General features: G+C 40.5%; 2 protein-coding genes across 9 annotated transcripts in view; both read right to left on the bottom strand.

Annotated features, from left to right (window-relative positions):
- Window positions 1-4735: 4735 nt before the first annotated feature.
- Window positions 4736-27362, bottom strand: CAPSL (calcyphosine like). 4 transcript variants are annotated; one of them, XM_049648193.1, is made up of 5 exons: window positions 27140-27361; window positions 24127-24304; window positions 23626-23835; window positions 18741-18844; window positions 5235-5326 (listed from the first exon to the last, which is right to left on the bottom strand). In XM_049648193.1, the coding sequence occupies exons 1-4, from the start codon at window positions 27298-27300 to the stop codon at window positions 18743-18745; spliced, it is 651 nt and encodes a 216-aa protein (XP_049504150.1). In that variant the 5' UTR covers window positions 27301-27361; the 3' UTR covers window positions 5235-5326; window positions 18741-18742. The 4 variants fall into 4 exon arrangements, with proteins under 4 accessions (XP_049504149.1, XP_049504150.1, XP_049504148.1 ...); XM_049648191.1 differs by lacking the exon at window positions 5235-5326 and adding an exon at window positions 5333-11511 and having other exon boundaries at window positions 18809-18844; window positions 27140-27298; XM_049648194.1 differs by lacking the exon at window positions 5235-5326 and adding an exon at window positions 11417-11511 and having other exon boundaries at window positions 27140-27359.
- A 19923-nt stretch (window positions 27363-47285) lies between these two features.
- Window positions 47286-60895, bottom strand: part of LOC125934648 (UDP-glucuronosyltransferase 3A2-like) — a 184969-nt gene continuing 171359 nt past the window's right edge. For 4 of the 5 annotated variants that reach the window (XM_049648180.1, XM_049648181.1, XM_049648176.1 and 1 more), the window contains one exon: window positions 47286-47626. In XM_049648180.1, the coding sequence (XP_049504137.1) occupies window positions 47350-47626 (277 nt within the window). In that variant the 3' untranslated portion in view covers window positions 47286-47349. The remainder of the gene's footprint in view (window positions 47627-60895) is intronic. The other variant, XM_049648179.1, reaches the window with a different exon arrangement.

Here is a 60895-nt window from a genome sequence, read left to right as displayed (position 1 = left end):
TTTCAATCAGGGGTGTGGCATAATAAATTTCATGTGTGTATCAGGGTTTATGGAGAAATCCTAGAGTACTTTATGCTTACCCCTCCTGTCACCACATTGATCTGCAATTACCTCATCTGACTCCCCTCTGGTCTTCTAAGCACTCTATGACTTATTGGGGTTTATGTCTGTTGTTAAACACAGCACCTAAGGTCTAGAAGGCACTTAACCATAAACATGGAATGAATGAATCAGCATGTTAGTGAATGATGCTATATTAGTGTGCTTCCTCACCATCATTCAGGATAGAATGATGCCAGGCTGGGATGCTCAGAGGCAGACACTGCATCCCTGAGTGAGCAGCACATCTGGGCAGCCACGTGTAAGGAGTCAGTTGCCTTCCCCATCCACAGTTACCTCCCCAGCTGCACTATTAACCACTGTAACCACAGAAATGGGGAAACAATAGGGTGAAGGAATTTTCCAAAGCTTCATTTCTGTGATGAATATCTGCATTTAATCTTGTTTATTCATTTATTTAGTTTATTTTAGATGCACACTGAAGTCTAATCTAACTTCTACCTTTTATTTGCTTGTGGCATTCATGTGGGATTTGTGTATAGTTCACAAGGAGGCAGCTGTTCAGGCAAAGAAAGTATGATGAGTAAAACTTGGTGGGTGGGAGGAATACGTTAACACTCCAGAAGCTACTGGTGAAAACCAAATGTGAAGCAAATGACCCGGGAAGCCCCTGAGGTTTGAAAAATAAAATTTCAGTGCTGAATTCTGCAGAAACACTTGAGTTGATCTGGTGGGCTCCTCAACTGTAAATTATTAGGGTCACTCCCTTTCTACTCTGGGTAAAGGTTTCTCAACAAGGAGAAGAGAACTCGCAGAGGCTGAGGACTTTTTCTATGACAAATTAGTTGCTGCAAAGTATAAATTGGACTAGCTATTAAACAAAAAAGATAAATAATCAGAAAATGTTTTAATATTAAGTTAAAGACACTTTTATCCACTGAGAAGAGTGAAATATTGCTTTTATAGCCTAAGGAATAATTTAATTAGATAAAAATCCAATAAATGCCCTATCACAAGACTGATAAATATGCTGTGCAGTCCCTTTTTTTACATATTAATAAAATTTCATGAATTAAGATGTGACATTGGCAATGTAGATTTAAGTGATGCTTAGGATTTATTTTTTAATTAAAAAAACAACTTTAGTAAAATAAAATAGAATATAAGCCAGAGTCATGCTCAATGGTGAAATATTAAGTACTCCATTAAACTTAGAGATAAAACAGCAGAAATTCCACTGTCACCACATTTAACATTGTTCTAGAAATGCTATCAAATGCAATTAGACAAGGAGAAAAAGAAAGAAACATAAATATTAAACAGGATTTTAATGTTTTATGAAACTATTTATTATTGGCAGATGAAATCATTGCATATTGCAAAACCCAAAGAGACCAAGCACAAAAAAAAACAATAACAAAAACAAAACAAAACACTAAAAGACACAAACACTTCATTAAGGTCTTTGATTATAATATTTACATATGTTGATATGTTTCTTTAAATCTTCACTGAATATTTATTACTAAACTAATACTTGCTTGTTCCTCAAAATTCAAGAAACACAGACATCTATAATATAGCAAGTAAAAGACCTCATTCCTCAACCCCACTACTCGGAAATAGTCATATTTCATAAATGATGTGTAGTCTTCTACGTCATATATATATATATATATATATATATATGCTATTATTCTAAATATCATGTGAAAAAATATATGTTTAAGAAGAGCCTGCACAATTCTGGAGAAGAAAAGAATCGAGAAGAGCCTATATGGGTGGTTGTGACATTTTATTCATTTTTTAGAGGCAATATAAATTACTTTCGTTATACATTTACAAGCCACAAAATGATAATAATTATCAGCACAAAAATTTGCAAGGGTATTACTTGCCTAGAAACTGCAGATATCCCTGGTTAGATTTTCCTTTTTCCTTTTAATTTTCTTTTTTCTTTTTTGTTTTGTTTTGTTTTGTTTTTTGACAATCAATGGAATAGATAGAAAACCTATGTGTCCAGATCCGTGTACTTAAAAAATTTTCATTTGCTTTTAATTAGTAGAGAAAGGTGCATTATTTAATAGAGATTAGAACAATACACTAGCCAATTTTAGATAAAGAGGAAAGAACTAACTGACTTCTTCTAAAATAAATCCAACGTAGATCAAAGATATAAATAATTTTTAGAATGAAAAATATGCTAGAAGACATGGGCAAATAATTTTATATTCTTTGGATGTAAAAAGCATTTCTAAAAAAGACATAAAACCCAGAAACCATAAAAGAAAAGGAATGATATATTTGCATATGTAAAATATAGAATGTTGGTAATTTTTATATTGTATTAAAAAAATCCACAACAAAAAGAAAAGATAAAAATAAACTGGAAAAATATAGTAACAATGTGACAAACTGCTAATAGCCTTAATATCTAAAGAGTCTTACGAATCAATAAGCAAAAAACAATCTAAGAGGAACATGAACAAGCACATGAGCTGCAGGTTCAAAGAAGAAGTGAAATTTATTCTAAAAATATGAAAATATGCTGGATCTCCTTCAGAATAAAAAAATTCACATAACATAATGAGGTAAATTTTTTACCTAAGAAATTGTGAAAATTAAAAATATTGCCAAACTTCAATGCGGGGAAAGGCATTTTCATATACTTTTGGTGTGAGTATAAATTAGTGCAAACTTTTAAGAGGGTGATTTGGAAATACATAGAAAAATGTAAATGGGTATATTCCAAAATTCCACTTTTTAAATGTTTATTTATTTATTTTTGACACACACACAGAGAGAGAGAAAGAGAGAGAAAGACAGAGAGAGAGAGAAGAGAGAATCTCAAGCAGGCTCCACGCTGTCAGCACAGAGCCCAACATAGGGCTTGAACTCACAAACCATGAGATCATGATCTGAGCTGAAATCAAGAGTCGGATGCTTAACCGACTGAACCACTCAGGCACTCCTCAAAATTCCACTTTTAAGAATTTTCTAAAGAAATAATCACAGAAAGGGCTCAAAAATTATGCACGAAAAATATCTATGCAGTACTTCTTCTAATGGAGAAAAATTGTAAATATTCTAAATAAAATATGGTATATCTATATTATAGAATATTAACAAAATCACTAAAAGAAATATGGCACATTTTTAGATAACTGATAAAGAAAAACATCTATGCCATTTTGTCAATGTTTCTAGAAAGAGGAAATTCTGCAGAGGCTCCACCTCCCTCTTACTCCTTCCCCCTCTCATTCCCACAATGAGAAACTACCAGATTGATCTGTGTATCTGTTAGCTATTGCTATATGGGTGCTTAGTAACAATCCATGCCAAAACTGAGTGGCTTCAAACAACATCATGTATTGTCACAAATTTTCCATTATGTGGGAGTTGAATGACCTAGGTTGGATTCTGCTGGGTGGTTCTACTAGTATTAGCTGGGAAGAGTTCAACATCAGCAACAGAACAGAAGTCAGCTGATTTAGGCTGGGTTCAGCTGGGAATACCACTGATCCGTGACTTTCCTATCTTTTTCTTGAGACAGAAAGGGAACTCAGGTTTATTCTTTTCATAGTAGAGGCACAAGAGAGCAAACAGAAACACAAAAACCTTTTGAGGCTTAAGCTCAGAATCAGCACACCTGTCACTTGCACCTCATCTTATTGGTCAAACAGGCCAAATGACCAAACCCAAGCTCAAGGAGTGAAAGAATACTTTCTTTTGTGTGGGAACTCTGAAACATAAGGTAAAGCATGCAGATAGGAAAGGGATGAAGAGTTGAGTCACTAATGCACCTCCTTCAGTCAGATATGAAGACAGATATAAGGCCACATTTACAGGAGAACACAAATGGCATCCCTATCTGAAGAAGCTCCCCTGTCCCATCCATACAGCAGCAGACCCAAAGATACTTTCTCTCCAGTCCTTAATGAAATGGCTTTTGTCTATACGTGTACTGGGAATCTTTAGGGAAGGAAAAGTCGTTGGCCAATAAAAGGGTTTCAATATTTATAGATCCTTTAATCTAATAACAAAAAATATAGCCATTTCTCACATAAATTGTTAAGCAAGAGGAAAAAAACACACACTTCCCTCCTAAGCACAAATTGTAATTTCTTCCCTTCAGTATGACTGACCCAGCTAAAGTCATGTGCACATCCTTAGATCAGTGCCAGTCACTAATGAATGCCATGCACTGACTGGCTTGGAAATGGCTCACTCTCTGGACCTGGGGATGAGATGGGAACCTGGACAAAATAGGGGTGAGAGGAAGGAAATAAAGGATGTTAAAGAAGCAAACAAAAGTGTCTACTACAAAATATATTTTTTAAAAAGTATATATAGACAGAGAAAGAAAATTAGAGTTAGAATACGCTCAGAAAAACTCTGAGGCAAAACTTGAAGGCAAAGCTCCAAAATGTTTTCAGTGGTTATTAATAAGGAGAAGAATGGAATGATAAATTACTATATAAAAGTAAGGGATTTTCCAATTACTACATTTGTCTTCTTTACCTTTTGGAAGGGAGTATATATGTTTTATTATCATAATAAAAATAATTAAAAGAATAAAATGTTTCTTAATATAATTCTTACTTGGAATTAAAACTTCCATTTCTTTCTTTAATGTTTAATTTTCTAGAATAACATTGATACTGATTTATTCAAGAAAAAAAATGAGATTCTACTGTTCCAGAGTCATCATCTGATTTCTTCCTTGTGTTATGGGTGACACAACAGTGAACTTCAAGATTTCCCTATCCTCCTATCTTTTAAATAATTACTGAATTCCAGTACAGTTCATTGAGCACCTCTTGTGTGCAAATTGCAGAGATAGATACTATGGAACAAGATGAAATTGTAACCAGGGCCCAAGGGTGCAAAAGAGCACCTGGCTCCAGGAATCCCAAATAGACCAGGTTTGGCCACTCATCACTGACAAAATCCAAAGGCAGAGAGATGAACAGTGGTGAAACAAGAAAGGAATTTATTTCAGTGAGGCCAGGAAGACAGAGGTCTGATGTCCCCAAGGCTGTCTCCAAAGTAAAAAAAAATACTTCTAGGTTTATATAAGGAAAATATGGAACAAAAGTTGATGGGTACATGTAGGTGAGAAGTAAAGGTCAGGTCAATCACTGCTTTGGGGTCAGTGATGTGGGGTCTTGCTAGCATCAGGGCAGTTATTGCTTGAAGATGTGGTTTTGGTTCCCATTATGGGATGCTTTTCCTGGCAGGTCTTTTGCCCGAGTTCAGAGATAAGCTGGAAAAAAAGAACCTAATTAGGTAGAAAGTACACATTGAGGTCAAAATGGAGGTAGCTAAAGTCCTATTTCAATATGACACATCTCTACGATTCACATCTCTTTATCCTATCTGCTTTACTATCCTGGTTGAAAAATCTCATAATTCTGCCAAAATGGTGTCCACGTAAATTTGTGCTTTCCTTTATTTGTGCTTGGCAGCATCTTTTCCCTTCCAATGACCTCCATGACTACTGCCAAATCTCCACCTCCCCGAGTCCCCCATTGAATCTCAGTCCTCCTCATTCCCAGCAGATGTTTTTGCCTTTGCTTTGAGAAAACTGGGCCATGACTCTTTTTCTTCTCTTTCTATTTCTATCTACAAGTTCCCAAATTCCCATAAATCCTTAACAACTGTTCTCCCAGTCAAAGGAGAAGATGCCCCTCTGTCAGTAGAAGACCAAATCAACCATTAAGTCCTTTATTCCATCTTTCCCTCCTACTCCAGAACTTTGCCCCTTCAGTCATCTGATATCTCTTGTACCTTTGCTTTTTTCTTTTTTTTTTTAATTTTTTTAAATTTTTTTTTAACGTTTTTATTTATTTTTGAGACAGACAGAGCATGAACGGGGGAGGGTCAGAGAGAGAGGGAGACGCAGAATCTGAAACAGGCTCCAGGCTCTGAGCAGTCAGCACAGAGCCCGACGCGGGGCTCGAACTCACATACCGCGAGATCATGACCTGAGCCTAAGTCGGACGCTTAACCGACTGAGCCACCCAGGCGCCCCTACCTTTGCTTTTTTCATTACATTCACTGGCTCTTCACCTTCAAGATTTTCCTATCCATCCAGACCAACACCCTGAACTTTAGAATCATGTCTAATAATTTGAACTTCCACAAGTAAATATATCATATGTCTTTTGTTCAAGGTTAAATCCCCAGCACCTAAGATATTACTCACTGATAATACTGAATATTTTCTCAGTAAATACTTGTTGGTTTAATGGATGAATATCCAACTTCCTGTTGGATTCCTCACTTAGATATCCACAGATCTCTCGAAAGTGAGCTCTTCATCTACCCCATTAGTAGCTTCTCAAAGTTGTCATTTCCCAAGTATGGTAGAGAAGCTGCCATAATTCAATGGACTTAAGAGACCTTGAAAAACAGTAGATGTCTCAAGGATAGCCTGTATGAGCTGAGATTATATCCTGCCCCTCCCCTGCATGCCAGATCTAAGAACCATAGAAAAACCTTAAGTGGAAGTCCCAGGAAAGACTTAAGCTACATTTTCTGCCAGCCATCTTGAATGGAGGAATGCTCCAAGCCTGAAAGTCTATTAGAGAAAATAAAGTAAAATTTCTTATACATCTGACTGGAAGACTGTGATATAAAGACACATATATACTCAGTAAAAGAGGAATAGAATAATGAAAGAGGAAGTCAATCTTGTCGGAAGATTGTGGAAAGCTTTGTAAAGACTTTATCTTTTGAATTGGGCCTTGAGATTTGAGCCAGTTTAGCAAAGAATCACTCAGCTTGTTACGCTGCTTCAACCCCAACTGAGTGTACTGAAAATCAATTCTGGTACTAACCACTCAGAGTTAGGACAGGCCCCTCAAGTGATAGAGGACAGTCTCCAACAAGAATGCTCTTACTTCAGATGTTTACTTCTTACTTCAGGGCTGTTCGCACATCAGTATTAGTCAGAGTTCTCCAGAGAAACAGAACCAATAGTGTGTGTTAATGTAGGCTGGGGGAGGGGGGAGGGGGCGGTGGAGAGGAGACAAAGAGAGAGACAGAGAGGGAACTATATATAGATTTATTTTAAGAAAGTGGTTCACATGATTGTGAGGGCTGGAAAGTCCATAGAGCAAGCTGGCAAGCTGGCATCAGGTAAGAGTTGATGAAGTCTTAAGTCTGAATTCTGTGAGGCAGGCTACAAATTCAGGCAGGATTTTTATATTACAGCCTTGAGTTTATAGCCACTTGGTTCAAAATGCAGGTTCCTATGACACCCTCAGTTTCAGTAAGTCACTAGCATGACTCCAGAACTCAGAAAAGCATTATGCTTACTGACAATTACAGTTTCATTATAAAGAAAGCAAATCAGGAGGATAAAGAGACATGTAAGGCAAAGTCTGAGAGGAAATGCAGAGTGCTCTCTTCTCTTCTTCTGAAATCATGGGATGTCACACTCCCAGCAAATCAATATGTTCACCAACCAGCAAGTGCCACTGAGACTCAGTATTAAGAGTTTTTATTGGAGTTCCTTATGTGGGCATGCTTGATTAAATCATTGTCTGTGAAACTGAACTCAGTCTCCAGAACCCCTCCCCTTTTCAGAGGTGGGCTGGCCCAAAGTTCTAACTCTTTCATCATATGGTACAGCTTTCTGGTGAGCAGTCCCCATCCTGAAACTGTCTAGGTGTTCACTCTGGGTCACCTTGTTAACATAACAAAGACATGCTCTCACTCAGGAAATTTTAGAAGCTCATGCTCCAAGAACCCAGGACAAACACCAGAGAAATTCTTTATGAGAGCACACTGTATAACCAAAGCATGGAAAACATGAAGGATGTGATGGGACAGATGTCTGTAAATATATAGGTCAGGACAAATAAGGGAGGCCTTAAATGCCATGCCAAGATATCTTAACTTTTAAATGGGCTTGGGGAGTTACTGAACATCTTTAAGAAATGAAGTGATATGGGTGAACCTGAGGCTTAGGAAAAATCATCTTGGTATCAATGTGAAGGGTGGAGGAAAAGGTAAAAGACTGCAGGCAAGGACTTATCTGGGGACCATTCTGAGTTTGAGGTAAGAGGAACTGAACATGTACAGTGGAGAAGGAGAGAAGGGACACCCTAAAATATAATCAGATGACTCTAAAAAGTGATGCAAAATAATAACACACACTTCTACATAGCTTACTTACCTGGCATCAGGTAAAGTTCTAAGTGCTTTCCATATATTAACTCATTTAATCCTCATCCTGTGGTGTAGTTACTATTATCTCCACTTAACAGGTGAGGAAACTGAGGTTTGAGAAGTCAAGGAATTTGCCCAAGATTATACAGCTCGTAATCCACACAGAGTCAGATTTTAAACCATGCAGACTGGTTCTGGCATTTGAACTCTTAACCATCTTTATTCTGCCTCTTGGAAAGAGAGGGAACAAAGATCCTGGGATTTCTTGCTCATGTAGCTGAAGACGCAGACTGAGATAGAAGCATCCTTGGTGTAAGTAGAAGATGGTGGGGGGAGGTTAATGGAGGGCATGGAAAGGAGTAATGAATTTTATTTTGGATCTGATAGTTTCAAGTGAAAGTAAGGAACATGTGCAAACATCTACTACCTGCACTCCTGCAACCAAAAAAAGTAAGATCTCCCCTCCTACCATTTTTAGCAGCTGGTATTATATGTTAGGGCTAATATCTTAATGATATCCTGATTTTTAACTCTACGTGATTCTAAAACTGTTCCCTACAATTTCTATCTGTAATAACAGTCCACTTTAATTATCAATATATAACACTTGCAAACCCCAAAACCTTCCCATGATTTATTAAATCAAGATGATTATTCTGCTGAATTATCTACAGATAAGATCATTCTCTTACGATTTAATTTTCCCCTCCAATATGAAACAAGAAAATTGCCTCAGTGTTGTCTTAGCACGAATTTCAAGGTCAGGAATAGAGCCATAAAAGCCCAAGTGACAAGACTCGCTAAGGGGGAAATCATTACCAGATACGGTTGTAGAAGTTGTTTTCTTGGTTGTTAACATGGTTAAAGATAGAAAGACCTCCATTCCATACTCCTTCAACCTGGAAAATATTATTCCACATGGGTTACTGAGACCACCAAGCATGCCTCCCTAAGAAAATGGAAGGCAATGGGGACTGCTGTTTTAAGTGGCAGAGACAGCTAGTAGTCCACTAAAATTTGTATTGACCTTATGTTAGATATATTTTCACCAGCAAGGAGATTCCCTGACCAGGACTACACTTCCCAGCCTCCCCTGCATTTCTATGTAATCATGTGACTAGTTATCATCAAATGAAATGTCAGCAGAAGAGAGGGTGTCCCTTCCAGACCACAGCTTTTCAGAAAGTTGTTCAGTCTCCTCTATACACTCTTGTTCTTCAGGCACATGAATATCATTGACTACAAAACCCTGGAAAAACAGCCGAACTACAAGATGGAGGAATCTTGCAACCCAGAATCACTACACAGAGGAAAGCTGCTCATCGACCACAAACAGCTGGTACATAATACTGCTTCATGAATGAAAACTAAATACCCATTGTTTGAACTTTTAGAAATTTTAGAGTTTGTTTTCCACATCAAACATTACCCTAACATGCCATAGTAGTTGAATGGCTTGGCATTCCAGTTTTAGCAACGATTGCTATGAGCTTGCTCAGTGTAGTCCCTCTTGAGCAACGACCTACTCTCGGTGGACTGACACATTCAGATCCTCGAAGCTGGAAGGCTGTGGGACTCAGCCCTGGGCTGTGAGAAATTCTCCAATTAGAATGTCACCACACAAGGTCTCTTGGAAGTGCTATTTCTCTCCTACACATGCCTGCGAGGCACATACATTTTCTTGATGCTTCCTTCATATTTTCAGAAGTTCAAGACAAAGAAAGGATGGCTCAGCAGTCAAAAATCACAAATTATGATGGCCAACTAGAGATGGAAAAATAATAAACCATAAGTACTGGAAATATACAGGCTGGTGTCTCTATCCATTGTAACTTGAAGTGTTACCTGAAAACCAGAGGCATCAATATCACAGAGAAGCTTGTTAACAGGTTAAAGTTTGAACCCCAATCCAGCCTTCTGAAATAGCATCAGCATTTTAACAAGAGTCTCCGGTGATTTGGGTACTCATTAAAGTTCGAGAAGTGGAGCACCTGGGTAGTCAGTTGGTTGAGTGTCTGACTCTTGGTTTAGGCTTAGGTAGTGACCTCATGGTTTGTGAGTTTGAGCCCTATGTTGGTCTCTGTACTGACAGGGCAAAGCCTGCTTAGGATTCTTTCTCTTCCTCTCTCTCTCTCTCCCTCCCCCACTTGCACTCTCTCTTTCTCCCAAAATAAAGAAGTATTTAAAAAAAAATTTTTTTTAAGTTTGAGAAGCACAGCATCAGCCTTTCCTCTCCTCTCCCACTTCATTTCTTCATCTTTTCAAGGTGAAGAGCCTGTGGTTATATGAGTAATCAATTCTCAGCCACTTTTGTTTCCCGAGAAGCAGATATTAGAGGAAGAGAAATGGGTCCAGAAACCTGGTATCACCTAAATGTAGGTTCCAAAGATGAATTCCCAAAACATTTTCAAAGTCCTCCTCATCAATTTACCTTAAAGCTCCAGAAAGTCTCCAAGGCTTCTTATAAGCCCATCGATTTCCCTGTGCACTGCTTTTCATCCTAATAGGCCAACCCAGGAAGTGATCCCACTCCATGAAAACCCAGCCTTCAACTAAGAGGGCCAACTGAGCTCACCCTCCATTTGTCCCCAGAATCACTTATGTCCCCGTTCATTCATGTGTGGGAATTTGATGACTTTAAATCCCTGGATCAAAATATGAAAATAGGGGGGTAAAAAAGCCACTAAATTTCAGAATAAAATAAATTTTATTTGTATTCACCAAGAGACACATTAAAATAAGTAAGCTCAGGATATTTTACACAGTCAGATGTTCCTCCAATCCTTTTATCATCACCTCCTGCTAAAGACTCCAAAGACAACAAATAAGTGAAAGTTGGGGAACCACCTACATGTACACCTATAAGAGAAACAACTATAACAAGAAATACATGATTTCACCTAAGAACCACTTTCCAGCCTCACTCCATGGCTTCCTTTCTTCCTTCTGTTCTTCCTTTCTTTCTGATTTAAATATATATCCTAGGCATTTAAGAATATGAATATGTTCCAGGCAATTAAGTAAGATGACTGAAGATCTATTGCTTTTCATAGGCTAGCTTTTTCAGAAACTTCAGTTTATATCTTATCAAAAATCTATAGCAGTGGACTTCTTTCAAAGTCATTCCACTCTCTGAGAGTCCATGATTTCCAAAAGAATTAATAGACAGTGTCATAATCTCCAGGATTTTGTCATCATTAAAATGAAATAGGCGTCGGTGTCAATAGAAGCACTAACACCAGCGTAATAGTTCAAAAATTCTTCTTTTGAAACCTGGTTGGGGGGGAGCGGATAAAGCAAGGGGAAAAGAAGGAAATTGTGTCAAAACATGTGAGTCTTAGTAGAGCATTTTACATTCTCCCTGAAATGTTTTCTATTGAGTCTGAATTGCCATTGGCAATCAAGAAACTCAGGTAATTGGGGATCAGGGTACTTGGTTTTCCTTTCCCCTCTAAGGTGGGGCATTTGCAAGATTTGCCAGCCCACTGGCCATCATTTTTTTGCATTAAGATAAAAAATGTTTGGAACTGTGCTATCCAGTAGCCACTAGTCACATATGGCTTTTAAATTTAAATTAGTTAAAATTAAACATAATGAAAAATTGAATTCCTCAGTTGAACTAGCCACATTTAAACTGCTCAGTAGCCATATGTGGCTAGTGGCTGACATCTTGGAGAGCACAGATGTAGAATATTTCCATCATCACAGAAGTTTCTATGAGAAAGCACTACTTTAGAGCATTATTTGTATGATTGTACCTGTGATTATTATTAGTACATTAGGATAGAGAAATTTACAGCATAAATGCACAGATAAAAAGCTCTTTAGGGAAAGTTTAGGCTGATCACATAAGTAAGGATAGAACTAGAGAGTGGGGGCACTTTCCAGGATCCTTGGTCACCCAGGAATCCATGATGCCTGGTATTCAATAGCAGAGGGCAAGGAACTAGCCATATAAGAAGTGCTAGAAGGCCAATTTCTCAATTTGGTCAGGATACATGTTAGCATTTCATAGTTGGCCCTGTGCCTCCTATAATGGGAAACGAGAAAGTAAAAGAGCAGGAATCAGCCCCTAGGTTCCATTTCTCTCTCATCCCTCTTAACCACCCCCATTCCTCAATACCAACACATAGAGTAATTCTATTGCCCGCAGTCCTAGGGGCACCACTCAGAGGCTGAGCATTGTGGGAACTTGCTTGGCCCACTAGATAGAAGTAGTCCAACCCTGCAAGAAAATGAATGTTAACATAAAATTTTCAAACTCTCATTCTTGGCTGTCAAAATAATGTGGGTTTTTTTTTTTGGGGGGGGGGGTGGATTACATTTTGTTCTTTTAAAAACATGAGCAAGTACAGTTTGAACAGGGCCTCATCATTTTCAAAGAATAAACTCCATAACCTGAAATTGAAATATCACACACATAACATTTTTAAATGATCCAAAAGCACCATCTAGGAAGTAAACTTTTAAAGAAGCATGATATGTAACATGTTAGCTAATTAAGAAGAAATAGATTTTAGAAAGACCTTAAAACAGAAATAAAAACTAGATGAACTCTTTTAGTACAAGGGTAGTTAATGTTTTCCAGCCTTAAATTGAAGAAATTCTATTAAATCAGAATCATGTTAATGGCAAGGCACGGTATGATAAAATAACAATGACAAAGTTGGTATTATATATTTAAACCATATCTAATTTTGTAACTCAAAAACTTCTCAATTTCTGATTCCTTGAAGTAATATCCTAACTATTGCTTTTATGACAAATTCTTACTTTCAATGTATATGTAGCTTACTACTATAAGCATGTATAACTTTTTAAACAAAATATTTTAAAATTTATAGCATAAATGTCATGGAAATTGTGCCTTATAAAACATTGTTTTTTCAGCTTCAATTTCTATTTAAAATACAATCAGGATAGGATTTACATATAGGAATGCCTCAATATCTAGAAAATAGTTTGTGTTACGTACAGTTGCATAAATAAAGCTTTGCCATCAAACAATTGGCCTAGGACGGTTTTGAGATATGTGGGAACTTTTTAGGACTAGCCTACTAATGGCATTCATATGCAAATAGATCTCTCCAAGTACCTATAAAACACACATGAATGTAGGTAGGCACAGCTCCTATAATCTTTATATACTGACCTGCTCATTCTCTTTAGTATAGATGAAACAAAAGTAAATTTTCATTCAAACCCTATCTAAATGAACTCAATTAGCAAAGCTTAAATTAATGGTGATTTATGGTATTTACTGTGCAGCTTCAAAGATAATCTTAAATAAATGAATGCTGAATGATATTGCTAAATGAGATTTGAGGCATGACTAAGTATGCAATCTGTGGAACAGAATTTAATTTCCAGTCCCCCTTGGAAACTAAAAGAATGATCTGGGTCTCATTAAGTCAGTGCCTGACGTTTGGTAATGCCTTGCATTTCTGTTGCACTTTATCCCATCAAGGTGGAAGTGCTTTGGGGCTCCCTATAACCGTGGCAAGAGCAAACTACTCTGCCATCTGTCATTTTCTCTCAATTATGGGTCCCTTTCCTGCTCTAAGGCTCTCTCCGAGCACTGATTGTCATCAGTTCCGCATGTGGCCTAAGTGTTTCTAGGAGACAAGCAACTCAAACCTTTCAAATTGAAGATCAAGATGTTCCCAGAATCAATACCAGTGTCTGAGCGCCAAATTTTAAGGTTGGTAAAAAAAAAAAAAAAAAGAAAGAAAGAAAAAGTAACTCAAGTCTTTCATGACAGGATTACAAGCTACATACTCAGGTCTGGCTTCAAATTTCAGGTGCTTGAGCTCTGAGTCACAAGGTCCATCTTAAATTTATTATGGGACCTAGAGCAGAATGAAACTGGAGATGAATGATAGTTACATGGGCAGCGTAATGGGTATGACCCTGTGCATATCTTGGCTATCTGCCACTTGACCCCATGTTGGGAGTGAGAGTGGGAACAGGAAACCCACGGTGCTCACAGGAACTTTGGTGAAACAGAAATTGCATCACCCGTGTTCAATGGCTGTTAGGATTTGTGTAACACTCCAGAGAAACCATAAATAAATTCCACTTATGAAGAGGAAGAAGAATCTAGAACAAAAGAAAATAGACCATTACATTAGGAGATTTTTCTTTCCCTGATACAATATACCTTTCTGGTAGTTGCCAGGTCCATTATCAAAACCTCAGCTAATGGTTGGTGGCTCATAGTTTCAGTGTCTTGCACTCCTAATGAACACCTTCCACTCTATTCTGCTGAGGGAAGATACTGGCTTTGGCGAAGCAGGTGTGAAAATAAAACAAGAAGGTCATGCTATTCTCAGAGAGGAAGAGCTGCTTCACCACAACCTCTCACCGCACCAACTGAGGTGGCAAAAGAACTCTTCTCACACAGCAGTGTTCTCAGAACCCCCATCAATCATTTGTTTATGTTTCTTCCAACAGATTTCACCCGTCATCTGTTTTACAAGACATAATTTTAAGGTATTCATTTAGTGAGCTTTTTTATGAGAAGAAAAGAACCGGCTATCTCCATCAAGGTTATATAGTTTCCACATCAGCGACCCGGAAGAGTAGGATCATGCTTAGAGACATTGGCTTTCAAAAGGATCAATTATATGAAGATAACATTATATGACAACCTATCAGATCCTTGGCCCCTTTGTTTTTCCTTGAATCATAAGCATTTCTGAAATGTAAAACTTTGCTGCTTCTTTCAACAAGCTCTTGATTTAAAAGAACAGCCTATAATTTCCAAGAAAGCCATTCTATGGACTGAACTGAGAAATTGGAACTGCCATGATTCTCTATGCCCCAGAGAGTTGTGCATAAATCCAAAAGGGTATAGTGCTCAGAGGTGTTAGTAGAATTTCATGAAAGGGGAGCAGAAGGGCACCCACACACCAGCCAAAAATGCATTTGGTTAATTTCATCTCTCCACTTGATTAAACATCAGCAGAACAAATTCCATCTGTTGGGTGCCTAAAGAGGCTTGAATCATTACCTGCTTGTACTCTTGTGGCTCAGTGAGGCAATCCACACTGGCCAAGAGAAGTGAAAGGCAGACACAATGGTCTGCTTCCAAGAACAGAAGAGTATTTTCCTGACATTGTCTTGATAGATTGTCTACATTCAACAAATTTACTACATGCTCTACAACACACTGCCATATAAAGGGCTGCAACTGTCTTGGCTTCAGTGCCTATGCTTCCTCTCTGATATCTTAGCTCTGGGCTATTAGTTTGGTTTGAAAGCCAGTGGTTTTATTTACATTCATTCTAGCTCCTTCCTCTATCCCCACAGCCTAGAATATAACAGGGCACATAGCAGTGACTCAATACATATTTACCAGTGGGATGTATTCAATCTAACACTGTGATGTGACAAAGCCAATCTACAGCCTACTTGGGGGGGGGGGGGCAGCTCTGCCTTAGAAAGCTGCTACTAGGGTATGAAGTGTTACTCCATGCTGCCACCAAACCACCAACAGCCATACATCAGCCTCCAGGGTGCCATTTGGGTCTGGGAAGAAAAATTCTATCAAGGTTTGAATGTCTATGAATGTCAGAAAATTAGCCGTGCAGAATGACAGGAGGAATTCTGCCTTAGACTACGACACCAACGTTTCTTGAATTACTCACCTGTGCTTCTGAAGGGAACTCAGGCAGGATGTGAACCAGCCCTTGAAGAGAGGCTGAGTTAGAGTCACCCCTCCCTTCCTCCTTAGGGTTGCCTTTAGGGGGAGCTAGAACCCAGATACAGTACTGATATTGGCGGCTTATTCTGAACAATCACGATTCTCAGAATATTCACATACACTGTTTCTGTTTCAGGAGAAGCTACTAAATTCACCCTCTTATCTTTGGCTTGTATGTTTACTTGCTCTCTGGGGTTCAGACCCAACAGGTAAGGTGCTCCTACGGGTTATTTTGGAGATTTTTTTATCGTGTTTTATCTTCTGACCTCGGTACTTACTTTTTAATTTGCAAATGGGAGTAAAATTTAAATTGTGAAAGTCAAATAAACAAAAACTACATCCAGAAAAGTATTAGCAAATGATTTTTCTTAAATGATTCTTCTCTGTTCCTCCCACTGCTACCAGAAGGAATAGAGTTAAATAATGAGTTAAATTTATAATACAGTCAAATTTATAATAATCGAGTTAAATTTCTGACTAGGCCAGAAATCACAGAGAAGGCTCAAAATAGGAGTGGAGTGATCCTTGATGATCAACTTGCTAGATCTTGTTTACAGGGGTGGAGGGAGGAGGGGGGTAGGGGAGAGGCTCTTGGGGGAATCCTCACTTTTGGACCCACAACCTGACCTGCTAGAAGAGAGATAACTGAATGTGACCAAACAGACTGTGAGGCACGTGTTATCTAAAATCTGAGAGCATGGCCTGTGCCCCATTTAGACAGGAAGTAAAAATATGACTGGGGGAGACGAAGCTGATAGCTATGGCCTAGCCCTTGTTCAGAATCACATGCTAACTCTATGTCCCCAGTTAAGCAGAGGTATGAGTCATTCCTAGAATCAAAGACACAGATCTATCTAGAGCAGTAGGCTTGAAACTGCCCATGGCCAGGAAACCAGGAACCTCTCCTTAGCCACGACTGGCAAAGTACAGGTTACAGAAAACATGGATATTTTTCTTATACAGCCCATCACAATTTCTACTGGATTTCTGCCTCATTTCTACATATTTCTTCATAATACTTGGCATCTTTCAGCCTTCCAGTCTTTATATAAGCCTAGATAATAAGTCCAGTGGAAAACCAAACTTGTGTAATTAATTTCTGAAAAACTAGCTTCCCAAAATTTGGGGGTGCTCCCATCCTCAAGAAAAAGGTCACTTCTCCAGTCTGTCATCAGAGTCTGTGGGAGTTTAGCTTCTAGACAACAAGCAAACTACCATGATTCTCATCTGGAAACACCTGCTCTAAACACAAATTTTAAATCAAAGTGTATCGTGATCTAGACTTCCAAGTCTGTGAGATAAAAGTAAATAAGTGAATTAGTACAAAATATGGCAAGTGTGCTTGACCCTAATTCTAGAGCCACTTAAATACATGGGATCTTAACTATTATCCCAATGCATGCCCCCAAGCCAGGGGATGAGTACAGCCAGGGACAGAGGAGACAAAAAAGGATGGCCCTGATAACAAGGCAGGTGGTTATTACCTCCAGCATCACAGCCAAAGGGCTGATCACTGTGTTTTTATCTCTGACCCCAGACACAGAACACATAGAAGGAGAGTGATAGTTTCAACATCTATTTCCTAACAGCTGAAGCTGCCTTTGCTTCGAAGTCTTTCATGGGGAGATTCTTGCACATTGACGATATAAAGCCAAAGCTTAGGGCTGGAAGGAGAATACTTTGGGCCATAAAGTGTCAAGATGGAACACACTCTTTGGAGTAGGCCTGTGACCCTTGTCTATGTCATACCCCACCCTCTTGTGATGGTGGGAATGTCAACATCATTGGCCCATGGCAGGGAGAGGGGAGATGAACGTTCCACCGGACAAAGGTTTGATGATATAATCTGCTCACTCACTAAACAAGAGGTCCCCCATAAAATCTGAGAGCACAGCCCAGCCTCAAATTTTAACCACAGGGATGGTCCTAGCTCTACTGCTCAAGGAAATGGCCTCCCATCTCACAGAAGCTTTAGATGACCCAAAAATGTCATTCTAATCTATTCACCACACCAAGGCTTCCCTAAACCACGGGCAGAGAAACTCAAGATTCAGGTATAAAAATTGAGGCTAATGTGTGTTCTCTTCTGGTACCCAATTTGTAACTGAAGCTCTTAAAGTCAGGGGGGTGCCTGGGTGGCTCAGTCAGTTAGACATCTGATTCTTGGTTTCAGCTCAGGTCATGATCTCACAGTTCATGAGTTTGAGCCCCTCATCTGTCTCCTCTGCGATGACAGCATGGAGTCTGCTTGGGATTGTCTCTCTCTCCCTGTCTCTCTCTGCCCCTCCCCCATTCATGTGTGCTTGTGAGCTCTCTCTCTCTCTCCCTCTCTCTGTCTCTCTCTTGCCAAATAAATAAATAAACTTAAAGAAAATTTACAGTCAGTCATAAAAACAGATGAATTCTCACACCTAGAAATAGACCATCTAAAAGGATGTGGAGAAAGACTGTGGGTGTGTGAGTGGGAATTATAATTAAAATACTCAAACTTTTATTAATGGCCAAGGAAGGCACCTAATGTTTATTAGACACATGTATGTATCCTAGAGCCTGGCTCTAAGAGCTTTCCAAATCTTATTTTAATTAATTCCTATATTAGAGCTAAGGAAACAGTTTCAGAGAAGTTAAGTCACAGCTAACTACATAGTGTCATGCCTGCCCTAGAAAATGCAGTGTGTGTTGACAGGGAAGAATCACTGGGATGAACATGAAATCCAGTGTGATCCTGGTTTGGGGCTGATGTTTAATCATTTGGAGCCATGTGGCTGCACCCAATGCCCTGGTCCCCAGATCCTACATTTAGAGCTTCCAGGCAGTTCTCATCATGATGATGAAATACACATCAGTGTCAATGGATGCGCTCACCCCTGCATAGTAGTTCATAAACTCCTCGGGGGTCACCTGCAATGGAAAAGTCAGAAACAAAAACATAACTTTGCTTCCCACCACTTCAATGGAAGCATATTTCTAGTACCTGTAAATGGGAGGGGAACTTTGGTCAAGGAAGCTTTTTAATGACACAGATTAAGAATAGATCTCAGACAAGAGCAGAGTCAAGCTGAGGATGGCCTTGATGGGTGGCAGAGGGGAAGATGAATAGAAAATCTTGAAAATTTCCACACCAACCTAAATGGAAAGTGAAACATAGGTTCTCGCCTCTCTTTAAGAGCGGGAACCCATCTGTTCGGATCAGTGAGACTGAAATTCAGAGCAAGAAACAAGTTTCTTTAGCTGTAGTTAGTACAGGCTTTCTGTGACACATGAGAAACAACATGGCATGCCCTGGGGTCGAGGCAAGTAATGTGTTACCTTTTAGAAAGTGGAATTCTGTCCTGTGGATAAAGAAATAGATTTATAGTTAAATCCTCCTTAACTTCATGCTTTTTTAAGATAGAAATTACTCATTCAAGGCACAAAGTGAGTGAAAAAAGATGCCCCTCCTCCATGCCCCCTCACACTAGCCTGGGTTCTCTCCATCCTGTTCTTAGAACTGTCTCTTTGGTATAGCAACCAATGTGTTTTCCCAGGCTAGATTTTATATCACTTTACTGCTAGAAAGAAGAAACAGGTATCAATCTTATTTTTTAATAGCTGTCGGTGATATGTACACTGCAATTTAACCATAGTAGCTGACAGGATTAGTTGACTCAGAGAAGGAATTGTCTTCCTGTTGGAAGGATCTCTGTGAGCAATCAGTGTAACCCAAAGTACAGCCCTGCTTCCATGGGAGGACACAGACACAACAACAATGGCTGGGAAATTTGTTGTTCTCTAGTTAGCCCTCAATTAAAAATTTTTTTAACATTTATTTATTTTTGAGAGACAGAGAGCTTGCGGCGAGCACAAGAGGGGGAGGGGCAGAGAGAGAGGGAGACACAGAATGCAAAGCAGGCTCCAGGCTCTGAGTTGTCAGCACAGAGCGCCATGCGGGGCTCAAACTCACAAGCCTTGAGATCATGACCTGAGCCAAAGTCGGCCCCTTAACCAACTGAGCCACTGAGGCACCCCTAGTCAGCCCTCAATTTTAAATGTCATGAAAGATTAAAAACATCAAAAAGTGAAATCCATAAATAATTCAAAACCCCCCTTCCAGAGTGCCTACTTATGTCTTCTAATAATCATATGAGCTGATCAACCCACTTGCCTTTTTTACTGTAATCATAAGTGAACAGAGAAAAAAAAAAGTCAGGGGACGAAATTTCTCTCCCTGTACTTACCCCCCACCCCACCACCCACAAAATAGTAAAAAGCAGAAGGAAGAAAGTCGTTGGACTGAACTAATAGTTGAGCTGGGCTTTTCGATGGTCTAGAAGTAGAAATAAATATGTGCATAGCTTTTGTTAAAATTAGAATACCATTAGTGTTCTCCTTTCTTCAATTTCTTTACTTATGTCCTCCTTTGCATTTCCCAGTTATCCAGCATTAAACCTTCCAGAAGTCAGATTACATAAAACCAGACATCAGAGCTAATATATTTGATCATTTCAGAAAAGGCCATCAGTTATTCTTAGTGAAGTGTTTGCTTGTTTCCTGAGACTCAATTTATACTCAGAATAGCCTGAATGACAAATCCTATAATTTCCCCAAGTTTTCCCTCATTGTAGTAAATTAATTTTCAGTCATAATAACTACTCCTACTTAATTATTTTGTTTGACATTAGTAAAAAGGGAGAGAATGGACACCTCTGCTCTTGGATCAGCCTCTTGACGATGCTACCGTGAATTGACAAAATATTCGTTATATAATGGAGAAGGTCCTGAATGGGAGCATTGGAAATATTTGAGTCATGGTACAGAACACAGTACCTTTTTCTCTGTTTCAGACTGATTAGAAAAATCATAAAATAAGTTTAGGTTATTTATATACACTCAGTAATGTATTTAAAATATTTTTAATTATTAAAAAATTTCTATATGAGAGAAGACTGTAAGACCCATATTTACTCAAAGGCAAATCTACTTCTGACATCTAAAAAATATATTTGTAATTGTAAAATAACATATATAAATGAAAACTTCCAAACCTAGATATTAAAAAAAGGAAGAAGTGGAGCACCCCAGTGACACAGTGGGTTAAGAGTCTAACTCTTGATTTTGACTCAGGTCATGATCTCACAGTTCGTGAGTTTGAGCCCCGTGTTGGGCTCTGCACTGCCAGTGCTTGGAATTCTCTGTCTTCTTCTCTCTCTGCCCCTCCCCTGCTCACACGCTCTCTCTTTCTCTCTCTGTCAAAGTAAATAAACATTTTAAAAAATTAAAAAAAAAAATAAAAAAGTAAGAAATGAAAATCTCACCCAACTAGGGTGGGTTTTAGGGATAGAATTAGAGTGAGGAAGGTTCACTTCATACATGATTTGGTTGCTTTCATACCTCTATCCATATGGCTTCTGGTGCACAGAGGGCTCTGAGGATGGGGTGTGAGGATTATTAACACAGGATCCATTACATCAAAATCCATGACTGCTACAAACTCAGGAGTTTTTATGACTACCTGAGAACTTAGCCCAAACTATTACAAGTTCACAAATATCAGCATCATAAGGAGTATGCTAAATTTATTGGCTTACTCTAAATTCTGTCTTATTTGGATATCCGCTACATTTTTTAGCCATATATGAGTGGACTGGCTTCAAGCATAGCTAGCTATGCTTCACCATAAGAAATCTTAATGTATAAAACAACTCAATTTGGAAAAGCTCACTTAAGGACTAATTCTTCTCTTTATAAAAGAATTTATTGTGGAGTTTGTTTACATCAATAGTTCTTTGTGTGTTTAAAATATGATTCAATGAACAAAAGTTTGAATTCCACATCACTTTCCAAAAATATTTTCATTATGTATTTTAAGACCTTTAGTACTATATCCAGTAGATAAGTAGTCAATAAATGATCCAGCTCCATAATTATGCCAAATGAGGTTCATGTGCATATTATATGTAGTAATTAAAAAGTACTTCTGAATCTTTTAGAGACAATGATCTCAAATATGAATGGGAATAAGAGCCACCTGGGGTACTTACTAAAACTGTAAATCCTTGATCCCCACCCAAAAATAATCAGATTCTGTAGTTCTGCAGTACAGTCAGCAATGTACATTATTAATACGTAGCCTGGATGATGATCATGCACAGTCAGCTGGATATTAACACAGTGTCTGTGATAGTCAGGTGATAGCAAATGCTGTAACTACTAAAAACCCCAATGACCTTTATGAGTATTTGAGAACTTAAGATGGCTTGTTAAAGTAAATGTCAAAAGGGACAGAAGTGGGAACTTTAAATCAGCTGAATCATAACTGGCTACTTTGACTTGGGGTAGAGAAAAGAGCAACTGAGGTTTCCCCTGGCAACGAGGAGAAGGAACCACCTGCAGAGAGGAGGCAAGTACACCCTGGGATCTCATGTAGAGGCGGGCTAATTTGGGGAAATGGCAGTTGACTATTTTTCCACTGCCATTTCAGAGATCAAAGACCAGCAATGTTGGAAGAAAACATATGGTTTGGTTCTGTTACTTCTGTCCCTAAGCATTAGGCTCCCCTGAGAATCTAGCCCCCCCCCCCCCCCCCCGCCCTTTTTTTAATCCACCTCTCTAATCCTTCAACTAAAATGAAGGGTATTTCTCTGTCCCCAACAGGAAAATATCAGTAGGAAGGAAAGAAAAGTTGCCTTACTACTCCCCTAACCCCTTGCTAATTAGACTCACTATGAAGTTTTATGGAAAAAGTTGGGAGAAACTCCCTTAAGAAAGGGAAGCCTTGCTTCCTATTCCTATCATTAATATCTTTTCTTCCTGCCCAGTGCCCCACTACTCCTTCCTGTGTGACACAGGGGTTCCGAGTAACCCTTCCCAGGCGTCTGCTGGTGCTGACTGTGGACCAAGTAGAACACTCCCTTCCCCATCATCAGGGCCTTTAGGACACCTAAGACCAGAACTGGTTCTGAGTTCAAAAGCCCACTTAAGCCTGTTGATAAAAGACAGATGACATTGTCATCTCAGCCTGGGGAGACAACATCACAGTTGCAGAGATGTAATTCCTTACCCTACCAAGCTATGTGTTCATAACTTGAAGATACCATTAATGGAGATCAGGTGTTTTTAAGTTCACTATAGTTTAGAAATGCAAGTTAATCTCAAGCCTACTCAAGACAAAATTGAAGTAAATTCTGTTATCTGGCATTCCCTTTGCTGAAAGCTTCCCTTAAATGGCATTTCCACACAGCAAAGTGTGATAACAAATGATACTGTAAGGATGAGTGTGAAAAGCACTTCAATATCTTGAAATACCTTGTGAATCATGTTCCAAAAAATTAAACCATGGTTTCATTTTGAAGTTAAATAGGCTTTACCCTAGTCGAGTTCATTGGAATATGGCTGGCTAAGTATGGTAAACATAAGGAACTGTGCAATGGAGTGTTAAATCAAAATATTGTGTTCTTCAAATGATGGGTATTTAGCTATATGTGGGCCTCTCACCAATATATATATCACATATATATCATATATCACACACACATATATCATCACTTTAGTTGCCGACTTTCTAAATAGTCTCTAAGGAGATATTTTACTCCTATTTATAATGAATATGCTATAAGTACTTTTTAAGGCTTTGGACCTATTTCCTAATTTCAATGACAAATTCAACAGAAGAAACTTCACTTAGGTTAAGCTCTTTTACTTACCAATCCATCCTTGTCATAGGGTGAATCAAAGTTATCCAGAAACTTCCTGAATACTTGTTCTTCGGACCATTCTCCATTTTGGTACTTAGGATGGTGTTTCGCATTATACACTTCACGAAGATCTTCAATCGTTATAACTCCATCTCCGGTCTTGTCTAACTTCCTAAAAGCTTGCATAATTACCTCTTTCCTGGCTCTAGACATTGGAGGCTAGATAAATAGAAAAAAAAAAAAAACACAAACACAGACAACACAAGCAAATGAGCTTTTTTTTGTAAGATATATGATGAAATATCTGATTCCTTTCAGTGGTATGAAATTGTGTGCTGTTAAATGACATGCATTATGGTTACTCCAAAAAGTCCCTAAACCTGTTATCAATCTCCTTCCCATCTCCTCCACAGCACAGTGACAACTTCTGAAAACAAAACCTCAAAATAACCAACCCAAACCACGTGAAAGCCAAACTCAGAAGATACACTGATTCATGAGGCCACTTACTCTTAATGTGAGAAGAAATTCATTGAAGTCTATTGTTCCATTTCCATCTTTATCAAACCTCCGGAAGAGCTCTTCTGCCTCTTCCTTTTCCATGACTACAGCATAATCATTTAGTCCTTTCAAAAATTCTTTGAAATCAAGGGTCCGGTTGTTATTGTCATCCATAATTCGAAACACTCTGAAGAAAATGCACACACACATACACACACACACAGGAAAGAAAAGAACATAGAATAAGATGTAAGCACAAAGATTTAAAAATAAACCACTCTCAACGTTATTCAAAGTAAAATACAGAAGCCCTAGATTCTTGTCTGTACCCTCCTTCCAAAATTGGAGAGCCTCTTCCCAGAATCTCATAAAAGGAAAACCTTAAAAGAAAATGTACTATGTGATTCTAATTCTATGACATTCTGCAAAAGGCAAAACTATACATACAATAAAAAGAAAAAGGAAGGAAGGAAGAGAATAGGTGGAGCAACAGGGAATTTTTAGGACCGTGAAACTATTCTCTATGATGGTGGATACATGATATACTTGCTAAAGCCCAAACTATAATGGTGGATACATGACATACTTGCTAAAGTCCATAGAACTGTAGACTACAAAGAATAAAATTTAATGTATACAAACTTTAAAATAACTAGGAGGTCAGGGGATCCCAGGAAGGAATGCACAGTGACAAGAGAACTCAACTGTATTACAAAAGTTTGAAACAACCTCACTGAAAGGGGGTAGAGGGGGAGCCGTGGAGTATGAAGGTGCTGACTTAAGTAGCTGTGGAGATGGGAGTCTGTAGGACTAAAGGCAAAAGGAACTGCACATAAGCACTGGACTCTAGTTGATAATAATATTTCCCATGGAGATTTGAGTTAACAATTCTGACATTGCTATAAGGTATACTGGAATTGAACAATTAAGTAAATAGATGGCAGATGGTGGGAGCCAGATTTATCACTGTTGAAATGGGAATTTATAGATAAGCGAGGGGAGGAGGCTAAATGGTCGGATGCATGTGGTAATGGGCTAGAGTTGGAGACATTAGTATGAACTCATGCTTAGCTTAATATAAACACAGATGATTACATATAAAATTATCTATAGATTGTACATATATTTACACATATGCTTTCTTCTTCTGTCAGCTAAGAGAACCTAGAAGTAACACCCCAGTAACAACAAGCACATCTAGAGCCTAGATCTTGATTTCTAATGCAATTATCCAATAAAAAGAATGGGGCTTCTCGGAGAAATGTCTGATTCTAGGACTGGGACACGAAATACGCAAGATGAGCTTGGAGTATCTTGTACAGAAAGTAAGGAAGCACTCAAAACAAACAAATAAAAAAACTTAACAATGATGGGGATATGTCAAAGGGACATAGGAGCCAACTGAAAGAGCTTCTAAAGCTCAATTTTCTAGAGTTTGAGCAATAAAATAGTGTTAAATTGTAACACAAAGTATAGAATAAATATCCATGAGTCCATATGGGTTTAAATAAATGATTAAATAAATAAATAAATATTATTTAGAAAAGACAAATTTCCCTTGAGTAGAATTCCAAATAAATTATGCACATACGCTCTGTCCTCAAGGAGGGAAGCATACTCCCCACTTCCTAAGTGTGGCTTTGCATGGAGACTTCCTTCCTTCCAGTCCAGTACGGAATGGGGTTGGGGAGGAATGGTAACTTTACATGGGAAAAGCCAGACAAACACTACCTCAGCCAGGTGATCAAGGTCAATACCAATACTGATAAATCATGTTGACAGTATGTATCCTTGACATCATGTGACGAAAATGGCACTTTACTTTTGTGGTCCCATAAAGAGGAAAACTAGGGAGCACCTTCCACTTGAGTTGAGGAGAGATTGAGGGAAGGGAAAAACTAGTAAAGGGGCCAAGGCAGAGCACACAGTGGAGCAAAAGGCCAAGGATGAGCCAATAGACTGGCTCACAGTGGAAGGGCTAGGAGGGGTTGGGGGGTGGGTAGGCAGCAAGAGGGACTCAACTGAGTGGGCCAGTGAGTGGGACAGAGGGCAGTGTTCCTGAGGGGTTTGCACCACAGACAATGACATGGCTCCAGGATGAAAGACGTGGAGGTTGTAGGTTGGGGTGATACAGTATTGAAGAGAAATGGGCTAGTCTTCTCACTGGACTGTGACTGCCTGGCCACCAGGGTCACATACCCACAGCCTGGGCTTCTGACAGAGCCAGGCTTAGTCTGAGAATTTGAGACTATTAAAAGTGATGTCCCCAATGCTCAGTAAGTTCCTCGCTGTAAGTGAAGCTGTCTATAACCTCCACATGTGAGGTCGGATGCCCCTGCTGCGGTGCCCTGTATTTCTCTAACCTACAACATCACCACGGAGATTCTGGTTTTTGTGACAGTCAATTTCCTAAGTCTAAGTCCTGCCTGGGGCCTGGAGAAGCCTTGTTCACCCACAAACATACAAACACCTGGCCCATGGCAGGCATTCCATGCAGTCTGTTAAAAAGAGATCCTGCCAGTTGGAGGCTTACAATCTCTTTTTCCTTGGGTTTCCTGGTCCTGAGGACTTCTCACACTCTCAGAGGGCCAGAGGACAGGTCCTATGGAGTTGGGAGAAGCCCACTGGCAGTGAATATCCCACAGGCAATTCCAGTGCCCCCTGGAGGTCAGCAAGATGTGACTGCCTGAAAGCAACTTCCTCCCTCTTCCAAGCTCGCTTCCATTGTCAGTTTCTAGCAGAGTCCCTCTCCGCATCCTGCTGGGTGTCGCTGGGACCTGGGTACGCCTCTCTCTTCACTTCAAGTTGTCCCAGGGGCTGTGCTCTCATCTCAGACACAGCCTTGCTGAATCTGGGACTAAGACCCAAAAACGGTCACAAGATGCTTTAGAGATCAAGTCTTCCAAACTACATTTTACAAATAGGGAACTGAGACCCTAGGAGAATAAGACTCGGTCAAGGTCACACAGCCAGTATTAGCCTCACCTGGCAGTGTCCTTCCTCCCCATGGCCGGGACCCTACCTGCCAAGACCTTTGATGCCTGCAGAGCCCCTGGCCAGGCACTGCAGTCGGAGTCTTTCAATGGGATCGGTGGCCGTGGTGAGCTTCCTCTTGGACTGGATCGCCATCTCTCGATCATGACGTGCCGTGCCCGCCATCTGACAGAAGAGTTCACAGCACATTAGCAGAGCTCGGCCTCTCACCTGCTTCTGGGCTACGGGGTGACAGCAGCCTCTCCAAGGAACGGCCTCGAACCTCTCAGAATTCCCAACTTTCATTTAGACCAACTATGTGCTCAGCATATTTCTTACTTACTTGTTTAGTCCAGAGAACATCTGATTTCTCCAGCCTGGACAACAGTTATAAATAAACAGCTTTTCCTAGATACACTTTCATATAGTTGAAACCCTCCTCCTGCCATAAAATAAAAAGTCTCACTTCCCTTTACTCTCCTTTTTGAGTCAACCCTATATGCTTTATTCTCTTATTTAGCATTCTACATGTTCCCCTTTGACTCCACATTTAATATTCTCATCTTTGGTCTAAATATTAACTATTATTGTTTCTGTCTTGACTGAGATTCTCAACACTGAATGATCCCTGCCAGGAACCAGCATGTTTTGATTAACAGACTAGTGTCCATTAACACCTAGATTCTGAGGACAGAAAAGGGTAAATAGACACTAACTGTCTCCTGACAAATAGACATAATATTTATTTTTCTGCAGTTTGGCTTTTGTGATTTAAATATTCAGGAAGAGAAGAATGTGTGCAGTGAAGCATTCTCTCCTGAGAGGTCTCTGGCCACATACAGACTCCTGCAGTGGGGCTGGAGTTTTCAAAACCTGCACAAGAGTGGAAAGCATACTGGCCTGGGAGCCTGGAGACGTGGCCCCAGGGATGTCTGAGCAAATCTCAGGGTCTCTGGTTTCTCCTCCTCTGTCAAATGGAAGGATTGGATTAAACGATCTGAAAGTTCCTCCCTATTCCAAAACAACTAATCATCTTACGAGCTCACTGACCAATGTAAATGAGGAACTCTAGAAAGTATTTTTTTTAATGTGAATTGTGAATGAAGGAGCAAGATGGTTGAAGGCTATGCAAACACAGCATTCAAGATGCAGAAAGATGGTGTTAGAATGGATCTGCCCTTGGCTTAAGGGCCCCCCATCCCTGGCCAAGTGCTGATATTTCTCCTGAGCGCCACGTTAGGAGGGGATTCTTGTCATCAGAGAAGACAACTCTCAGATAAACGCTCTCTAAAGCTGTTCCTCTCCAATACAAGCTATAAATTCTCCCCAAAAAAGACCATATTGTTTAACTTTGGAGGGAGGGAAGCTCAGACTGAAAACAGACCAGAAGAGGTAAGTCAGGGATGCGCGTGCCTGACTGCCTCATTTCCTACAGCACCTCCTAAGAGCCATCTTATGGGTTCCCTCCGCCTTGACCTGCATTCTAATTCACACTATATAAATGCAAATGTGAGTGATTCTTCTCAGTTCTCTTGGACACCAGGGCAAGAAGGAGGCCTTTGCCTGTTAGGTCGTGGCCTCTATTCCACATTAAGAAGAAATTGCTCTGACCAAAGGTATGTGGATCCTTCTTTGCTCCCTCCAGCACCAGAGGTACAGGTGTGCCAGAATTCCAGATGACCACACGCCACACTTTTGGAGACCTCCCTCTCAGCTCCTGAGGAGCTTTTACCCAGAGTGTTCAGACTCTACTCCAACAATCTCATCCACAGCCCAAATCAACTGCCTTCCTGGCAGCATTCGTGTTCCTCAAACCTGCATTTTCTTGTTACTATTTTGTCACCTGATGTCAAGCTGACGACCCCAGGAGCTTGTTCCCAGCTTCTGGCCCTAACGCCACCCCCACAGAGTGCTCCAGACACTATCAGAATCTCCTCTTTCTGTACAAAAACATCAGTTCACTCCAGCCACCTCCTGCTCCCTTGCACATCCTCTCCTGAGGTACCTCTTAGTCCTGACCAGAGGCTGCTGGTGGTACCGGCCCCAGCCTCACCCCGCCTCCCTCTACTGGAGCAGGAAAGCAGCAACCCCGTGCCCTCCTCATTCTTAGACCCACCTCAGGGTCTGCTCTTTCCGGACCTGGTGTCCTTCCTGCCTCTGCCCCTTCCTCCGTACTACCTGCCCAGTGGCTCCCAGCCGCTCACCTCCCCCTCCGCATTTCCACTACTTCTCCCCTGCCTCTTTCACCCTACCCTACCCTCCCTGGTTTACCACACCAGCCACGGCAGCAGGGAGGAGGGGAATGGAGAGACATACAGGCTACAAACCAGTAGTGGGAGAAAGTGAGATCCAGCTCCCGTGTGTGTGAGACGGCAAGAGAAAGAACCCACGTGGGACCCTATTTACACACCTTCAAGATAAAATAAATAACATCAATCCTAACATTTATTCTGCCCCCACTATGAGATAAGCATGTGCCCAGTCCTCATGAAAACCCTAGGAGCTGAATTGAAAACAGAAACTCAAACAAATACACATATGTCATATTCACAGCAGCATTATTCACAATAGCCAAAAGGTAGAAACAACCCAAATGTCCATCTACAAACAAACAGATGAACAAAAGGTGGTTCAACTTGTCCCAGGCCACCAAGTTTCAAATGCACTATTTCCACGTGACCCCAGATTTAGGATCATAGTAACAGTGCATTATCATGAGCTGTTTCCACACTACTGCCTACTCCTTTTGTGTAATAAGTGTAAACTTGACAAACGTGAGAAGAATCTCCTCACTCACTAATTCAACAGATATTTGTTGGGTAGATAGTGTTGGTCAGGTCTGCTAGGTGCTATGAACCTGAAGATGAACAAAGTTCTGTCCCTGTTCCTAGGGAGTCCAGACTTCCCTAGTGGGTAGAGAAAGGGAGGTACACATGGATTACTATGGGATAGTGAGAAGAGTACAATATTAATGCCTAAACAGAGAGCCACAGGAATTGGGGAAGTAGCCTGAGATGTGGGCATCAGGGGGTGAATAGCAATTTGACAGGCAGAGAGTGGGACAAAGCCACTAATGAGAGAGGAGACTACGTACAAAGGCAAGAGAGTAAAAGCATACCACAGAATATTATTCAGTCATAAAAAGGAATGAGGTACTGACACGTGCTACAATGTGGGGGAATGTCAAAAACAGCACACTAAGTGAAAGAAGCCAGATACAAAATGTCACACGATTGTACGATTCCATTCATTTGAAATATCCAGAATAGTCAAATGCGTAGAGACAGAACACCGACTGGTCGCGGCCAAGGCCTGGGGGAAGGCGGCAATGGGGAGTGACTGCTTAATAGGTATGGGCTTTAATGTTTTGTAACTCGATATGGGTGGTGGTTGCACAACATTATGAATGTACAGTATATTTTTAAATGACTAATTTCATGTTATATAAATTTTATCTCAATTAAAAAAAACCCTATTAGCTAATCATAACTATGATTTCTATTTCATAAAGCAAGTGGGGAGCAGTCGGTGTGGCTCCCAGGAATTCACACACCATGCGAGACCCTGAGTGACGGCCCCGGGTCCTGACCTCTGTCAGCAGACTAGGGAACTAAGGCGCGGGCTGGTAAAGCAACTTGCCCCAAAGTGTTGGCTCATACCCAAACATAGATCTTCTGACTTTCATGCAGACCTCTTTCAACTTCACCACCTTTGTGAAATAATATAAAAGAACCTCAAAGAACAGTTTGATGGAACCCACTCATAGGAGAGCAGGGTAGAGTCCAGGAAAACACCCTGCTGTTTCTATCTCCTGTGCCTAACTGGACACAGTGACCATACTAACAGTTACCTCTGGAGTCGAATTTGATATATTCAGGAAAAAAAAAACCACAAATTCTCTCCCGCCATCATACTTGAAATATCCATATTAAGCATTCTCTTTCATCATTTATTTACACATTTCATGGACAGTTAATAGGCTTTGTGTGCTGTTTTCAGGGCACCAGTGCTGTAAAGGAAGGATTACTCTGACAAGCAAGCCCTTGAATAGCACAGAATCCTAAATTTGAGTACTGAAGTCACATAGTTAAGCAAGGCAGGAAACAGGTTTGGTAAGAACTGGGGGCTTTCAAAGAAGGCACGGATCTGGGAGGGTCTTGGGGAAGAAGAGAGACACTCAGGGCTTCCATAGGCCTGGGCCAGAGTCTGTCCCCAAACGTGTGTCACCAACATCACAGCGTGGCACAAAGCGTGTCCCTGACTGCAGGAGACCCTTCTGGAGCCTCGAAAAGCAGGCATGGGGACAACAGAGGAGGCCCAGCCTTGCCAGGGCATCAGGATCCCTCCTGATGCACGTGGCCGCAACGCCACCTGGTGTTGGCCCTGCACACTTCCCTGGGTCAGGTACACTTGGTCCATTGTGCCACCAAATGTTTAGTAAGGGCTTAGTTAAGAGTAGGGCACTGGGTTAGACTGTGGAACAGGGAGTAAGAAACACAGTGCTTCCGGGAGTGGGAATTGGCAGGGAGCAACCCACTACTCAGCCACAATAAATCAGAAGGGGGTGCTAACCCTGAAGACTTCTCAGAGGAGGTGATGTTTAAGCTTTCATCCTAAAGGAAAGAGTAGTCATCCAGCCCAAGGTCGTACGGGGTGGAAGAAGGAAGGACACTGGGCATTTTCCAAGTACCAAGGCCAAAGCGAAAGAGAAAACGGTATAAATACAGAAACACAAGTATTGTAGTATGACTGATGAAGGGTGGGTGGGTGGTAAGGTGAAGCATTGTGGCAAAAGGGAGGGGATGTGGGAAGTGGAAAGTCGGAAAAAGATGAAACTGGGCAAGTAAGCAGGCACCAGATCACAAGGAGCCTGGAACACCATGCTGGGCAGTTTGGATCCTGTACTGAGAGCAACAGAAGATCACAAAGAGCTTCAATGAGGGGGTGACAGTTTGCAACGTCAAAGAGCTCTCTGGTTCAGTGTGGACAATGGATGGGAAGGTGGCACAGGCTGGGGATGATCAGGTGAGAGGTCATGCTGACTGGATGGAGATATTGGCAGCAGGGAAGAGAAAGGTAAAGAGATCTGAGATGGAGAGTACATGAATGTACAGTCTGAAGGAGAGAGAGGGCTCAGCTGTGGCAGCCAGAGCGCCTGCTGACAGCTCCTCACCACCACCCCACCCCCACTGGCTGGTGAGGAGGAACACGCACAGAGCAAAAGGATGCAGAGTCCTGGAGACATGGGGCACTGGCTGAGTGGAGCCACCAGCAGCAAAGCCAAAGGAGACTTTGCAGCAATGGTCACCAGGTCTTCTCACACTGTAACTAGTTAAGGCTCCTTCATCCCACTGTCCTGGTGCACAGCTGCCTGTCACTGCCAGAGCACTCTTCTTGGAATGCAAGAATCATTATGGGACAGGATGTGGAAAGCTAAAAATGCATGGAGGTCTGTCTCTTCATGATTCTCAATGAAAGTCTTCTTTGCTGAGTTCAGGGGCAGATTTAAGTTGAACCTTTATGGGGGAAAAACAAAAAAACCACCACCACCTCTCAAGCCCCAGACTGTGGTCTTTGGTGTCCTCTAGTGGCAATAAGCTGAATTACATCACCCTGTGTGTCTGTCTCTCTGTGTCTGTCTCTCTTTAGTGGCAATAAGCTGAATTACATATTTCTCTCACTTCTCTCTCTGTCTCATGAACCTACACCCCAACAATCTGCAACACAGAGGTAGATCTCAAAACCAAAGAGACAGCCCCAGGGATCACTTATTCAAACATCCATCAAGAGAAAGCACCAAGATCTTCCATATCCTCTGATGCAAAAATCCAAAGGAAATGTCTCACTCCACTCTCTAAAGAACACTATCCTCTCTGTTTTCTGTGACACTACACTTCTTGTTTTCATCTCTCAGGAAAAGGGTGGTTATATGAAGGAGCAGAGGGAGCTGAAGCAGGTTTAGTCAGCTTGGGTAAACTTTAGAGAGCAGAGTTAGCCTGTAAGAGTTGAGACAGAATTAGGGAAACAGGAAGGCCTTGTAAACACAGGAGGGGGAGCACAGGGGAGGTGGGCCACGTACTGAGGAGAAGGAACGGCAGCAGCCCGGCCTCGCCAGGCTAGGCAGGGATGTGCACTACGATGGGTGGGCCTGGTTTTGCCTGGACAGTCCTTCTTTGCACCCTAGTGCTCGGGGTGCTGGGACAGGGGGACAGTGTGTGCCTTGAGGAAACTGTCCTACTGAGAAAGTCACACAAGCCCGCCCCGTGAGAACAGCAACTGCCAGCAAAGCCATCCAATCTTTCCAAAGACCTCTCCTGCCTCTTTATGCTATCAAGCCCATTTTCCCCACAGCCAGGCCATGTGATGAGTTTTGCCTTAAAAGCATTTTTAGGAATTTATGTCACTGTTAAATACCTGTGCCATTACATTAACCATTTCAGTAGCAAGGGTCCTAGGGTTGCTATAATAGCTCCTTGTGATTTTAAACACTCTTCTATTCAGAGAAAAGAGTAAGGCAAAGAAAAGAGTAGGTAGCTGCTGCTAAAACATTAGGGTTCCAAGCTCATTTTTAAGAGGTGGGAGTCATACTTCCCTTCTCTACAGCTCACATCCAAGCCAAACCTTTCCCCATCTGCCAGCTCAGATGTGACCCTGTACCTAAGGGCCATCCCCATGGGGATGGAGGGCATGCAGTGGTTTTTACCCTTTCTCTACTTGGGAACAGGAAGTAAGACTGAAATTTTAATTTTGACTCAGTGCATCTTTTAATACTTGAAATGTCATCCAGGGGTGGAGCGAGACATACAACAGATCATGTTTGAAGGTCATGGTTGGGAAAAATTAAACTATCTCTATTGACTCCAGTCCATTCAATAAATTAATTATTGCTGTGTGGTAGATGGCAAAAAGCTGTGGTCCCTCAAGAGGTTTTCCCCACAGAAAATGTTCCTCTGGAATAAACATTAGATCCCAGTGCTCAGAGCAGTGTAGCAGGTGGCTAGGATGTGCTTCCTCTGAGACTGAAATGAAAGACTCAGGCGATATGAAGAAAGACATAGTTTTTGCAGTAGAATATTGGGAACCACCCCGCTCCAGGCATAATCACAGGTGTGTGTCAGTGTCATTGACATCCTGGGAGATCCTTCATTGAACCCATCTGAGCTCAATTCAACTAAACAGACCCTTGGCACCTCTGGCTATGCAAGGGACTGTGCTAATTCTGCAGGTGAGGTAGAGCTGTAGTTCCATTCAGGTGTGATTTCACCCACCCTGCCCACCCAGCCCCTGACCCCAGGGACACTTGACAAGGTTTGGAGACATTTTGGGTTGTCGTGAGGGGTACTACTGGAATCTCACGCGTGGAGGCCGGAGATGCTAAATATCCTACAATGCACAGGAAAGCCCTCGACAACCAAGAATTCTCTAGTCCAGAAGGCCAATAGTACTGAGGCTGAGCGGCCCTGCTGTAGAGAAGGAACTGGGAGCATCAGGGACAAGGAGAGCCCCAGAGGTATTGTTGAAAAATAAAGATGTCCATACCCCACCCCAAACACAGGAAGTTTGAATCTCTAGGTGTGAATGCCAGTTTCTGTATTTTAATGTTTTCCAGAGGTTTTTCATGTACATCGGAGTTTGAGAATCTAAGTGACAGGAGCTGTGAAGTTCGTCTGGTGGCAGGAGTGAGACCTTGAGGGGAAGGCCTGGAGGAAAGATGGGAACCTAACATAGGATCAGATCCAGGCAGGAAGAGAAGTGGTAATAACCACAATTGTAACCACTCCGGTGGCCACGCCTATGGCTCAGTGCTTTACACACATGAGCACAAGGCCTCATGTGGTGGGTTCTATCAAATATTGCTGCCCTATTCCAGGAAGTCAGCACATACCCCAGTCATGGGCTGGGAAAGTGCCACAAGGCAGTGGCAGAGTCAGGGCTGACAGCTAGGAGTGTCCTGCCCAAGTCTCTGCTGTCAACAGCTATGCCATTGTGCTCATAAACTGCTTTGGGAATTCGGAGAAGGCCCATGAAATGAGAAGGAAAGCAAAAGCTTCAAGGAACAGACTGCCTTGGAACGCTGGAAGGATTTCACTGCCGAGGAGGGAAGGGGACAACAGTGCACAGCAAACACAGGCCACACAAAGTCCTAAATGCGACCCCTTTCCCTCTCTCCTCAGGGTCCTTGCTCAGTTAGTAGAGTGATGTGCAAGGTGTTTTTTTTTCTTCTGAAATCTAAATGCAAAGCTACTGTGCTGATTATCTTCCATTATATTTACTCTTTTCCCACAAATTATGTTGACAATTATTCCACAACATATGAATATATGAAACAGCTGGGTTTTGTTTGGACTGCCAACTTCCATGTAGATTTAAAGTAGGACAGTATGTAATCTATGCTTTAATGACATGGGCACACTGTAGAAATGAGATGGCAGTGAAGTCTGGCATCTGATCAGATCCTCTCTGCCAAAATGCATTTTCTCAAGATGCTTAAAATTCATGCTTTAGCTCTTGTCAATAGGCAGGTTTCTCTAGAGCCCACCTCTGCTTATAGTCTTTTATTCTTTCTGCTGATCTTTGGGGTGTGATTTAAATCCTCATTTTAGTGTTTATGATATGGCATGATTTGAGAATAATGTATAAATATCAGTGTTGTAAAGTGTCTATTTCATACATCTTCTAGAAATTTCATTTTATTAAGTTCAACCAGGGCTGGGATTCAGGTAGGTGTCTAGGGTGCAATGTTTGTTTATTTTTTAATTTTTTAATGTTTATTTATTTTTTTTTTTTGAGAGAGAGAGAGAGAGAACGAGTGGTGGAGGGGCAGAGAGAAAGGGAGACACAGAATCTGAAGCAGTTTCCAGGCTCTGAGCTGTCAGCACAGAGCCCGACGTGGGGCTTGAACTCACAGACTGTGAGATCATGACCTCAGCCGAAGTCAGACGCTCAACCGACTGAGCCACCCAGACCCTCCTAGGGTGTAATGTTCAAGCAAGCTTTCTATCTCAGGATTGTGCCAATGTCAACCTTGTATCTGCCTGAGCCTCAGAGTGAGTGCCTCCTTAAATATTGTTCCCTAGGTGTGTACTTTGCCTCACTCTAGTCCTGGTCCTAAAGCCAACTTATATTTATTGAACACCTATTATGTGCCACACAATAGTAATGAATGAGATAGCCAACGTCCCTTACAGGAGTTTACATTCCTCAGGGTAGTTTTAACTTGGTTGGATTTGAACTACAGCGGATTTTCCAGGCACTGTCAACTGGCTCTTTAAGGGTCATTCCAATCTCCTTTGTCTGCTACGTTCCACTTTCAGTTGGGTGGCAGTGGGAATGAGTTCTGGCCAGAGACTCAGCTGAAAAGTACTGAGGGCTCTGGGAGAACTCTTCCATCTCCTTTGCCTCTTCCTGCCTTGCAAGAGAAGGCACTGTCTGGAGAAGTGACAGCCTTCATGCAATCACAAGGGAAAAGCCAAGGGAATCACAGAGGTACCAACTTACAGCCCTACCATCACTGTGCTGCTGAACGAGTTCTGGCAATTGCCTGACTTCACATTCGCAGCTTGTGAGAAACAGAAGCCCCTATTTGCTTAATACACCATTAGTCAGGTTCTCTATTACTTACAGCCAAATTACTAACTAATACAATTAGCAAAATCTTATTCCTACATGCTTGGGTTGACCCGACATATTCACCTTTACCTGGGAAAAATAACTAACAGTCCAGTGTGAGGAGAGACTCAGCTCCTCCTGAGAAGTGGGAGAAGAGATAAAGTAACTCCATTATAACCTGTTCTCTCAGCAGAAATTTTTCTTAAGTAGCTCTACACCCAGCATTGGGCCCAACATGGAGCCCAACATAGGGCTTGAAATCACAACCCTCAGATCAAGACCTGAGCTGAGATCATGTGTCAGATGCTTAACCAACTGAGCCACACACGCGCTCCTCTCAGTAGAATTTTATCAGCATTTAGCAACCTCTGTAGCATTTTTGGCCATGAAGAGAGTGAGAAATACTGTTTAGTGTGATATTCAAGGGCCCATGTAGCTAACACAATGTGATACTAGGATTTATAAAGCACAGAGGTCCCAGGGTTACAAGATCCTTATAATGAGCATCCCCTGGGAATCTCTGGAACCAGGAGCTTTCTTAATAACACTGTCCTTGCTGTCTCCTTCTCCATCTTCCTGTGACTTGAGTCTCTGGGGTTTTTACCAGGAAATTACTTGCAATCTATTCTGGTCAGGCAGCCTGCCACATGAAAGATCTTAAAGAAGCAGACTAAAAAAAGGATCTAAGCTACACAAAAGTAAGCAAAGACTTGGCTAGATTCCTGTACAAAATGCAAAAGGAAAAGAAAAGAAAAGAAAAGAAAAGAAGACAAAAGAAAAATAATTTTTTTCCAAACTCTCTGGTTTTAGTGACTATGTTCTTAGAACCAATCAGGCAACTTTATAATACCCCGTTTCAAACTCACTGCAAGGACAAACCTCAACTGTGGATCTTCCACTGTTGTTAGATGGGAATAAAGGGAATAAAGTTATGATTACCATTTGTATTTTTGCAACATTAGAAACCAAAATCACTTACTTACTATTTCATGGTCACTTAATATGTTTCCTTTGGAGTCAATTGTCTATTTAATGCTTATTTTGTAGCCACTTAGAAATCCAGCCAATTATTTGCATCTTACAGGTTCTTAACTGATAACTTCCAGAAAACCAAGAAGTGTTGATGGATAGAAATCCAATGTCAGAGTGTCAACATCAGTGCAGATTGGAATTTCAGACAGGAATTCTGTCTAGATACTCATGATAGAAACAGGTAATTATCTCTGAAAATGATAGAGGTTTATTTTCCTCTGGTGTAAATGAAGTCTGGAGGCATTTCAAAGAGTGAATGTCTCAAGGAACTGCTATCTTTCTACCTTACCATTGTTTTTATCCTCAGAGTTGCCTGAAGTTACAAAATCACCATAGTTGCTCCCACCATTACATCCACACCCCAGGCAGCAGAAAAGAACAGAGGGCAAGAAGAATGCACTTCCTAGCTGAGTCATCCCCCTTTAAGGGATCCCCAGAGACTCCACCCAACTCCTTCCACTTAAATTTCATTGACTGTTCCTGCAAAGGAGGCTGGTGCTGTGATCTGAATGTTTCTGTCCTTCTAAAATTCATAGGTTGAAATCCTAACTCCTGGTATTAGGAGGTAGGGGCTTCTGGAGCTACTTAAATCATGAGAGTAGAGACTTCATGAAGGGGATTAGTGTCTTATAAAAGAGGCTCCAGTCTTATATCAGGAAGAGGGCCCCACCATGCTGGTATTTTGATCCTGGACTTCCCAGCCTGTGGAACTGTGAGAAATAAATTTTTGTTTTTATAAGCTGCCCAGTCTGTGGTATTTTGCTATAGCAGCCCAGGCAGACTAAGACAGTTGAGAAACCTAATTTTTGGCTGGGTACATTGCTATCCTTCAGGTGTCATTTATAAAGAAGAGGAAACTGGCCATTGAGTGGGAAGCTGGCAGTTTCTGCCACAGTTGGCAGAAGAGATAGAATCCTTCTAGAAAGTAAGTGTGTGAACACATTCAGATCCTTCTAGAAATTAAGTGTGTGAGCACATCCAGATCAGTTTATTCCATGCCATTATCTGGAGCAACCAGATCACTCTGATGGAGAGTAATGTGAGTCCTGGAATCAGAAGTTAGCATGTTGATGATTTCAGGGTTCTCAACCTCTGTTCCCCTGAAGAAAATAAGATCCACCTTGCCCTGGGCACTTATCAAAAAGACCCTGAGTTCAGGCAAACATAATCTAAATGATCTAGACCGGGGTACATCAAACCATAGCCCATGGGCCAAATTTGCCTCTCCACCTAGTTTTATAAATAAAGTTTTATTGGAAAACAGCCACACACATTTGTTAATATGTTATCTGTGGCTGCTTTCATGCTACAACAGCAAAGTTTAATAGTTGCCACAGAGACCTCTGGTCCACAAGGCCTGAATTCTGAGTGTCTGGTCTTATATAGAAATTGTTAACCCAGGACCATACAGAAGATAACATACAGACCATAACAAAAGCAACAGGAACACTTATTGATCATTTACTCTGTGTCAGGCTTTCTGTGGCCCGTGTTTTGCAAATTATTCACTATCCATTTGTTTAGAACAGAAAATGTGTCCGCTCTAAAGTAAGTTTGGATAATAACTCATAATTTAAAAAGTACTCTTACATTAGAGGGGATGTGGCTGTTCCTATTTTACAAAATAAGGAAACTGAGGTACAAAGAGATTTAGAGTTTGTCCCAGTTCAGACGTAACTATCAGAACCAAGGTTATGAGCAGGTTCTTTTGTGCCTGCCACTTCCCCAGGGATCTTTTGTAAGCTGTCCACAACATTTCAAGAAATATTCATTTTTTAAACCAGGAACCACTGTAGTCACCACAAATCATTCTTGTATAAAAATAGGGACAAGCTTATTAACAATAATGCACCTCCTCCTGCCCTGCCTCTCTATGGTGGCCCTCCGGTGTTCGATCACCCTTACCTGCATCCCTTAGCTCTATCCAAATTATGCTATTACTACTTGTGAATGTGCCATCCATTCCCTCCCAAGGTGCTGACTGGTCTAATGTCTTTCTCATACCTGAGAACTGAATTTGTATAAGGAACTCTATTTCTGCAGTCTCCACAGATAAAGATACTTTTCACCCCAAATTCTAAGTACTATGGAATCTCACAGTCTCTAAGATGACCTATTCTCACATCTTTCTTCGAAGCACAGCACAGTTGGAAATCCCTGCCATGTCCCTCTTTGGCTCTGTCATTTTCTAAATCACTGAGACTTTGGACACTGCCTCAGGGACCTCTTCCCCATCCCAGGTGCCCCCATCAACCTGGGCAACCTCACAACTCATCTAGACAATCCATTCAACATGCAGCCATGGAGTTCCTGGAGCTGCTTGATTTCTGCCACTTCATCTGCTCGCTCTCCCAGCATCCTTTTCTAATACCATCTCTTACTTTTATCACCAGCCAAATATGGCCTCCTCTGAAAACTCAGAATTCAATATACACTTTCTCTCCACCTTTTAGTTTCTTTCTTCCAACCTTAGATACTTGTGACCACTAGTCTCTTGACTCTGCATTTCCACTGTAGCCATTACCTACTGCATTCTCCCTTCTGGATCCATTTCCTCCCCTCTTCATCCTAGACACATCGGCATATCATTCTGACCACTTCTTACCAGAGCCTCTGTCCTCAACCCTTGTCAGCTTCCTATGCTCCCATATGGATGCCTAACTTGGCTTGATTTCTCCATGTGCCCTCTCTTTTAAAGCGGGCTGTGAAGTGCAACTGAACAAACCCACAGGCCAAGATGGACATATGCCACTGCACATTTATTCTTCAACCACAGCTGGGCCTTCTAAAACAGTCAACCATACTTGTATATGACATTGGTTAGATTCCTCTTTCAATCTTTTCAACCCATGCCACTCTCCTCCACACCTTACCTTGAAAATCACAGTACAAACAGAGATAAACTCACATCACCTCCTCCAAGTCTACAAAGGCATTTATCTCTGAAACCATCCTCCAGAGGAAGTTCAGAATTGCCTTCCACTTAAGGATAATCTCCACCTACGACATCAATTTCAGTCCCTCTTCAACCTTCCGCTGTGCCCCTTTCCTCTCCTCCACTAGCTCCTCTTTTTAGTTCCTGAATCTGCAGTGGTCCCTCCATCAGAGACTGCTTCTGTCAACCCCCCCCCCCCCCGCCTTCATAGTCCAACTATCTGAAAGAGTCTCTAGTTTCTCCACTTTGTCATGTTCCATTCATGCTTCAGTCCACTGCAGTCTGGTCTCCTCTGTCTCTCCACTGAACATTCTCTCAGGAAGCACTGCCAACCTGATGGCCAACTTCAACAGTCACTTCTAGTTTCTATTTTACCTTGCCCAGCAGTTGGTTGTTTTGACCATTCTTCCTTCTTAAAACTTTTGTCTCAATGTTTATGAATCTACTTTCCTCTGTCTCCCTTCCTCTGGTTCTGACCTATTTTGCCTATCCCTTTTCTTCTGCCTGTTTTTTTAAATGCTGTTTCCCAGGATTTGGTTATTTCCCCTCATCATGCTCTCACACCATCCCATGGCCATGTCTTAGCCACATCCACTGACAGAATGACAGCTCCCAAATCTTTATTCCAACTCATGCACTGTGCTAGCTTCAGAGCCACATTTCAAATTTCCCACAAAACATGCACACTTCAATGACCTACAGACACCTCAAGTTTAATGTTCCAGAGCCAAATTCATTATCTTGTCCTCCTTATTCTTTGCCTCAGGAAGTTACACCACCATTTCCACAGGTCATTCACTGAACATTACCCTAGACTCCTTCTCACCCTCTACATCGAATCAGCAGCCAAGTCCTATAGAATTTCACCATCTTGACACTCCTTGCATATCTGTTCCCTCCCCCACCTCCATGGCCAAGGATACCTCCTTAATCTAGGACCTGTTCATTTCCCATTTCCACTACTGCAATTGCCTCTTAGCTGGTTCCTTTTCTCTAGTCTTCCCCCTCCAACCATCCTTCAAATGACTGTCAAAGCGATCTTTACAAAATGGAAATGTGAACTTTACACTCTAATCAAAAATCCTTTCGTGGCCCCCCAATGTGTGCAGGTAAAGAGCAAACATCTTACCACCTGAAGTATACATTGGCCCTGACTGACTCTCCAGCCTTGTTTCCAGTAATTCTCCACTGCTTTAAAATCTATTCTGCATTTATACTCACTCACATTCCCCAAACACACTATGGTATTCTGTCTCTGTGCCTTTGTACATGCAGTCCCACCTTAAGGAACACCCTCCCTTGCTTGTTAGCCTAGAGAAGTCCTGTTTTTCCTTATATAATCACTATGGTGAAGCCTCACATAACCACCCTCACCAGAGCAATACAGCTTGCATCTTTCTTTGTATAATCTGTGAAAAACCCAAATAGCGTCCATGTTGAAGCCTGATGTAAGTCTGCTTTCAGAACTGCTTGTTCTACTAGGCTATAAGGCCCTTAAGGACAAAGGTTGTAAACTTTGTGTCTTCTGTCTTCATATCATCAGCACCTAGGACTATGCTATTAGATTGCTATTTGGAATTGATCACTGCTATGGTTATTAAACTACTGCTATTTGAATATAAATGAATGGCCATGATTTAAATCTCAATATTCAAAATGCACAATTACAAAATAAAGACATTTCTGTAGTTATAAGATTTTGAGGGGATAAAAAAAGAGCTCTAAAACCAGGAAACAATTTCATCTACTTAGTATGGTTTACCTATACCCCAGACTGAAGTCAAGATATTGCTATTTACTAAGGCCCTTCTCAATTTTGTGATAAATCAAATCAACTCTACAAGTTTTAGCAAGTTATGCCAGCCCACTTTAATAAGAGTTCAGTTTCTTATCTGAGTCTATGTGGTCAGTTTGGCAAGGTATGGCAGAAATAGCACATCTGTGAATGTCAGAAAAACCATGGTCTGAATCAAAGCTCAATCTTTTAATTGCATATAACTTGGAGATATTTAATATTCTTGAAGGTCAATTTTTTTAATGGCCATACAAGCTAGTTGAAGCAATTCACCCAAACACTTCACCCATAGGTACCTAGTACAAAGTGATGCTCAGTGATGTTTATTTCCTTTCCCTTTATCAAATAATTTTTTTTTATTTTTATCTGAGCACCTCTTCATAAAGATGACAAAAGCCTCTCCCAGAACCAAGCTATTTCCTCCCTAGACTGACAACCAAGAATTCTCACCAACTGTTGGTTTTCTCTTTAGAAAGTAATACCTTTCCTCTTTCTTCTGTCTTTCTTTCTCTGTTTAGCTAAATCTAAACAAAGTGATCAAATAAACATAATAGATCAAAAACACTCATTTACCTTAATGCTAACCTGCTGCCACCGGTTGCTGGGATCTGAAACTAGGGACGCTCTCTCCAGCTCCCCTGGGAGGGCTCAGCTCCTCCATCCACCTCCCTCCCAGTTCCCTCCCCTCCTCAGACTTGCTGGCCGCCCTCTTCAGGCTGATTGCACAGCTTGGCAATCACTGAAGCAGATTCACAGCCTGAGTGGCTAAGCTCACTGTCAATCCCTACCCTGGCTCTGCCTTTTCTCAAGTTTACACTTCTGTTGCCTAGGAAATCCAGTGGCTGTGAAAGCTCAAGTTGTTTGTCTTCTGAGGGAAGCCAGCAGGAAGTGTAGCTGGCAATTGTTTGGTTTAGAGCACAGCATCAAAATGTGCCTCATATGTTGTATAAGATAACCCCTTCCTGCTCTTCTGTTGTCTCTGAATAGCTTACTGCTAGGATGTCTCATCTACCCAGTAAGACTTAAAACCTCAGCACACAGGGGGAGCCATAGGTGTAATTGTAAGTGATTCAAAGCCCTCTCTCCTTCTCCACATCCTCACATTGATAGGATACCATTGCCTACTCTTTCCATCCTTGGTGTCTTTTTTCCTCTCCTCTTCTCTTTTCTCTTCTCTTCTCTTCTCTTCTCTTCTCTTCTCTTCTCACACTTGTTCCTTAGTAATGAGTTTGCCAGTTAAGAAGCAGTCTAGTGCCCTGTTTAGAAAACAGTACCTAACTCATGCTCTCCTTCAAGACATCCCAACCTACCTCATCATTTCCATCCCTTCTCTTGCTTCCACCAATAAGTACTACAAAGAAACTAGGACATGTATTCCATGTTCTGTTCTGCACTGTACATTAACCTGTATTCTCAGGCAAGTGTGGTCATTGATTTCTACAATCTCTAGAGAAGACATTATATTTGTCTTGTCCACTTCTCAGCCTTGCCCTGGAGATCAAGGTGATATTCTCTGTGGATTTTAATAAAGACTTGCCTATGTTGAGGGAATTTCCAGAGGAGTGTGATGTGAGGAACAAGAAAAAGCCACTTGCAAAATAAGCCCTTTGTCTCTCTTTTAGGGTTACATTCTGTTTTCAGAAGGTCCCTGTATATGGTACATGACACCCACCAAGCACTAAAAAGCTGTTGACACTGGCAGGGTATTTGATGTGCAACCAACGTCCACCCTAGGATAGTTCTGACTGTCTTCCCCACACACCATTAGCTTTTTATCCAGAAACATTCTTCCTTACTGCAGCTGAGCTCATGGTATTACACTGTGTTATTTCATTACACTAAGTAAAATTACTAAGCTAAACTCACCACTGAGACAAGATGCCGTGACAATGACAGACAGATCTACCTTTCAATTAATTCATCAGTAAGACTGTGGGAAGCCACTTGAGAGGACCAGGATACTCTGGTTCATCTTTGCATCTTCCAAATTGCTCCCCATGGTGCCTTGTACAGACATAAAATCAGTCAATGTTGTCTGAATCAAATTGTTGAACGAGATAAAATGCATTCATATTAAGGGCATTCAAAATATGAAATCTGCTTTTCAGAAATAGTTCCTAGACTATGTTAAAGTTTAAGACAAATATTCCATTTACTTCCTTTTCATGGTTAATTGGTTGACAAATAAACATGTCACTAAGCCTGCAATCAGGATGTCATAAACCAAACAACAGAAGATTGACATGGGGGAAAATCACATCTACAGAGCATTTAGTGTAGCTAGGCAAACAAAGAATCAATATGTGATTGTGGTTGGTGGTAATGGTAGAAACACATAAGTGGAAGATAATGAAAGGAAACATAAATGACAGATTGAACTTCATTTCAACATCTTAAAACATACCTCCAGATACATGCATTTTATATGTAGATCCTTATTGTGTGTCATGCTCCATGCCCATTAAAGATCAAAACATTAAATGTTTTGCCTGTGTTTGTCACTTTCCATGTGTTATTTTATAATTATGGAGAGACTCCTGGTCCCACTCACAAAATAAATTTGGATTACGTCTCAGTATGTAAACCCGATCCCTTAGTCTGTTTGCCATAAGTCGTCTGATTCTCCAGGAAGTAACTCAAATTCTCATACATACATATCTCCTCCTTCATCAAAGCTGTACTAGCTCGGGGCGCCTGGGTGGCACAGTCGGTTGAACGTCCAACTTCGGCTCAGGTCACGATCTTGCGGTCGGTGAATTCGAGCCCCGCGTCGGGCTCTGGGCTGATGGCTCAGAGCCTGGAGCCTGCTTCCGATTCTGTGTCTCCCTCTCTCTCTGCCCCTCCCCCGTTCATGCTCTGTCTCTCTCTGTCTCAAAAATAAATAAATGTTAAAAAAAAAATTAAAAAAAAAAAAAGCTGTACTAGCTCTACCATTTTAGAAATTATTAAGATGTGTCTTCCTTTCCAATAATACTCACATGCAATAATAATTCATGAATAGTACATTTTAAGGTGCATAATAAAAGACACCTAAAAACACATCTCACACACAGAGTTTTCAAGTCAATTTTAAAGTGTAATTTGTATAAACAAACTGCATTATTTGGATATAATACAAATGTCATTCCATTCACCTGTTGATGGGCATGTAGATTTTTCTTAGTCTGGGGCTATTATAAATAAAGCTGCTATGAACATTTGTGTACAGATTTTCAAGTGGACATATGTGTTCATGAACTTGAGTAAATACCAAAAGTGAAATACTGGTTCATTTGGCAAGTGTGTGGCTTAACTGAAAATTGCAGAGCGATTTTCCTATGTGGCTGCACCATTTCACATTCCCCTCAGCAATGGAATGGGTTCCAGTGGCTCTGTCTTCTTACTTACTATTGATATGATCAGTCCTTTTAATTCTAACAAGTCAGGTAGATGTGCTATGGTTTTATTTTGCATTTCTCTAATGATTAATATGTCAAGTAACTGTTCATGTGATTACTGGCCATTTGCATATCTTCTTTTGTGAAGTGCCTGCTCAAATTTTTGTCCATGTTAGTACTGGTTATAAGATTTGTTTGGATATTCTAGATACAAGTTATGATAATGCAAAACCAAATATGAGCATATAGTCATTTGAAAGTAAAATATATTATAAAAGAACCTACCAGAGAGGGAGCCTGGTGTCTAGTAAAGGATCTAAGAGTCAAAAAGAAGGAGGGGAGTGAGAGCTACAGACAATAGGATGGAGCCACCACACCAACCCTTATCAAAGAAACAAAAAGCAAACAAAACAAAACAAAAAAAAACAAACCCCGGTGTTTAAGGCACACTTTCCCCGTGTATGTTGCTAGGAATTGAATATAATTCCTATACACTGAGGGTTACTTTCTATTTCTGCCACATTAGGATGGCAGAAAGATGTTCCTAAATCAACAAAGTCCAGGGAGCTGCCATACTCACTGGACCTGAGGCCCCAGAGCCTTGTGCAGAGGTCTGGGATCTGACATGAGGTCACCATGACTACATTTTTAAGAGTGGGAAACATAAGAAGGGAATTTTAAGAAGTGAAAACCACAGCATCAGCTGTGGCCCAAAAACAGGCTCCAGGCCTGACCAGCAAAGAGAGTGCTCTTTGCAGGGGAGGAGTCAGCACAGAGACCACGGGTGGAGTCCTGGGAGGGCCACCCCTGCCTAACTGCAGGACAGAGGCCAGGCTTCCTGAGCTTGAGGTGAGGTGAGAAGGAGACACAAGAGGAAGACCCAAAATGGAAACTGGCCAATATCCTTTGTCATATCATAAAAAGTGAGGATGGAGAAAGGTCAGAAAGCATGAGACATGTCCAGACAGCAAGGATGAAGTAAGCAGGGCCCTGTGTCTAGGGACAGGAAGTGCAGAGGAAGGCAGGGCTGTGTGCTGAAGGTCTGGGTCTGAGTGAGGAGTCTATTGATGAGGGGCAAGTCAAGAAGCCAAGATAAAATTCACAGACACAAAAAGTAGAACCGGGACTGAGATTGTGGCATGAGATGTGGGGGCAGGGATATGAGGAATCACTGTTTGATCAGCATGAAGTTTTAATTTGGGTTGATGACAGCAGTTCTGAAATGAGTGACAGTGATGTTTGCACAATGATGTCAATGTGCTTAATGCCACTGACTGTACACTTAATGGTTAGAATGGCAAATTTTATAGAATATATTTTTTACCACAACTTGAAAAAAGAATCCCAAGATTACATCATAAGAATTTCTAAACAGATGCAGTAAATGGTGAGGAAATATTTGTGTGCCACCCTCAGGTGCCAATATGGGGGAGACACCAGGGCTGCCCTGTGCTGGGGAAAGCCTTCTAGAACCAGTGGCTCCCCAAACACCCATCAAGGCTGCACCCCCATCAGGCCTTCTTCAGCTTCCTAGCCCCACACAGCCACCTGGCCACCATGCCCAGCAGCTTCCCGCAGAGCCACAGGGTGCCCAGGATGACCACCAGCAGGAACAAGAAGACGTCCAGCAGGTACTGCTCATGCCACAGCTGCTGCAGGGCATGGGGCTTGAGGTGGGCCGCACCCCCTGTCTGGAGGATGTGGTCGATCCAGCCCACCAGCCTCTGGGCAGGGGTCAGGGGGTGGGAGCGCCTGATGATGCTGGCGGCCACCGCTGCTGACTTGTACCTGTTGGCAGACCCAGAGGTGGGCGTTACTCATGTGGTCCCAGAAGTCTTAGAGACCTTGTATCACACACACTCTTCCCTCCACACACAGAAGACTCATTTTCAAGGAAAAGTTGTTGGCCTGGTCTTGCCATAGTCTAACTGGTTCCACAGAAAGGTTTAAACTGGTCCCTCCACGAAAAGTTCCTTGCCTAGTGCTAAAGGTGCTAAACTATAAAACAGTGACCAAGCTGCAAGGAAAAGTCTCTACCCAGGAGGCTTAAGGTCGCTAAAGGAAAAAATATATATGAATATATGGGATGTAACATACCCACAACTCAGGGTAGATGTCCCTGAAATCCTAATAAGTTATTCAGTTAATCCTGGTTATCAGATCATTGTGCTGGATGGGAATTTACCTAAGACATCATGGGCCCTTTTACTGACTCAACAGAAATTCATCCCAACTTACTGTGTGGCAGGCCCTGTGTTAGTCCCTGGGGATGCAGGGGAAAGCAAGAGACACACTGGGCCATCCAGGGGAGCTTCCTCTCTACTTTCTAGTGTGAGTGACGCACAACAAATTAAAACGAAAGAAATGAGGTAGTTACTGATCCTGAGAAGTGTTAAGAAGGAAAAATTAATTATGATTGAAGGGGGTGAGAGAGAAGTGCATTTAGGACTGTCAGACAAAGATCACCTATCTGAGGAAAGGACATTGGACATGAGCCTGACTGCCATGAAGGAGCCAGTCCTGAGAGGAGAAGGAAGGATGTTCTAGGAAGCAGCACTGACAAAGCGCCTGAGGCAGGAAACAATTTGGCATATTAGAGGACAGAAAGGCAACCTCTGCCTCAGTGCAATTCTACTATAAGCAGCCCCAAAATCCCCTCAGAATCTTCACAACCCTTTTGGTAGAAAATTGTTCTTGGCATATAACCTAAATGCCTAGTCTTGCTCTCAGAGGAAATAGGTTAGCTGTTAGTATCATACTAATATCATTCTGTGTCCTGGAAGTTTCACTTGTATTGCAAAAATGTGCCACACAGGGCCCTTCGTATTTCATATCTTCATTCAGCCTAAATGACGACAAGTTCAGAGAGCTCCATACCACTTGTCTTCCATGACTTTCTTCATCTTCAGAGCAAATGTCTTTGCCTTTATCTGCATAATCTGGATAGAGACACCAAACTTTTAGCTTCTACTCAGACCAAGTTTTCAGGCTGATCTCCAAGGATGGGAATCCCCACCATGGGCATACCATGTTGGATGGCCTCCATTATGCTATTCATCCCACCGTGGGTGACAAAAAAAAAAAAGGATGCGTGGGTGAGCTGTTGTAAATCAGGAACAGATCAGAATATGTCAGGCTGAAATCTTTCAGAACACCAGGGAAAGCATCTCAACAATAAACATTAAAATAATAAAATTAAATAAGGCAAAATAAAATAAGATAAAAGGACACAAATAAATGGAATAAAGTCCAGGCTTACTGGGCTCTAAGACTTAATACTTTAAAGATGCCATTACTATCCAAAATGATCTCAGATACCATGCAATCTCTATCAATAGTGAATAACATTTTGTTGCAGAAATAAATAACCTACTCTAAAATTCATATGAAACTTCAAAAGAACCTGAGTACACAAAACATCATTGACAAAAAGAAGAGTTGAAGGTCACACATTTCCAGATATCAAAATGTAATACAAAGCAACAATAATCAAAATAATGTGGTATTGGCATAAAGATAGATATATACATACATGAATAAAAAACAAGATGTATATTTGGTCAAATAACTTATGACAGGGGCGCCTGGATAACTCAGTTGGTTAAGCATCTCACTCTTGATTTCCGTTCAGGTCATGATCTCACAGTCGTGAAATTGAGCCCCATGATGGACTCCACACTGGGCATGGAGCCTGCTTAAGATTTTCTCTCTCCTTCTACCTCCCTCACTCACACTCTCTGTAGATGATAGATAGATAGATAGATAGATAGATGATAGACATATTGATAAATAACTTATGACAAATGTGCCAAGACCATTCATAAAATAAAAGACAGTGTTTTCAATAAATGGTGTTGGAACACTGGATATCCACATACTAAAGATTGAGTTTGAACCAGTTTTATTATACCATACTCTAAATCAACATAAAATAGACTAGAGATCTAAAGGTATGAGTTAATAGTATAAAACTCTTAGCAAAAAATATAGGGAGAAATCTTCATGTCATTATATTTGGTAGTGATTTCTTCGATAAGACACCAATAGCACAGTCAACAAAATAAAAAATAGTGAAATTGTATTTCATAAAAAATAAAAACTTTATGAATCAAAGGACACTATCAACATAGTAAAAGGGCAACCAAGGAAGTGGGAGAAATATTTGCAAGTCATATATCTGATAAAGGATTGATATCCAGATTAAATTAAGAACTATAACTCTCTCCAACCCCCCCATCAAAATCCAAAAATTGGCAAAGACTTGAGCAGATATTTTTTCAAAGAAGATATATAAATGTCTAATAAGTTTATGAAATGGTAAAATTCACTAATCAGGGAAATTTTAATCTAACCATAATGCGACACCAATTCCCACCCATTAGGATGGCGAATAACAAAACTAAAACACACACATGCACACACACACACACACACACACACAGAAAATGACAAGTGTTTGTGAAAGTATGGATAAATTGGAATCCTTGTGCGTTGTTGGTGGAAATGTAAATATGTGCAGCCACTGTGAAAGACTATATGGCAGTTCCTCGAAAAAAATTAAATATTACAATTATATGCCTCAGAAACTCCATTTCTCAGTATATTCCCAAAAGAATTAAAAGCAGGGACTCAAACAAATATTTGTACGCTACTTTTCGTAGCAACATTATTCACAATAGCCAAAATTGGAAGTAACCCAAGTGTCTATCAACAGACGAATAGATAAACAAATGTGGCATATACATACAATGAAATATTACTCAGCCTTAAAAAATAAAGAAATTTGGACACATGCTACAACATACATGAATCTTGAAGACATTATGCAAAGTGAAACAAGCCATCACAGAAGAGCATCTATTGTATGGTTCCACCTGCATAAGACACCTAGAATTGTCAAATTCATACAGAAAAAAGGAGAATAGTAGTTGCCAAGGTCTGGATGCAGACAGGAAACGAGGAGTCACTGTTGAGTGGGTATGAAGTTTCAGTTTGGGAAGAGAAAAATGTCCTAGAGATGGAGGCAGGTAATGGTTGCACAACAATATGAAAGTTCTTAATGCCCCTGAACTGTACCCTTCAAAATGGCTAAAGTGGTAAAATTTATACTATGTCTGTTTGGCCACAACAGAAAACTTGGGAAATAAGAGAAGAAAAACTGTACAAAACCAAAATCTGTTATCTCAAAGTTTATACACCTTCACTTCCATTATTCTCTTCTTTAATAACTCCTGTCTCACTTCCAAGACTTGACCTACCATCATGTCAGGTAAGATCTGTGTTTTGGCCTAGTCTTATTTATGCAATTGAATCGTCCACTCTGTGGTCTGGCCAGTGTCACCAAAGGAACCCAGCCTCATGGCCATCTTCCTTATATCTCCACACATGGGGCCCCCTGTTCTCTCAACTTGGTGTGTCTTCCTTCCCAGTTCTGTTTCTTCAGATTCACAGAGTGTAAAATATACAGCCCTTAATTTATTTTTCAGGGTTTCCAATAGACATTTCTTACTGACCCAAGGGTTAAATTCTCTATAACTCCATCTTAATATAATGTTGAAGAGTTTTTGCCAATTTATTCAACATTTATCACTTACTGTTAAGGGTCTACTTTGCTGTAGGTACAGTATTAAGTAGTGAATATTCAGCAGTAAGAAAATAGATATGGATCCTTCTCACATAGAGCAATCCAGCATTTAAACCAAAGTAAACATAAATATAAATTTTTTTTAAATGTCACCATGAACCAAAGTCCATTTTGCCCATGAACCATTCCCCCAACTTTTTCTGTTCACTCAGTGCAAGATCAGTAGGGAAAGAATAGAGACTTTAGTGCCTAGAAGGTCCAGGCCAGATATGGGCTTTTGCTGCTCTGAGATGAATGGTGTTGGAATATTATGTACATCACCTGAACGTCTGTCCTCTCATTTATAAAACTGGAGATCATGACAGTTCTCCCAAGGTGGCACAATATATAATATATGAGATAATGTCCATATAATAGTAACCCAGTACCTACCTGCAGGCAACGGGCAACCACTAAACTTAGCTCTACTTCATTTTTATAACTATTAGAGCAGTGGTTATGAGTTCAGGCTCTGCATTCAGACCATCTGGGTAACATTTAAAACTTATAATACCTATACCCACTCCCAGACCAATCAAATCAGAAAATCTAAGCTGAGTCAGGAACCAGGCCTCTATAAGAAGGAGACATTGGAGATAATGCCCACAGTTCTTGCCGTGAGTCGAAACAGTCCTAACCCGGTTATACTATGTCTTATTTTTTTAATATATCACATGGGTAACTTATCTCCACAAAAATTCATTCATGTGGTAGCCTCACACTCCATGATTATTTACTGTGATAATAAAAAATGAAAATTAAAATATTGATTTATTGATGGGGTGCCTGGGTGGCTCAGTTTGTTAAGTGTCTGACTTCAGCTCAGGTCATGATCTCATGGTTTGTGAATTCAAGCCCTGCATTGGGCTCTGTGCTGATAGCTTGGAGCCTGGAGCCTGCCTCAGATTCTGTGTCTCCCTCTTTCTGCCCCTCCCCTGCTTGTGCTCTCTCTCCCTTTCTCTCTCTCTCTCTCTCTCTCTCTCTCTCTCTCTGCTCTCTCTCCTTCTCTCTCTCTCTCAAAAATGAATAAACGTTAAAAAAATGATAGATGATAGATAGATAGATAGATAGATAGATAGATTTATTGAAGCATTTTTACCACCAAGGCTAGGTCTATGGTAAGGCATAACAAGAGACCTGGGTATCATTATTTAAGAAGACCCTCAATCTCAGGGTCATGTGGGACCTAACAGTACTTCCATGACCATTGCAGGAAGTGTTTCCTTAAAAGTGGACCCTGGAATCAGCAAGATGGCAGAGTAGGAAGCCCTGGATGCTCCTTCCCCCTACAAACATGCCGGTTTAGCAACATTTCATGTTCAAATTTCCCTTGTAAGAAATCCAGAAACCAAATGAAAAGGTACTGCACCCAAGGAAAATGTTAACCAAACTCATGAGAGCTGGCAGATAGTTTTGAAAATACCCTATCACGAGAATCCCAGCATATGGCTATCCACATGAACAAGAATAAAATTGGACCTTTACCTTACAGCATACAAAAAACTCAAAATGGATTAGAGAATTAAACATAATACCTGAACTACAAAGCTCTTAGAAGAAAACACAGGAGGGAAAACTTTATGGTATTGGTCTCCGCAATGATTTCAATGATATAGGACCATAAACAGGCATGCATAAATAAATAAATAAATAAATAAATAAATAAAACAAACAAACAAACAAATAAATCAAACCAAAAAGCTTTACACAGCTAAAGGGACAATCAACAGACTAAAACACCCTAGAGAATGGAAAATATTAAAAACCATATCCGGGGCGCCTGGGTGGCGCAGTCGGTTGAGCGTCCGACTTCAGCCAGGTCACGATCTCGCGGTCCATGAGTTCGAGCCCCGCGTCAGGCTCTGGGCTGATGGCTCGGAGCCTGGAGCCTGTTTCCGATTCTGTGTCTCCCTCTCTCTCTGCCCCTCCCCCGTTCATGCTCTGTCTCTCTCTGTCCCAAAAATAAATAAAAAACGTTGAAAAAAAAATTAAAAAAATAAAAATAAAAAAAATAAAAACCATATCCTGAAAAGAGGTTAATCTCCAAAGTATACAGCATGGTCCACAAATCAATAGCAAAAGTGTAAAAAAATCCTAATAAACCTATTAAAAAATGGGCTAAGTACTTGAATACACATTTATCCAAAGATAAAGTACAAATGACCAAAAGATATATGAAAAAATCCTCAACCTAGTCATCAGGGAAATGCAAATCAAAACCACAATGAAGTGTCACTTCACACTTGTGGGTATGACTATTACCAAAAAAGCATACAGACAAGTGTTGAGGATATGGAGAAATTGTGGACTTTATACATTGTTGTTGGAAATGCAAAATGGTGCAGCCATTATGGAAAACAGTGTGGACGTTCCTCAAAAATTTAGAAATAAAACTACCTTATGATTTATCAAACTGATTTCTGTGTATATAGTCTTGAAAACAAAAGCAGGATCTCAAAGAGATATCTGCACTCCCACATTCATTGTAGCACTATTTGTGATAGCTAAGATGAGAAAACCACCAAAATTATCCATCAAAAGATGAATAAAGAAATTGTGGTGCGCACACACACACATACACACACACACACACACACACACACACACACACAATGGAATACTATTTAATTTTTAAAAAGGAGGAAATTTTTCAGTATGTGAAAACATGGATGAACCTTTATCACTTTATGCTAAGTGATGTAAGCCAGAAAACAAACACTGCATGATTTCAATTATATAAGACATCTAAAAGTCAAATTCATAGAATTAAAAGTAGTCTTTCATTTCCAGGGGTTGGGGGAAGGGGTAATGACTAGTTACTACTCAAAGGAAAAAGAGTTACAGGTAAGTGAGATGAATAAGATCTAGAGATCTGAGGTAAATATGGTACCTACAGTCAATAATTCTGTGTTGTATGGGGCTCCTGGGTGGATCAGTCAGTTGAGTGTCTGACTCTTCATTTTGGCTCATGTCATGATCTCATGGTTTGTGGGATCGAGCTCTGTGCCCAGCTCTGAACTGATAGCACAGAGCCTGCTTAGGATTCTCTCTTTCCCTCTCTTTCTACTCCTCCCCCATTCGCAAGCTTGCACCCACTCTCTTTTTCTCAAAGTAAATGGATAAACCTAAAATAATAATAATTATACTTAAATGTTGGGCTGTTAGAAATTTGTTCAGAGGGTAGATCTCATATTACCTATTTTGATCACAGTAAAATAAAAGATAATAGAATAGAAAAAATAATAATAATTAAATTAAATTAAATTAAATTAAATTAGTATATCTTAGATGTTTTGCTTGTCTCACTCTATGTCACTCTCAGTTCCCACTGGGAAGGGAACCACCAACTCTGCACTGAAGAGTTTTGCAAGAGGTCCACATTAAGAGCTAAGGTTTCATTTACTTGTGGTACTTGTAACAGGTCTAGCCACTAAGCCTCCAACATACACAGTGTTGGGAAGCAGGGGGCTAGCAAATTCAAGGGCAAAGTCAGAGTTAACAAATCACAGCTCTGATTTCTTTAGAAGAGGAGACAAAACCAGCCTAGAGCCTTCCAGAAATGTTCGTTGATGGTGTTGTCAAACATAGTCTGGATTCGCCATTGTCTCATGAAGAAATCAAAGAACATCAGAAAATTCCTCACTCTGCCCCAGAAGTCCATGTGATCAGTTAGCAAGGAATGGAACACTAGAACATAAGACACAAACAAGGCTTTGTAGCCCATGGTCCACACTTCCAAACGGTGTGGGAAGAATTGACACAAATGGCTTCCCAAGCATCTCAGCAACCAGGAAAGAACAGAAGTCAAATGCTTCAACAAATACCAGATCAAAGTTCTCATTTGTTTAAGGAACCCATGATATTGCCTCTCCTTAGCAATCACTGCATCGAATTTCCAGTTGTTCCATTAACTTTACAAAGCCGTCAAGTGCTTCTCTGTAAGGAAAAAAAATAATGATGACAAATATTCACTGGAGATGTTAATTTCACAATACTTAGGAGAATCTTTGACTCAAAGAAAATACTCCAGTTATGTCAGACCACATCTGGCAGCTGCCCACCTATGTTACCAGTGTCCAATGAGTACTCTACTCTGGTCACTCTGCTCCAAGTGTTTCTCCTTCCTAAAATGTTTTCCCTTTTCCTCCTCCCCCTTCTCCAGCCAATCATTCGCACCCACCATCCAGCCAATTCAAGAACCTTCTGCTTTGGAAGTCATCTCTGACTGTAGCAGACCTCACAGTTCCATATCTACCTGACACATTCTGTGATGCTCTCTTTAATTTTCATCTGTATACTGACTGTTTATGAGTGACTGTCTTGTTTCCCAGCCTAACTGTGGAAGTAACTTGGTAGCAGAGTCTGTCAATGTTGATAATATAGCCCTTTTTTGTTCTTTAAATTTTGTACAGTCTACATTTGAAAGATTGCTTCACACAAGGAACTTTGTGATGATAATATTAGAATCCCAATTCTAAGCTGAATACAAGGTTTCTATCTTTCTAGCCTATGAGGTAAACAATTTAAAACAATAAATAAATAAATAAATACATACATACATACATACATACATACATACCTATTTGAAGCTTATCATTAACCTTTCTATTTCATGCTTGCTGGAGTAGTCAAAGTAGTTAATGCTAAAATATTACTGATACCTAAATAAGATGCTGTCTATGGCCCTATTCTCCTTCAATGCTTTTGCAGCAGTGCCTCCAAAGAAAATGACCCTTTTCGCACAACAAATGAGCAAAGAAAATGACCCTTTTTGTACAACATTTGAACAAGTAGATGAGAATTCTCCTGACCAGAGTTTACAGGTACAGGTGATTTGGAAACCCATGGGCCTCCTACTTGAATGAAGGACTGAGAGAATCAATGGCCCAGCAAACCTGTTACCTGTACAACACTGCACCATGTCAGCTCACTTAAGGAAGGCCCTTAGGTGAGAACTCATTAGCAATATGCAGATGTCTACCTGGGGATTCAAATCAACTTCATGTGACAACAGATGATTAGCTGAAATTATTCTCTATTATATTTTTAAAATATTTTACATAATGAATGATTGTTACATATTGAGGATAAATTCAAAATATAAAGTACAAATTCCTCAAAGTAGAGCATTAATCTCATTTGAAATTAAATTAATAAATTTAACAAAATATAGGAAAGCACTTTTCTCAGTGTATTGCACCATTTTTAACAAGAATGTACAGCCAGTCTTTGAAGTATCAAGCTGGGGAGCAGAGGTAAGACATACTTAAAAATTATGAATAACACAAGATGACAAAGACAAAGTTTCAAATGAATATTTTAGATCAGATCCCTTATAAACGAGAGAACTGGGTCTTCTAGTAAGTAATAAAAAGTAAGGAAAAAGACTTTATGGAAAATGCCGAATATTAGAACCACCTTGACAATTGAATACAATTTTAAGGAAACAGGGGAGATAGGGTTAGGCTACTATAATTAATCAAAAAAGCATACATTTGTTTGCTCTAATGTCAAAGAGGAAGAACTTTCTATAGATCCCAGGCAATGATAACAACTCTCAGGCTAACCTCTCATTGTATATCATCAAGGTATTTGGTTTTTTAAATGAGCTTAAAAGACAATGGCTCAAGGTATAAAAAATCAGTGCTTATAAGATTTTTCCATTCTTGAATTTATGTAAGAAGAAGAGAAGAAAAGTAAGTAAAAAAAATGGTGGCTCTGATTTGCCTACCAACAATGGAAAATTAAGTTGTCTACCCCAACTTCTCCATTGGGGAGATTATATACACAAAGGCTATATAGGTGAAGTGTTGCCAAGAAGATCCAGAAGGAAGAATCCCCCACGCTATACAGAAATACCTCCATGCTTTCAGTGGAAGAGGCACAGTACACAGACTGAATGAGTGGGAGTGCAAAACTCATCTACTTCATCCAATCACTGCCATCCATCATTGATCTCCCCATCTATCCACTCATACATTCATGCATCTATTTCTTCTCTTAAATTCACTCCAAGTGTCCATGCATTCAACCATTCATTTGTTTCATTAAAATGTCAAGTCTTTCTTTCAGAGAATAAAAGAAATTACCTGCTATGCAAAGCTTCTGTCATAAAAAAAGTTTAAACTTTTCTTTATTTCTTTTTCATAATCTTCAGTGGGAGGCCAACTGATAACTTGGTATGGTTTTTCATTCTTTTCTTTAAAAATGTAAAAACGATAGGGAAAGATATAATTATCTCACACACCCCAGATTAATATTAGCATGATACCACAGTATTTTTATTCTAAAAGGTTTATATATACTTGAATGCTTGCTTTTTGAAGTATTTTTGTTGTTGTTGTTCTTTTGCTTGCCTTCTCATTTCTTCAATCATAGGACCTGATAATAATTATTGAGAAATTTACAATGATTCCATCATTTTTATTCAATTTAAGGTACTGGAAGTTTCTATTTAAAACTTTCACTTAAAGGTATAACTATTCTTCATTTTACAAGTGAGAAAACAAAGATGAATGGAGTGTCAAATAATTTATCAAGATTGAACATATAGTGAGTGGTATATTTTTTACTTAAATACAGATCTTTTATGGAGTGCCTGGGTGGCTAGTCGGTTAAGGATCCGACTTAGGCTCAGGTCATGATCTCATGGTTTGTGGGTTCAAGCTCTGCATCAGGTTCTGTGCTGACAGCTCAGACCCTGGAGCCTGCTTCATATTCTGTGTCCCCCTCTCTCTCTGCCCTTCCCCTGCTTGCACTCTCCCTCTTTCTCTCTCTCTCAAAAATAGATAAACATCAAAAAAATTAAATGCAGATCTTTTATTATCTTAGCTCCCCAGTCCTTTCTTTTTTAGAAAAAACAGTATTTCTTAAAGGTGTTAACATGCAAAGGTTTTTATTCTGCCAAAAAAAAATGCCAAGGCTGAGTTAAAAATACTGGTCCTGTGGCTAGCTCAGAGCCTGGAGCTTGCTTCAGATTCTGTGTCTCCCTCTGTCTCTCTGCCCCTCCCCGACTTGTGCTCTATCTCTCTCTGTCTCTAAAATATAAATAAAAACATTACAAAAAAAATTTTTTTTTAATGTAGTCCTGTGCAGCCCTACTTAACATCCTGGAATTTCCCCTATAATTCATATATAACAGACTCTGACCATTTTTCAGGTTGGACTGCTGACAACTTTCAAATTATACCTTCTTAATCTTCTCAACTGGGCAAACTGAGAAGAAAGCCTCAATATGCCCTCCCTTGTGTTAACAAGATTTTCAAGCCAAGCAAGCCAGACCCAAGTAGGGGAATCCTCACCTCCATCCCACTCAAAAACTTCCATAAATGACATTTAGAGAGAAAAGAATGAACTTAGCCTTTAAGTGGCCCTGGTCATGTGTGTCACATAAACCTGTTTTTTGTGTTAGATTGGATTGTATTTCTGGATTCCAGCATGAACTGTGATTGACACTAGGCTAGGTGGAACTCTGTGACCAATGGTTGTGTGTCTAAGTCAGGCACTGCCCCTATTAGAAACAGTCCCCCGGTGTAGGACTGATTCCAATTTACAAGCCTACTGAATGGTATGAAGAAGAGTAGCCACCATGTGGTATGATGAGATTCACACCCATAAAAGTAGATGGTGTACTAGAACCCTAGAAAATGCCTTTGCTACTGCTGCTGATTATATCTATGTAGCTAAAAGCAAAACTTGATTAACACAGTAATGGGGAGGGGGGGACGCCTGGGTGGCTCAGTCGGTGGAGCATCAAACTCTTGATTTTGGGTCAGGTCATGATCTCACAGTTCATGAGATCAAGCCCCACATCCAGCTCTGTGCTGGCCATAGGGAGCCTGCTTGGGATTCTCTCTTCTCTCTCTGTACCTCCCTGCTTATGCTGTCTCTCAAAATAAATAAATAAACTTAAAAAAAAAAACAGTAATAGGGCAAAACACTGATGACACCCCCATGGAGTTAATTCAAGGGGTTAATTCAAACTCATCTTAATGTCACATCTCTCAAAATCATCACTGAGGAGGCCCCTAGCCTTGATGATACTAATTGGGACATTCTGAAGAAGAAACTTACAAATATGAGCAAGTTAGAATGGACACCCTCCCCCCCCCCCAAATACATTTAACAACAACCAAAAGAAAGAGGTAACAGAGGAGAAAGGCAGGGTGGGAGAGTGAGGAAAGAAATTAAAGCAGAGGTCTCACTTTTGACACATGTGGAATCTAACATTACTTAAAAAAAAAAAAACTATAACAGAAAAAGGGTACACATTGTCTTTTGCACCTCTACATCAGAGCTTCTGAATTACTTTTAACATTGCATGAGATACACCAATGACAAACCTCAATGTTCGTAATCAATACTGGGGCAACAATAACACATACACCAAAATAGCCATCTGCATTCATCAAGGTAATTCCTTGGGATTACTTTTAAGAGTCTGTAACTCTTAAGAGTTACAAAATATTAGGTAGAATACAAATATCATGCCCTGTCTTAACACATGAAATTAAATATCCCATAGTTAGAAAACCCATTTGTTAAATGACCTCAATGTAGGCATGGAAGTTCTCATCTAACAAGTCATAATTTAAAATAAAATGAAGATTTTGGCATTTACAGCCAGTGTAACAAAAGGGCACACTTTGGATCTGCTCAACACATTAAAACTGTTAATAAACCCATTTCATATTAAAGAGGTTCCTTTAAGGATTAAATCCTATTTAGTGAAGGAGTGATTACTCCGGTTAAATGGAGTGGTTCTCCATTTAAATGCCTAATTTGGACTGCTCTTAAACCTGGAAAGAATGAATGGTGCCTTGCAGTGCACTACTATAAACTTTAATGCCAAGCCCCATCTATTAGGGTGCCCATCTCCAATGTTACTGAAATTGCTATTTCTAAGTATGTACTAATAAATACTATCTCACGATCACACATCTGGCACATATGTTCTGCTCAACTCCTATTTCAACAAGCTCTCAGCTGCCATTTCTCTTCATCTTCATCTTTGAAGGATACAAATCACTTGTAACTGGATTCTCATGGACTACCTCAACAGCCCTCACAATAAGCTCCCTCACAATAAGCTTTGTGAACAAGATCTTAACCACATTTAACTTTCTCCGGGAGCACATGTATGACACTGCATTGAAAACAAACTTCTTTTGCAGAGTCACTGAGACTACTCATTCAAGACACATTCACATAGGAGCTCACAAAAAGGTAGATGCTACAGCCTTACATAGAGCATACACCAAGGCACTTCAGTTGGATTTCTGAGGAGAAGTACTTGTTCATTTGAAGGTCTTTCCAACCCTGACTGTCAAGGATGCATCACAGTATTACAAGCCTTCCAAAACACATTTTCCCACAGAAGTATATATGTATGTGAGGAAAATTCTGGGATGATGTTGGAGCACCAGGAATATGTC

The sequence above is a fragment of the Panthera uncia genome (assembly GCF_023721935.1).
Source record: "Panthera uncia isolate 11264 chromosome A1 unlocalized genomic scaffold, Puncia_PCG_1.0 HiC_scaffold_17, whole genome shotgun sequence".
Classification (NCBI taxonomy): domain Eukaryota; kingdom Metazoa; phylum Chordata; class Mammalia; order Carnivora; family Felidae; genus Panthera; species Panthera uncia.
The sequence above is the reverse complement of the archived record's forward strand: the minus strand, read 5'-3'. Positions and strand labels throughout refer to the sequence as shown.

Bases quoted from the DNA above. Each gene is read 5' to 3' on its own strand.
- CAPSL (XM_049648192.1), bottom strand. From the start codon at position 27,300: ATGTGCTGTGAACTCTTCTGTCAGATGGCGGGCACGGCACGTCATGAT. The intron at 24,305-27,139 runs GTAGGGTCCCGG...CATTTTCTTCAG, and splicing joins GGCATCAAAGGTCTTGGCAG to AGTGTTTCGAATTATGGATG. The intron at 23,836-24,126 runs GTAAGTGGCCTC...CTATTTATCTAG, and splicing joins AATTTCTTCTCACATTAAGA to CCTCCAATGTCTAGAGCCAG.